Source organism: Lepidochelys olivacea (genome assembly GCF_965140295.1).
Source record: "Lepidochelys olivacea isolate rLepOli2 genome assembly, chromosome: 7".
Classification (NCBI taxonomy): domain Eukaryota; kingdom Metazoa; phylum Chordata; order Testudines; family Cheloniidae; genus Lepidochelys; species Lepidochelys olivacea.
Window position 1 is genome coordinate 24,752,453 of NC_140417.1, and position 72,089 is coordinate 24,824,541.

Genomic DNA, 72,089 nt, shown 5'->3' on the forward strand with positions numbered 1-72,089 from the left:
GCTAGATTACTTACTAAAAGTTCTAAGACTCCATTCCTGTTCTGTCCCCGGCCAAGACGACTACAGACAGACACAGACCCTTTGTTTCTCTCCCTCCTCCCAGCTTTTGAAAGTATCTTGTCTCCTCATTGGTCATTTTGGTCAGGTGCCAGCGAGGTTACCTTTAGCTTCTTAACCCTTTACAGGTGAGAGGAGCTTTCCCCTGGCCAGGAGGGATTTCAAAGGGGTTTACCCTTCCCTTTATATTTATGACAGACACTGACTCCCTCAGCAAATCACTTACTTCTCTGACAGCACTGTCCCCTGGTGGGGATAAGACCCACCGGCCCATGGTGAGGCATTGACAATGGTGGTAGGAAATCACTCTGACGCTGAGAAGTGCCCTGTGAGCACTAATCAGAGCCAGCCTAAATATGCGGCACTTCCCAGCCAGCTCTAGTGCTTGTTATTATATGATTTCACAAACTGATCTCTGGCCTCGCACCTCCTTCTCAGATTTCATGCTTCTCCTCGCCTCCCCATCTCTCTTGGTTTTGTCGTTTGCTCCTTGGGTTGTTGCACTCCGCCAACAGGCTCCAATATTTCCCAGTTTTGTCTCTCTCACTTTTTTTGTGCGTAGTCTCCCTTCTTTTTCTGGGGTGGGGGGATGTGAGGCTCTACTAAGATACTTATCCCCACCTGCTTCCCCTTTTACTTCCCTGATGGGCAAGGACAGTTCAGTAACCTCCTGCTGAAATCCCTGCCATCTCCTCTGTGAGGTCCTAGGCTTGCTACTCTCCACTACAGCCTCCAGGTGGAGCTCTTTCCCACTAAATGCATTTTATAACTATGACTAAAAGTAGAAATGTTGCTCTATAAAAAAACCACACACACCAAGTTAACCGCTCAAGGTAGCATACAGCACTCCAGTGATGAATCCTTGCTGAGGCTCTGGGCTGTGGTTCTCCATAGGGACAAGGGCTGGAGGAAGGAATCTCTCTTGCCCCAGGCCATGGAACTGTGCCCTCAGGACATGAGCTATCGGGGTTTCACATACGACACCTCTCATCAGACAAAATGGCCTATCCTCAGCTAAAGCCTCCCCTATGCAACAATTGCTCCCCCCCACCTGGACTGGTGCTCCAGGACACACAGGGAGAGTGGACCCTCTGGACTTCTCCAAGTCCTGTCCACCCACTCCAGAGCAGAACAGTTCCCCTTTGGTCAGGCAGGGCCTACCTCACCAGAGCAGGGTTTGCCCCTTAGACAAGTGTAACAAGCAATTTTATTTATGCCATTGGGGTTTCCTCGTTCAAATGGGTTGCAAAGCACAATAGTAACAATCTGCAGCTTGTAAGATGTTTAGACCCAAGACAAATCTGAGACCAAGATCTAGGGACAATTATACAAATTACAAAGTCTCTCCATTTATGATTTCATGGCACAATAGGAGAGAATTTAGCTTCTACTATGGCCTCTCCTATTGGGATTTTTATGCCACAGTGGTTTATCATTATTAATCATGTTTATTACATTGGAGTCTAAGGACCAACAGAAGGGCCCTATTGTGCTAGGTACTGTACACACACAGAGTTGTAGATGGTCCCTGCCCAAAGACCTTACCATCTACACAGACCAGACACTGATAGGGGAAGAGGTAGAACACGCAAGCAGAGTGAACGTAATGGCAGCAAATGTCGTGTTAGTTCCATAATTTTCTAGGGGAGAAGGGGTTTAATTAATTATCATCAAAATGGAAAGAAAAGGGAAGAGGGTTGAAGGTGACAGGTCAGAGGAGAAGATAAGAGGGACAGGTGTGGAGTGATGCTAAGGGGAAGAGACTGTAAGGGAGAGGCAGCGTTGGAGCTAAAAAACAGCCATTCAGGGCAGAACAAGGCCAGTCAGAACTGTAGAAAGGTTTTCAATGCACCCGTTCAAAGCCCAAGCTCTCAGCCTTGAGGGGATTTTTAAGATGTTGTATCTATTACCTGTTTTTCAGGGATGGAGCTGACAAGGAGAGAATATCAAACACAAAGACCATCATGCTGAGACCAATTTATTGAGAGGGGGGAGGGAGCCATCCATAAAAGCAAGGTGTGATGGGGCACACCCCCATACCAATCAGGAGAAGGCAAGGAGCTCCTCCTGGGGGCTCAGTCCCTACCAGAGACGCCTGCAACTGGAGAAGCAGGCTTCATAAGGGAAGCTGCCGTGCATTGGAAGGCACTGAGTCTTCTTGCAGAGCAGCTGAGAGGGGAAACTGCTGACAAGCCTCTGCTGCCCACAAAGACTTCCGAAAAGACCTTTGAAAGGGGCAAGAGTGCTGCAGCTGCCTCAGTGTGACCCCTGAGAAAGGCCCTGACTATCACACAAGGACACATTACATTGAAGGTGTATAGCACCTGTACCTAATCCCCTTCCATTACCCAATTTTCCTTACATGTTGCTGCACCCCCTACAGCTGCCTGTGGCCAAGACAAAGCTTGCTATGCACATGAACATTTCTGCAAAGGGAAGAATGGAGAACACTTGGTTTGATAATTGGATCGGAAAAGCAAATGCACAGAAACTTCACCCCAAGTCCTTTGCTTTACATAAGCACCAAGGGGGGCTGTAGAGAAGGAGGGACATCAGTGGATCTGTCCCATAGAGGTACCTGTCCCATCCCAGCATGCCACTCAGAATCTCTGTCAGGTTATGGTGAAGGAGAGGCCAGGGGAGCTGGGGTTACACAGATCCAGTGACCATTCCACACCACACAACTAGCACAGAGGCTACAGCTGCTGTTCTAGAGAATAGACTGGCGTAGCAAATGCTCGGCGTTGGAGGCTATGCTGTGTCCCTGGCCTGATGTGTGGGTGGGGGTGCATTTCACCTCCACGAATCCTGCTGTCAAGGTTCCTCCCCCACTCTGAACTCTAGGGTACAGATGTGGGGACCTGCATGAAAAACCTCCTAAGCTTATCTTTACCAGCTTAGGTCAAAACTTCCTCAAGGTACAAAATATTACACCTTGGACTGGCCGCTACCACCACCAAACTAATACTGGTTACTGGGCAAGAGCTGTTTGGACGCGTCCTTCCCCCCAAAATACTTCCCAAAACCTTGCACCCCACTTCCTGGACAAGGTTTGGTAAAAAGCCTCACCAATTTGCCTAGGTGACTACAGACCCAGACCCTTGGATCTTAAGAACAATGAACAATCCTCCCAACACTTGCACCCCCCCTTTCCTGGGAAATGTTGGATAAAAAGCCTCACCAATTTGCATAGGTGACCACAAACCCAAACCCTTGGATCTGAGAACAATGAAAAAAGCATTCAGTGTTTTACAAGAAGACTTTTAATAAAAAATAGAAGTAAATAGAAATCCCCCCTGTAAAATCAGGATGGTAGATATTTTACAGGGTAATTAGATTCAAAAACATAGAGAACCCCTCTAGGCAAAACCTTAAGTTACAAAAAAGATACACAGACAGAAATAGTTATTCTATTCAGCACAATTCTTTTCTCAGCCATTTAAAGAAATCATAATCTAACACGTACCTAGCTAGATTACTTACTAAAAGTTCTAAGACTCCATTCCTGTTCTGTCCCTGGCCAAGACGACTACAGACAGACACAGACCCTTTGTTTCTCTCCCTCCTCCCAGCTTTTGAAAGTATCTTGTCTCCTCATTGGTCATTTTGGTCAGGTGCCAGCAAGGTTACCTTTAGCTTCTTAACCCTTTACCGGTGAGAGGAGCTTTCCCCTGGCCAGGAGGGATTTCAAAGGGGTTTACCCTTCCCTTTATATTTATGACACCTGCCTAGCCACCTTCATGCCAGTTCATTTAATTTCATCCTGAGTATACCCTGCAATAAAACTCAGCTATTTATATCTATCCAGAGTAGCACAGGTGGACATACATGTATATAAAATCCATTCTACAAATCTTTTATTCTGTATGCAGCTCTAAAAACACATAAATTCAACCCCAGAAGCAGAGATTCAAATGGACACTGCGTGCTGCATGCTCTGCTTCTCAAGCTATGGTCCATGGAGCCCCAGTGGGTAGCTGAGTTAAGTATTTTGAGGCCAAAGAAGTGGGGTCCATAAGTGAGTGCATCCTTGCTGAAGTGGTTACAGCCTGAGAACACAGGAATGTATGAAAAAGAAATGATTAAATCCATCACAGAACAGCAGGGAATAAGTGCCTTGGAGCTGCACTCAAAATTAATCATAGATCAGGAGTGACGTCACCTTTAAATAAACTGCACAAGACTAGACCAATGGATTTTTATTACTTAAAACAGCAACATTCTTAAATTTGTAATCTGAACTCCCTGCAGTAGACCAGTCCCCCATGAAGAAGCCAGGAGTTTAGCCAACTTCCCATTAAACACTTTGAGTAAGTGTATGTTTTCCAGAGTTGCATCCACAGCCACTTCAATCTCTTAATGCTGCAGCCCAAGTTTAAGTCAATTTTAGATATTTCAATAATGAAAGCTCAATCACATGAGTAAACATTTTGTAAAACAAGAACTGCATTCAACCAACGCACATCAAGATGCCTGTTAAACAGTAGGACCAACAAATACAATTTAACTTCAGTTTAGGTCTACACATTGTTACAGATCACTATGGCAGAACACCTAGATGAGGGATGCTGCTAAGACACAGATCTCGTGGTACCTCAGCCCACTGCTCTTGAACAATGGTGATGCCTGGGTCACCTTCCAGATTTCATCATTTGCCAATCCTAGGTTTTCTTGTGTGTGAAAATGAAATGCTTTCTGCAGATTTTTCTGGGCTGGGTCTGAAGATCAGCTACTTTGAAGCTAGTTGATCTTCTCATTGCAACAGTGAGGTTTATCGATATTTAGCAGCCTCTGACTGAACTTCTTTGAAATGCCATGGTTACTATTTAATTTTTGGAAGAAAATGGTCTGCTATTAAATAGATGATCTGCTAGGACAGTGGTTCTCAAATTACAGCCCTTACAAGGGGTCTGTGGACTTCCCTGAGAACTAAGGAGTAGGGGAATGGAGTGCTGGGAAAGAAGACAGGATCAAGGGGAGGATCTCATTCCAATAAAGCAACCCGAAGAAAGAAAAGGATGGAGAATCAGACCATTCATGCCAGATTGCTGCAAATGCTTCCAGTTTATCATGTATTTGAATCTCAGGCTACAGTGAATCAGGTATTTAGCCTACTCTAGAAGTTTGATGGGTGGGTCTTACACCTGAGTTGTCATACCAACACCCTTAAATCAATGTATCTATCAGTCATCAAATGTCCACTAAGGGGAGATCAGTAATGACAGATCTTTAAGGCCCAAATCCACAAAAGGGATTTAGGCATTGTGATGCTGAGCACTGCAACACCTAATTTTTACGCACCTGTCATAAATATAAAGGGAAGGGTAACCACCTTTAAATCCCTCCAGGCCAGAGGAAAAACCCTTTCACCTGTAAAGCGTTAAGAAGCTAGGATAACCTCGCTGGCACCTGACCAAAATGACCAATGAGGAGACAAGATACTTTCAAAGCTGGGGGGCGGGCTGGCTGTCTGTGTAATTCTTTTGTCAGGAACAGATCAGGAATACAGCTCAGAACTCCTGTAAAAAGTTAGTAAGTAATCTAGCTAGAAAGGCGTTAGATTTCCTTTTGTTTAATGGCTGGCAAAATAGGTTGTGCTGAATGGAATGTATATTCCTGTTTTTGTGTCTTTTTGTAACTTAAGGTTTTGCCTAGAGGGATTCTCTCTGTTTTGAATCTGATTACCCTGTAAGGTATTTACCATCCTGATTTTACAGAGATGATTCTTTTTCTTTAATAAAAATTCTTCTTTTAAGAACCTGATTGTTTTTCATTGTTCTTAAGATCCAAGGGTTTGGGTCTGTGTTCACCTGTACAAATTGGTGAGAATTGTTATCAAGCCTTCCCCAGGAATGGTGGTGTAGGGCTTGGGGGGCTATTTTGTGGGAAGATGTCTCCAAGTGGGCTCTTTCCCTGTTCTTTGTTTAACATGCTTGGTGGTGGCAGCACAGGGTTCAAGGACAAGGCAAAGTTTGTACCTTGAGGAAGTTTTTAACCTAAGCTGGTAAGAAAAAGCTTAGGTGGTCTTTCATGCAGGTCCCCACATCTGTACCCTAGAGTTCAGAGTGGGGAAGGAACCTTGACAGCACCTAATAAAAAAAAAACCACAGGAACATCACTGCGATCCACAAAGCCCAAGTTATGTGCCTGCGCTCCCTATACAACAAACAGGGAGGGAGAGGTGCCTTGGACTGTAATCCACAAAATCCAGCATGCTAGGAACGGAGCTGCCTAAACAAGCACATGGGAGCTGCTGATGAGAGGGGTGTATCCTAAACCTCACCCCTCTTCTGCAGGGAGGCACCTAACTCTGCTAGCAGTCCCTGAACTGAGGGAAGACAGGTGATCCTGCCTAAATCATAGGTAGGACCCAATCTGGTAGGTGTGCTCAGAGACTGCCTGATTCCACAAAGTGACACCAACCTTCCTTATAACCTTTAGCTGAGGGTTAATACACTCACCTGGGATGTGGGAGACCACTGGTTCAAGTTCCCCTTCTACCGGGGAGGAAAAGGGATTTGAACAGGGATCTGTTACTTCTCAGGGGAGCACCCTATTTGTGGGCCTATAGAGTCATTCTCTCTCTGGCCCAATTTAACTGAATAACTAAATCGTAAGTGGAAGAACTTTAATAGAAAAGATTGAGAGAGCCCCACATCAAAATATTCCATTGCCTAGTGGTTAGAGCATTCAACTGAGAAAAGTGGCAGATATCTGTTCAAATCCCTTCTCTTCATCACACAGAGGGGGGACTTGACTGAGGAGTCTCCCACAGACTGGGGAGGCGCTCTAACCACAAGGCTAAAGGTTATAAAGGAGGTCCCTCCACCCCCAGCTCTTTTCTGGAGCAAGGCAACTCTGAACATGCCTACAGGAGTGGGCCACACACACAGTTTAAGCAGAAGAGTGCCTGCCTTTCCCTCCACATCCCCCATTCATGGATTGCTCTGCAGCTGAGGCAGGAGATAGGTGCCTACAGAGAGGCAGCAGGGTCCATGCTCAGAAGCAGGAACACAGGCATCTAGGGAACATTTGTAGCAAAAACTTGGGCACCAAGTGAGTTTAGGTGCCTACAACATTAGGCTGCAGCACAGTTGGGAGTTTTGTGGATTGTAGTGGTGTGGCTCCCACCCTAAGCAATTACCTATCCCTGCTAAGGTCTAATGACATATTAAAATCCCCACACTATTACCTACATCTTTTATGTAAATGGAGGGCCAGCAATATTGGACACTAATTCATTTAAAATTCTGAATGTGTCTCAGTTAGAAACCTATGCACCTGATCTGCCGTTTGAAATCAGATTTTACCTCAAGCTTTTTAGGACCAAATCCTGTTCCCATTTTGAATGCAATGGCAAAACTCCACTGACTTTAAAGAAAGCAGAATTTTGCCCTCACTGCCACCTTTATGTCTCTTGGTGCTCTGAAGTAATCATCACTGCAATGTGGCTTTAATAACCCAGAATTCACAGAAATTTCAGAATCAACCAAAATACCCACCCCTTCGATGGCCACCACTATCTCCCTCCCCGCAATGAAAAATTCATGCATGAAGCACTCTGTAAATTACTAGATTTTAATAGTAATTTAAGTCCTTTGCATATTCTGGAAACCATGTGAATATCTAACAACGTTTTTTCCAGCTTTCCACAAATAAAATTGTCAGCCCCTTTGTCTGTATTTATTCCTGGAGTAGAAACAATGACCAAGCAATTAATCTAACAGCATGTTTCTAATTTTTCTAAAATAAGAATGAAGATTTTTCTCTTTAAACAAAAAACAGACTAGCAACGGGTTTCAAATACATATACAGATCATAGTACATTGGAAAAGGAGCTCGAAAGGTGGCTCTTAGAAATGCAGGCTTAAATAGAAATATACAGTCTACAAGAATCTTCACAATTTAGAAAAAATGTCAAACATTGATGTCCAAGTAAGGAGTCCAAAGGGACTGAGTGGTGGTAGCTGTTCAATGATGTCATCCCACACACTTTCAAGGAGACAGTGCCCTTTTTAGCTTTCGACTAAATACAAACAATGCCTGAGACCAAGGAGCAGATTTTCATCAGTGCTGCAGCATGAACTGCTGCATAGCTTGAATGCATGCACAGCAGCTGATTTTGAAGATACGCAGGGATATGAGCTGCATAGTTCTGGGGGTGAGGAGGTCCAGAATCAGTCTCTACATATCATAAAAGGTGCATCACAGATAACAAAACTTAATTAGTCTGGCTCTTTTTTGATATAATTTCATTTAGATGAAAGTTACGACTATAAATTTAATTACACATACAAATCAAAAGGAAACACTACTACTTTTTACAATGCATTCCATTGGCACTTATAATACATCTGCTAACAATTCATATTGTAAAAGGTATAGGAAATACACAAACCTGTATAGCATCTAACCAATATTATTACACTTATCTCATTAAGCTTACATCTGATACACTTGTTTTCAATTACATTACCAATCACAGAATTCACAGAATTCATTAAGAAACTCATTATTTACAACAAAATATTCAGCAACACAATATAAACAGAAAAGAGCTAAGAGCTCACACCCTTGTGTTAACCTGAATTTGTTCGTTCACTCATCTATCTACAGTATTATTGCTTAATCAGGCCCCAAACCTAAAAGAATAAATGGCTCCAGGAGTTTTTCTTCACTTGTTTTAATAACTATCTTGAAGCTGCTCTCCATATTTGAGTGGTTATATACATGGGCTTAACATCAAAAGAAAGTATCCCCCTTTAAGCAAAGCCAGATTGTACAAAAATCTCAATATTCTAAACTGTTAAGGCAGTATATATACACAGGAGCTGTTCAGGGAGTAAAAACCCATCCCCAGTAAGTGTTAACATTCTGGACATACAGCAGTTTTCCTTTTGCACACTAAGTTGTATGTGTTGCCTTCATTTTCTGCATAAATCATAAGTTAATGAGTTATATCAACCGCATTTCAGCAAATGCCTGGAACATCAGAATTCTTTTATAACAATTTATCATGCAACTTAACAGATTCTAAGTAGCAGAAATACCTTAAATCTCAGTCTATGAAGTTTTCCCTCTTCCCTTATTCCTTCTTCCATATTCTAACAATGTCTAACACCTATGTTTCAATAAGTTTTACATTAAATACAATCACATATCATGGGCTGCATAAACCCCGAGTTCTCAGTACATTCCATGGCTAGAATTTTCTGATTTTCTAGTTTTACATTTAAAAAATGGAGATTGCTCAATGGATACCTTAGGTCACTGTGTGGTATTAGCGTTACAGTTTTACATATCAACGATTCTGGTTTCCTCAGGGACTCTGGCACATTCGCCATGTTTTGTACAAGATCCCTGAGAACTTATCACAGCATGAGTAATTCACAACTCAAAACATGTTCAAGTGCTTGACTCTACATGAAGTTCAAGCTAGTTTCTTATTGTTCTCTGTGTTGTGCACCAATGCCAAAAATTCCAACACAAGCTTTGCCGTTTTCCTGGGCCGCTCCACTACCACAGAGTGTCCACAGTTTTCCAAAATATGTACCTGACAGTCAGAAATAGATTTTGCTAGAACATCTGCTCCAGAAACATCCAGAACCTGAATGAGAAAAAAAGTAGTAAGTACCAAAGAAAAAGTCTCAGAGTCCAAACAAAGTTTTTATTGGCTGTTCCATGACCCTGTTTGAACCATCTCTTGGGTATTTTGATATCAAAGTGGGATACTAAGTTACTATGGAATGCATTTGTTTCCCACATCAGATTCTTCAGGAATAGCTCATTGTTGTCCAGGCGTCTCCGCTGGCCCTCCTGCACTGTGTACAAGCTGTGCCTGGTAGTGGGAATAATTCAGGCACTGACCACATGCAACAGAATCCTACTGGTTACAATTTAGGTACTCTCTGTGCATGTCTGTGCACACGCATGCGTGTAAGTGGGTAAATCATACACTTCTACCCCCTGTAGCACAGCTTTATAAACGAAGTGCTAACATGGTTTGCAGACCAACAAAAAACAACAATCCTTGTTCATACTGATCCGGGAAACCATTCTAGAACCCTAATAGCAACTACCGAGTATAACAAGCACTGTGGCTAGCAGAGTTCTGCTCCCAGTGTGAACTAAGTCTGACTGTTCCCATCACTTACCCAGTTCCACTGACAATGTTTACCATAGATGTCTCTCCAGTCCAAATGCAAGTCCCTACTTTTATTTCCATTTCATCTGAATTTCCCTATCACTTAACATGATCTATGAGCATAGGAGAGGATTTAAACAGACAAGGGTTCTCTCTGGCTCCCCTGCCTGGTTTTGAGGTCTTGTGGCAACTCAGGCTACTCTACAGCAGCCTCAGCCACAGTTTGAGCCCTGCTTCCCTCTTAGTTGTTATCAGCAAGGGCTCCAGGAGCACTTTCTCCCACCAATGCTGATAGCACCTCTCCCATCAGCAGAGGCTGCTCCCCCCTCTGTTAGGGTAACTGGGGAAGATGACTAGTAGGATTCATACAGCCCACACTCCATGGCAGGCAAGCAGACAAAGGGGAAGCCAGCCCTGATCAGGCAAATTCTATTCAAGGTGGACATGACCCCATTGGCAAAGACAGATGTGGGAGGGGAAACAGGGACTCCCGTGGGGAAGGAGTTATCACTAGGGTACCTTTCACAAGCACCACGCTCTTTAAAAAAATGAAATAAAATAGAGTTCCAAGCTCATCACTCCTTTTTATTTTAAAATCCATCCTATTTCCAGCTGGTTCCAGACCACTCACCGGTTCTGACGGTGTTACATCTCCCCTTCTAATCCACGATATAGGCCCCAATTTTGAGTCCCCTGATAGATGTGGTTGGGGTGCAGAGCAGGGCAGAAGTGGCTCTAAGCTCCCTTTCAGTCCTTGGATTCCAGGGCTGTTTGGGAGCCTGCCTGGCTCTGAGTATAAGTTAAAGCAACCTCATAGTTGTTCTAGTTCAAACTCTGCTCCTGGCTTCTTATGAGCCGTGGAAAGTAGAAGAGATCCAGGGAGCACAGTACACTGGCCTCGCTCCCTCCCCACCTCCTACCATCTCTGAAAAGCCTTTATGACACAGACTGGCGTAGGGCTACTCTAGCAGGGGAGCTCCCTATTGCTGCAGCATTTCCACCACCTCTATGCCATCACAACCGCATAAAGGGGCTCTGGTGCAGGGGACAATTGACCTTATAGCCTCACTTCTACACAGCTCCACCCCTGCTTATGTCTCAGCCTGTTTTCCTGTATTCCTTTGCATGCATGCACACAATCTTCTCCTCTCTCCTTTGCAAACGTGTGCACACACACACTCCTCTCCTCACTCCTTAACATTCCCTTGGTCTCCTTCCCAGTCTTGCATCCTTGTGCCTTTCTTTTCCTCTGCCGCCTACCCAAGGAACAGCCTCTCTCTTCCTTGTTGCCAAGACAACTCTTTTTTTGCTTCAGAATTCTTGTTCCAAGCCCACTTCTTTCAGTGAGCTTTCCACTAGCGGCTCCCTCCCTCACGACAATTAAGCAGACAGAATCTGAGCTCTCGGTAGCCAACTCCCTTCCAAGATCTGCTCCTTGTCCCCTTTCCTTTCTGTTGTCTGTTCCTACCTATCATCCTTCATAGGCTCCCATATCTAATTTGACTGGGAGATCCCTGGGGCAGACAGGGACCTTGCATTCTTACTACTGGTCTGTAAAGCACCATGCAAGTCACTAGTGCTAGCTCCTTATGTAACATTCATACAGATGGAAACGGAGCACCAATCCTTTATAAAAAAAAAATAAAACAGGGCAGCAGCAGCAGTACCTGATCTTGTTTTCCCCAGATGATCTGCGTTGGGGCTTTGATCTTGCTCATGTTTTCATGAAGAGCATGTCTGGACTTTTCATCTGTAATTTCTAAAAATACTTTTCAGCAGAGAAGAATTAGTCAAACACAAGTGGGATTTGTCCCATTTACTGTTAATCAGCATGGCCCGAATCCTGAGTGAGTGATTTCCTTTATTCCTTCAGCAGGCTCCTGTGGCTGCCAGTGAGGGTTTGCATGAATCAGGAAACCCTGCAAGAGGGGGCAACAGTGGGAGGAAAACCCTACTGTGTTCTCAAAGGGTGGTACCCCAGCTGGCCCACGGGGGAGGCAGAACAGGATGTAGGGCCTGCCCACAAACCACAGATCACTCCAGGAGCCATCAGTGGGAGGACAGGATGTCTGTGACCTCTAGCATGACAAGATTCTCTCACGGCCCCACTCTGTTAGCAGGCATTAAAGCTGACCAATGATTAAAGCAGATACAAACAGGAGGGGGGAAATTAACTGCTCCAGCCGAGGAGGAGGGCTGCTATCCCAAGCCAGGGAGCTTGGGTCGGGGGGGGAACACCCATATTCTTTTAATGAGAAGGGGAGCTGCACTCCCCTCCCCATTACTTCCCCCTTATTTCAGCCCCTGAAGCGGACTCACTGGGGCAGGTGCAGCTGCTCTATCCCACCTCCCTTACATTCAGAAGAGGGAGCTAGGGCCTGGAATAGTCTGGCCCTGAAAGGCAGCCAAGCCTATGGAGAAGGATTTGGCTAGGAGTGCAGGCAGGGTTTTTCTGGAATAAACATCTGATTAATAAACCTGAGGGTTTGTTTTCTTTTTCTCTTTTGGGGGAGTCCCTCTGTGAAGAATGTGTAGTTTGTTTGGAGCTGGGTGGGGACTCTGTCAGCTCACAATACTTCTGGGAAGGGGAAAGAGGGGTGCAGAAGAGACACCTAGACTCTGGCTGTGTCACTCCTCACGGGGCTGGCTGCAAGAGGGGGGATGATGCGTGCCCCATGACACTGTCCCTACCCACTCCTCCACCAGCAGGGAATCTCCACACTGGTGAATCACCCACCACAGGGAAACCCTGTTGTGGAGGCAGCTAGGTCCCCTTCTGCATGAGGGGGATAGATTTGTACACAAACTGGGTACTTAGGATACAGATCAAGAGACTTTGTGTTTGGTTCTAGCAGAGCAGAACCAGCACACTTACATTTCCGGTAAAATTCATTATGCGGGATGCGAACATCAACAAGGCCCTGCAGTATCTATAAATAAATAAGTATCAGGGTAAGAGAACAGATACACCACACATGGCCCACGCGCTGACACTCAGGAGACAGCATGTGGAGAAGTTTCCTGGGGACACTGGACACAAGGCTCTGTTACACTGCTGCAGAGCAAGAGAGTAAGTATATTATTCACACAAGATCTGACTACTCATAAAGGGGCTACAAGCTTGTAGGATAAAAAGGAAGCAGAAAAATGTCCTTCATATTGTGCAGTTGGAATCTGCTATCAAGCCAGACTATGCACTCCTGCCAGGTTGCCTCAGGAGTTATCACACATTTCTTTATTATTCACATAAAATTAATACTTTTCATTACCTTACCTTGGCATTACTAAAACTTGGCATTATTTTACATTTCCTCTTCTCCTATAATCTATTCATCAAAGACTTCCTAGGAAAACATATTGCTAAGTTCCTCTCTCCTCACAATGGAACAATTAACATTTCCATTGCATTTACTAAAAGGAAAAAACAAACAAATCTCTTATGCACTGGACAATAACTTTTCGTCTATCTAGCTTTTCCTGTTATCTATATATACTAAAGGCAACCAGACTTCCCACCAAGCTGCCAAAGAATTTAGATCCTTCCAACAGGGAAGCATCAGGCAAGTATGGCTGGAAAAAACAGAAGGAAAGTGGTCTAAACCACTAAAGATACTAGTTAGATGCAGAAGTTATTGGGGGAGGTTCTATGGCCTGCTTTATACAAGAGGTCAGACTAGGATGATCATAATGGCCCTTTCTGATCTTAAAGTCTATGGAAAATTAGAGACCTTGGAAAATATTTTCCCATCAACATTTTCATCCCAAAGAAGGATAAATCTCCAGAGGAGGGCGGCATCACAGGAGCAAGAGACCCCCAGGAACACTGACCTGACGCTGTCTGCAAGGGTTGCTGTAAAGAAGTTACATTTCTGACGAGAAACCTTCTAAAGTTTCTATGAAGTTGTCATAAATATAAAGGGAAGGGTAAACCCCTTTGAAATCCCTCCTGGCCAGGGGAAAGCTCCTCTCACCTGTAAAGGGTTAAGAAGCTAAAGGTAACCTCGCTGGCACCTGACCAAAATGACCAATGAGGAGACAAGATACTTTCAAAAGCTGGGAGGAGGGAGAGAAACAAAGGTTTTGTGTGTCTGTCTGTAGTCGTCTTGGCCGGGGACAGAACAGGAATGGAGTCTTAGAACTTTTAGTAAGTAATCTAGCTAGGTATGTGTTAGATTATGATTTCTTTAAATGGCTGAGAAAAGAATTGTGCTGAATAGAATAACTATTTCTGTCTGTGTATCTTTTTTGTAACTTAAGGTTTTGCCTAGAGGGGTTCTCTATGTTTTTGAATCTAATTACCCTGTAAGATATCTACCATCCTGATTTTACAGGGGGGATTTCTTTATTTCTATTTACTTCTATTTTTTTATTAAAAGTCTTCTTGTAAAACACTGAATGCTTTTTCATTGTTCTCAGATCCAAGGGTTTGGGTTTGTGGTCACCTATGTAAATTGGTGAGGCTTTTTATCCAACATTTCCCAGGAAAGGGGGGGTGCAAGTGTTGGGAGGATTGTTCATTGTTCTTAAGATCCAAGGGTCTGGGTCTGTGGTCACCTATGCAAATTGGTGAGGCTTTTTACCAAACCTTGTCCAGGAAGTGGGGTGCAAGGTTTTGTGAAGTATTTTGGGGGGAAGGACGCGTCCAAACAGCTCTTCCCCAGTAACCAGTATTAGTTTGGTGGTGGTAGCGGCCATTCCAAGGATAACGGGGGTAATATTTGTTACCTTGGGGAAGTTTTGACCTAAGCTGGTAAAGATAAGCTTAGGAGGTTTTTCATGCAGGTCCCCACATCTGTACCCTAGAGTTCAGAGTGGGGGAGGAACCTTGACATGGTGGCACAGTGGTGGGATTAACCTGAAATCATTTTGAGATCCAGTTGAGATTTTTTGAACTAGAAATACAGATTTTAAAAAGGAATTTTTAGGAAGTCCAGAAGGCAGCTTTGAAACTGAAAGCAGCTTGGTTTCTCTCTGCTTTGTGGCCAAGCAGAGACAAAAGGGGATTATCTTGTGAATTGCAGGTTTTCTTGCCTGGAGGCAGGGTACTTAACTCCTGCAGGGAAATTCACAGTCTTCCAACCCAGAAGTTTTTTTTTTTTTTCTTTTCTTCCTAAAAGTAAATAGGGGGTGTGTGCTCTACCCATTTGCCTGGAGACAAAAGTGGCAGGGTTTTTTTTTTAGGATTTTGATTTTTTTTTTTGTTTTACAAGGAGCACAGGTTTGAAAAGAAATTTTTTTTTTCTTTGGGCGGGGTAAGCAGTTTTCCAAGTAGTTGGAGGTTTTTTGCTTTAATTTGGGCCCAGAGCAGAGACAAGGGAATTGTCTTTTTCTGTAGGCTGACAATCACTATCAGAGAATAGGTATTCTATTCCAGCACAGCAAAATTTTACAGCCAAGTTTTGTTTGTTTATTTCTAAACCTCGGGTGTAAAGTTAGTTAAAAACAGAGAGGTTAGAATGGCCAAATCCTCAGCTCGACTACAGCTGGAATTAGCCAAATTTCAGGCTGAGGAAAAACAAAGGGAACATGAAAGACAGATAGAACTCATGCGGCTGAAGGAGGAGGAGAAGGAAAAAGAGAGGAAGCATGTGGAGGAGATGGAGAGGATAAAGGCCCAGCAGAATATACCAACAAACCCTAGCAACCCTTCTCCAGGTACCACTTCCCATCCCAGAAAGTTCCCCACCTACAAGGCAGGTGATGACACTGAGGCCTTCTTAGAAAACTTCGAAAGGGCCTGCCTTGGGTACAACATCTCTACTGACCAATACATGGTAGAGCTGAGGCCGCAGCTCAGTGGACCCTTAGCTGAGGTGGCAGCTGAAATGCCTAAAGAACACATGAACAAGTATGAACTGTTTAAATCCAAGGCGAGAGTCAGAATGGGGATAACACCCGAGCAGTCTCGTCGGAGGTTCAGAGCCCTAAGGTGGAAACCAGACATGTCATTTACCCGACATGCCTACCACATTGTAAAACATTGGGATGCCTGGATATCAGGAGCAAGTGTTGAATCTCCAGTAAATTTGCCCTTCCTAATGCAAATGGAACAATTCTTAGAGGGTGTTCCTGAGGAAATAGAAAGATACATCCGAGATGGGAAACCCAAAACTGTAATTGAGGCAGGAGAGATTGGAGCCAGATGGGTGGAGGTGGCAGAGAAGAAGAAAACTGGTCGCAGTTGGAGCGGAGACCAGAAGGGACCACCCCAGACCACACCCTATTACCGGGGGCCGCCCAAAGCCCCACCTACCTCCCAAAGAACCCTCCAGACCCCTTATCGTCCCACCACCCCGTTCTCCAGCAACCCACCTCGCCCCGGTGACCCGTCAGCGGGACGATGTTTTAAATGTAACGAGCTGGGGCATGTAAAGGCCAACTGCCCCAAGAACCCCAACAGGTTACAGTTCATTGCACCGGAATCACACCAGAGGTCCACAGGCCCAGATACCTCCCAGATACCCTTGGAGCGGAGGGAAACTGTGAGTGTGGGTGGGAAGAAGGTCACCGCGTGGAGGGACACCGGAGCACAAGTGTCAGCTATCCATGCTTCCTTAGTGGACCCCAATTTAATCAACCCAGAGATCCAAGTGACGATTCAACCCTTCAAGTCCAACTCTTTCAATTTGCCTACAGCCAAGTTGCCTGTCCAGTACAAGGGCTGGTCAGGAATGTGGACTTTTGCAGTCTATGATGATTATCCCATCTCCATGCTGTTGGGGGAAGACTTGGCCAATCATGTGAAGCAGGCCAAGAGGGTGGGAATGGTCACCCGCAACCAGGCTAAACAAGCCGTGAGGCCTAGCTCTGTTCCGGAAACTTCTATCAGGACCCAGTCAGAGGTGATGGACCTGGACCCCAGGCCAATGTCTGCAACAGCAGTAGTGGATCCAGTCCCAGAGACCCAGACGGAACCAGTCCCAGAACCGGAACCAGCCAAACAACCAACACCAGACCCCGTGTCAGCACTGAATCCAGTACTTGCAACCTCAACACCAGAGGGCCCCACCGAACCTGAACTGGCAGCAGCCGATAACCCTACACAAGAGGCTCAGCCGGAGCCTGAATCCCAACATAGTGCACCAGCAGAGAGCGGTTCACAGTCAACAGAAACAGCTCCATCCCCTATATCGCTTCCAGAGGGACCAAACCTAGGTCCACAATCCCATGAGGAACTGATGTCTCCAGCATCAAGGGAACAGTTCCAGACCGAACAGGAAGCAGATGAAAGCCTCCAGAGAGCTTGGACGGCGGCACGGAGCAACCCACCGCCTCTCAGCTCTTCTAATCGATCCAGAGAATTAAAGGTTTGTCAGTTTACAGCCCAGGGAGGAGACGACGCTGAGTGGCCTGAAGGTGTCTACTACGAAGGGAAATGTGCTGGTGGTGTGGAAGAGGTGAACCTCTCCATGACCCTTGGGCGTATGCAGCGACAGCAGATCCAGGAGCGGTGCACTAGCTACGCGCCAACGTTCTCAGCCACCCCAGGACTGACTGAACGGGCATTCCACTCCATTGACACAGGCTCTGGAAAAGCTACGCCCATATGTTTGGGGACGGCGTTTCCACCTGCAAACCGACCATGCTGCACTAAAGTGGCTTCACACCGTCAAAGAAACTAACAGAAAACTTCTTCGGTGGAGTTTAGCTCTCCAAGATTTTGATTTCGACATCCAACACATCTCAGGAGCTTCTAACAAAGTGGCTGATGCACTCTCCCGTGAAAGTTTCCCAGAATCAACTGGTTAAAATCGTCCTTGAGATGTGGAAAATATTGTTAGTCTTTATGTACTTGGTAGTATATTTAGAGATGCATGTGTCTTATTAACTCTGTTTTCCTAGAGCTCCAGGAAGAAATCCCAGCCAGTGTTTCACCCTAGCTGAGATTTGGGGGGCGTGTCATAAATATAAAGGGAAGGGTAAACCCCTTTGAAATCCCTCCTGGCCAGGGGAAAGCTCCTCTCACCTGTAAAGGGTTAAGAAGCTAAAGGTAACCTCGCTGGCACCTGACCAAAATGACCAATGAGGAGACAAGATACTTTCAAAAGCTGGGAGGAGGGAGAGAAACAAAGGTTTTGTGTGTCTGTCTGTAGTCGTCTTGGCCGGGGACAGAACAGGAATGGAGTCTTAGAACTTTTAGTAAGTAATCTAGCTAGGTATGTGTTAGATTATGATTTCTTTAAATGGCTGAGAAAAGAATTGTGCTGAATAGAATAACTATTTCTGTCTGTGTATCTTTTTTGTAACTTAAGGTTTTGCCTAGAGGGGTTCTCTATGTTTTTGAATCTAATTACCCTGTAAGATATCTACCATCCTGATTTTACAGGGGGGATTTCTTTATTTCTATTTACTTCTATTTTTTTATTAAAAGTCTTCTTGTAAAACACTGAATGCTTTTTCATTGTTCTCAGATCCAAGGGTTTGGGTTTGTGGTCACCTATGTAAATTGGTGAGGCTTTTTATCCAACATTTCCCAGGAAAGGGGGGGTGCAAGTGTTGGGAGGATTGTTCATTGTTCTTAAGATCCAAGGGTCTGGGTCTGTGGTCACCTATGCAAATTGGTGAGGCTTTTTACCAAACCTTGTCCAGGAAGTGGGGTGCAAGGTTTTGTGAAGTATTTTGGGGGGAAGGACGCGTCCAAACAGCTCTTCCCCAGTAACCAGTATTAGTTTGGTGGTGGTAGCGGCCATTCCAAGGATAACGGGGGTAATATTTGTTACCTTGGGGAAGTTTTGACCTAAGCTGGTAAAGATAAGCTTAGGAGGTTTTTCATGCAGGTCCCCACATCTGTACCCTAGAGTTCAGAGTGGGGGAGGAACCTTGACAGAAGTCAAAAAGATAAAGCTGTTGGTAGAACTATGCAAACACCAGACCTTTTACACTGAACGACCTGTATGTCCATTATAATTCTTCCTGATTTAATAAAATGAAATTAGTCATGAATAACATGCCCCTTTGTAAAGATCTAATTTCAGAGATACTCAAAATGAACGACTAGTCATAAGGGTGACACCTTCCAAGTTGATTTGGAGCACAAGAAGGGGAGGAGAGAGGGATTTTGGCAGAAGTCCCACACCTTCTCATTAGCTCTTTGGGCTCCTTTCATGGAGCATGAAGAAACAAATGCCATGATTACATTTCGGTGTATACTTTAAAGATATACTTCAGCTAGGATCACATCAATGATGTATCAAAGCATGTTTGACCTAGTGAAGACTGCAGGATTGGACCTGAACAAAAATGATCCCTCTCTCTCACAGATCTTGAGAGACAGACCAGTCCTCGCTTACAGACAGCCCCCCAACCTGAAGGAAATACTCTTCAGCAACCACACAACAAAAACACTAACCCAGGAACCTATCCTTGCAACAAAGCCCGATGCCAATTCTGTCCACATATTTATTCAAGTGACACCATCATAGGACCTAAACACATTAGCCACGCCATCAGAGGCTCGTTCACCTGCACATCAACCAATGTGATATATGCCATCATGTGCCAGCAATGCCCCTCTGCCATGTACATTGGCCAAACCGGACAGTCTCTATGCAAAAGAATAAATGGACACAAATCTGAGATCAGGAATCATAACATTCAAAAACTGGTAGGAGAACACTTCAACCTCTCTGGCCACTCAGTAAAAGATTTAAGGGTGGCAATTTTGCAACAGAAAAGCTTCAAAAACAGACTCCAACCAGAAACTGCTCAGCTTGAATTAATATGCAAACTAGATACCATTAACTTGGGTTTGGGAGGGGCTGGGTCATTACACATATTGAATCTATTTCTTTAAGTTAAGTATCCTCACACCTTCTTGTCAACTGTCTAAATGGGCCATCTTGATTATCACTACAAAAGTTTTTTTCTTGCTGATAACAGCTCATCTTAACTAGCCTCTCACAGTTTGTATGGCAACTTTCACCTTCTCTGTATGTGTGTGTATATATATATAATCTTCTTACTATATTTTCCATTCTATGCATCCGATGAAGTGAGCTGTAGCTCACGAAAGCTTATGCTCTAATAAATTTGTTCATCTCTAAGGTGCCACAAGTACTCCTGTTCTTTCTGCGGATACACACTAACAGAGCTGCTACTCTGAAACCTGAAATATAAATACAAATTTCTTGCCCTGATGGACAATTTCATACTGTGTCTTAGGGGGCCAGCATTCTGTGTAAATTGCTAACAGTTCTTTCTTTCCCCTTCCATAAATATACAGCAACGTTACTTGGAAAATTACACTGTTCTTAGCTACATCCTAGATTGTGTCATGTCAGTTTCATTGCCTTTGACATAACTGTTCTGTTTAAAACCCATGGATTTCAGTGAGAGGCAAGCTTGCACGCTCACTCTCTCTGTGAGAGTTATTCTGCTTCAGGCTCATCCTGGCCAAATCTACTACCTTCTGTCATGATTAAAGATGATGACTGACTAGGATTTCTTACCTGCTGAGGTACTTTAAAGCGCACATAAGAACAAAGCTTCAGCATGTCTGCCATTTCCTCAGGCGTTGATGGAATTAAAGGAATCCTGTCAATACGTTCAGACTCTTTCAGCTCCCGCAGACACTTAAGAAATTTGTTATCAGTTGGATATGGCAGACCTACATACAATGAACAAAAATAACCACATGCTAAAATCCAAAAGTGACAACAAGACAGCCCTTCCTAGAGAGGGCAACTTGCCACAGAAGGTAGTTACTTCTGGACATACTGTACATTTGACTGCTGTAAACTTTCACGCAGTCATGACAGCCTCTGGTAATAGCTATGGTAATCAAACTAATAGCACTAAACACAGTGCAAATACACGCCTGCTTTGTGTTCCTCCCAGTCCCCCATTCTTCTGAAGAAAAATAAAACCTCTGGGGGTTTTGTCACATACTATTAAAAATGAACTGAGACTGACGCAGTGTTAATCAAGATATGGTTCTGCCCTGCAACACCATGGCATCTCTGTCCTGTGGGAGCCTCTCATAAATGGAACCTGCCAATTTTACCAAATTGTGTGACGTGGATGGGAGAACCTTTGTAATTTCTCAGTTAAACCAGAATTTCAGCTAGTTTGTCAGTCTTCTCACAAAATAATTCTTTTTATTCTCTCTCTTTCTCTCAGTCCTTGGTAGATCTTGATTTCTCCTGTTTTCTAATTTCCGGAACTGTTTTTCCTATAATTTTTTAAAAGCCTATCAAAAGGAACACTGTCACTTTCCATAGGCCACAATTTACCTCCTTTCAAAAAAATTAAATAAATAAATAAATCCAGTGAATCTCATTCCCAGTGCCATCCATGGAATTAAAATTTTATGACTATATATATATATATGTATTACACAATATATTACATGTACAATATAATCTATTCCTGAAAATGACTGAAGTTCACCCAGGGGAATTCAATTTCCCATTTCTATGGCCTACTTGCCTGCTTACTCATTCAACCAAGAGGAATTTTATTTTATTTTATTTATTTATTTATTTTACACACTATATATGCATAGTATTTACAAAATTATATCCCAGTCCTTCCTACTCACCATAGCTTTGACCCTACTGCTCCCATGGCTGGTTGCCTCCCAAATGCATTACACAGGAGAAAGCCATAAGCAGCAGCAGGGAAGGTGGGTACCCAACTGCGGGTGTGGAAGGAGATGCAGAAGGGGAGCTAGGAGCATACAGTGGGTGCAGAGAAAGTCAGGATGCAATCTGACAAATACTTTACATATATTATGCATGGATGGTTTGCTTGCTGGAATGGTAATACCACCAACAGCTAATGGGCTGAATAACTCATCACATACAGGAAGATAGAAACAACAACAAAAATCCTGACGAAGATAGAAACAACAAACAAATCTCTATTTTCTATGATCTTTTTCTAATTATTTTTATAGTTAAGCTGCAGCACGACATTGTAGGTCCCCTCATGATGTGGGACATACAATTTGCAGGTGGCAACAGTAACCTGCCCACCAAAATGAATTCTCAGACAGGGAACTCCGGAAGCACCAGCTTTTTATTACTGTATGCATCATTTGCTAAGCTATCTCTAGGTGCTGGGAAATTAACAATGAACGCTGCAGGGAAAATACAGAACCAGTGGAATAAAATATTTATCATTAAGTGACACTCTAGGCTTTACACAACATTTTTGCAAAAATTTTCCCCAACCAGTTCTACTTCAAACCTCTTCACTGGGAGGTGACTCTTCAGGAGTCTGATTTGTCTTGTGAACCCTCAAGTTTCACTTCATTTAAAGACTACTTGCTTACAAAATCAGACATAAAAACACAAAAGTGTCACAGCACACTATTACTGAAAAATTGATTATTTTCTCATTTTTACCCTATAATTAAATCAATTGGAATATGAACATTGTACTTAAACAAGTCATCGTATGTATGAAATTTCAGTCTGTACTGACTTTGCTGGTGTTTTTTTATGTAGTCTGTTGTAAAACTAGGCAAATATCTAGATGAGCTGATGTACCTCCTGGAAGACCTCTGCGTACCTACAGCAATACGTGTAACCCCAGGTTGAGAACCACTGGTTCTAATTCACAGATGCCTGGCATACACACAGACAGTTCTTCACATCACTTTCTTTCTCCAGAGCAGCATAGGCGGTAGCTAGGTAACATTCCACTTTGCTCTTTATTTCTTGCCTTGGAATCACCAGTTTATTGGATAAGAAACAGCAGCAGCAGCTGTTATGACAACAGGGGCCTTTCGTGCATGCAGATAACACTTTGCCAACACTCAGACACATTTGCAGCATTTAATTCCCTAGCTTGTACTGAATAGTCTGGCCAGGTATCAAGACAGAAGACTGAGTTGATGAAATGTGAAATTCTGCATAACCAGGTACTTCAAAATTCACATTTACTGAGTAACTTCCCTTCTTGTAACAGTCTCTAAACAGCTGGAGATAGCATTGGGGAGTTAGTGGCAGATTTGGGCAGAATCAACTAAGGGCTTGTCTACACTTACATTTTATAGCACTCTAACTTGCTGGCTCAGGGGTGTGAAAAATCACCCCTGAGTGCAGCAAGTTTGAGTGCTTTAAAGCGCTAGTGTGGACAGCTCCCAGTGCTCAGAGCTATTCCCCTCCTGGAGGTGGATTACCAGGAGCGCTGGGCGAGGTGGGCGTGTGTGCGCTGTGTGAGAGAGGTTGCAAGGGGAAGGGGCTGATGTCGGGGTTTCCCCCTGCTGCTGTCTGAACTTACAAGACAGCCTGCTGACACACTCTTTGCCCCCCAAAACAGTCTCTCCCCCTACATACACACAACACACTCCCTGTCACACTCCACCTCCTCCCACTATTTGAAATGTACACTGCAGCCACTTGCACACTGGGATAGCTACCACAATGCACTGCTCTCTGTGGCGTTGCAAGAGCTGCTAATGTGGCCATGCCACTGTGCTTGCAGTTGACAGTGTAAACACACGGCAGCACTTTCCCTGCTGTGGTCTCTGAGGGCTGGTTTAACTCCCAGTGCTCTACATCTGCAAGTGTAGCCATAGCTGTAGCTTTAAAGCAATCTTCCCTTTTAGGCTTTCAGAACATGAAGGACCCAATTCTCACTTATAGTAAGGCCTCTTTACAGCACTCTGCCAGTGTAGAGATGTCTTAAAGCGGGGTCAATGTAATTTACACCCACTTCAAGACATCTTACAGAGCTGACAGAGTGCTGTAGAGAGGCCTTACTGTAAGCGAGGATTGGACCTGTAGAGATGAGACTACACAGCTAAATCCTCCTGCAGGTTTAAAACAGACACTTCTTGTGAAGTCAGTTCAGACCACCTCTCTTGATACCCCCCCCACACCCATTTCCATTCATCTCAGCCACTCCTGTCCAAGCCATACAGCTTTGGGCTCTCTTCCTTAGAAACATCACACAGAGCACAAAGGTAGCTGCCTAGCTACCCAACAGCTAAGATTAGGCTGTTGGCAAGAAGCATCACTGTTGGAAGGTGTTTCAATTTACAAGTTTCTAGTCAAATGGGTATTACAAAAAACTGATTTTAAAAAAGGTCTAAGGGTTTCCTTCCACCGTGCTGAAAACAGGAAGATGACACATTTAGCAATCTCTCAGTTACATACGACACTGAACGCTTACACACACATTACCAAAACATTCAGAGCTGCGTGGAGATTTAGCCCCACAGCTAAGCCTCTGCCAGATGCTGGGACTGGACAACCGGGGATGGATCACTCAATAATTGCCCAGTTCTGTTCACTCCCTCTGAAGCATCTGGCACTGGCCATTGTCAGAAGACAAGATACTGGTTTAGATGGACCACTGGTCTGAACTACTATGGCCATTCTTATGTTCTTAACTCACTCCAATTCCAATGGCAATCCTGGAACTAAACCTCTGTGCCTCCCTATGAAGATGTAGGGGTCCACATTTAGGATTCCAGTTACTTTTCAATGTGTCTGTAACAGAAGTAGCTGCTGTGATACCAAACGCCACCACTTCAGGAGAGCCACAACCCTTTGAACTGTAAAAGCCAGTGAGAAAACAGCAACTCTTTCACTAGGCCTGCAAATACTCCTCCACGTTCCTGATCCCTCCTCTTACCTACACTTCCATCTCTGCCTTCCCTTCCCTGCAACAGATGGAAAAACTACTCCCAGCATAGCAATTTCTGAAAACCTCTACCTCGGTGTAGCACAGACTCCAAGATAGCAGAAAGCAAAGGCGCTGATGTGTGTTGCCCTCCTCTGCAGTGAGCACTGTGGATGGGGGACCAATTAAGGCAGCTCTCTTTCTGTCCATATTCTTCCTCCACTATGTACATGTGTGAACATTCCATTTTAAATGTTCACAGCTCAAATAAATTCAGAACGAGTCTTTTTCAAAAGCACAGATTGTCTGTCCCCACAGCTCCAGCCAATATTGAGCTATGCAAACACATTGTTTTCTGCACACACCATTAAAAAAAAAAAAGGCACCTTTGGGCTGCAACTAGGCATGGAACGTTTCAGCCTAAACAGGAGTTTGCTGGAGAAAGCTGTGAAAAAGGGGGCTTAGAACAGAGACTGGAATTCAGCTTTCACAGCATTTGTTACCTCACACTTCATGTGCTGAGTTCCAGGAGTACATGTACTGTTCTGTTAGAAGTCTAATTAGTCTTACGGAGTATAAATAAATCTGAACTGGATTCTAAAATCTCAGTTGGTGCCAAGTATTTCTTCCCACTATCTAATTCACAAAGTGTACACTGGATTCAGTACTACCTGAGGTTCTCTAGGTTAATGCTTTGGTACAGAGTATATACCTAGCTACTTACTGCCATACTCACTTTTTATTGTGCCACTCACCTGCAGGGCATACAAGAGACAGGCTGCAAATCTCTGCTGGGTATTGAGCAGCATAAACTCCTGCAACATTTCCACCCATTGAGGTGCCGATCAGGTGAAAAGGTTTTCTGTTCAGCTTGATACATTCAACAAACTGAAATGGAAAGGGCAATGAGGCCACAGGGACCAATTGCACAGTTACAATCAGAGTCATTAGAAAAAATAAACGTCAAAGCTACAGCATATAGCAATCACGAGCTCCTGGCAGCATTGCAGTAAATCCTAAAAGCAAAGCTAGAGCAGTGTGGTGGATCCACAGAATCTTGAGATTGCCCGTGCGTCCTCTTTAAATCAAAGGAAACATATTTCCCATGCAAGGTGTTGGCTTAACAGTGCTGAGGGAGGACATCACCATCCACAGAGCAGGATAAGCTTCCCCACCTTGTCCCAGCGAAGTGCCTTGTCCATGAGCAGGAGGAACAAGCTCGAGAGCTACAAGAGTAGTTCGGGGTCCATGACCTTTTAGTTTTTAGCACTGCTGAGATTGTCAAATTAGCAACAAGCGTGGAAGCAGCTTCTGTGACAGGATACGTGCCCACTGAGAACACCACTCTCCTTTCCTGCGGTTATGTTTACTGTTTCACAGGTCTGGCTGGTGCTTGACAGACAAACAAGAACACAGGTCCCTGGCCCACAGACGCTTACAAACCAGAAGGTTAGCAAACAAGCGTTGACTATAACTTTCGGTCACTACTGACCCAGGCAGGATTGGAACGGCTAAGGCTTCACAGGCCGTTACCAAGCCTCTGAACCATCCAGCCTCATCTACATCCCTCTTTAAAGGAAAGGAAAACAAACAAACAAAAATAATCTGCAGTCTGATCCACGTTATAGAGAACAACAGCCCTTGCTTCATCTCCTGCCACCTTCCTGCTTGGTCTTGTTCCTCTTCTGTCCTACATTCCAGCCTCACCCATCTTGATCATGCCAGTAAGGAACAAGGGGAAAAAATACAGACTTACAAAATACAAAAATGTGGTCCCCACCTGCTGTCTATTTCAGCAGCATCTTACCAATCGCCTCTCCATTTTAAGAGCTCTGCTGCAGAGCTTATCTTAGGAGAGATTTAACGCTCTCCATTGAGGCCTAATACTCATTGACATGGAGGTTCCTGTACACCACTCTGGCAGTGCAGAGATGTTCGCATAAATAAGAATCTGACCCAGAATATATTATATACTTAATTCAAATGTGAAGTAAAAAAGCAACACAGTCACAAGGAAGGCATCTGCAGATGATGCCAAAGGAAATGGACAGAGGCGCTTGGCAGCTTTTACAGAGATGGGGATTCAATACCACTTCAGCAGTGCTTAATCTGATAGAGCGGTGCGTGAGTGACGGGGGTGGGAGGGAGAGGCTTGTAGGTGGTGATCCTGGATCCCTGCCCATTTTCACTGCTGGCTCTTGAAAAGATTTATGGGTGGAGAGGAACTGAAATAAAATCAGAGTATATGATTGGGGAAAATGCAATGGCTGTTCCTCCACATTTTCCTCCCTGCCCCCCCCCCCCCCACCAAGCATTTTTCTTCAGCCCGGCCATACACCTGAATTATGACTCTGCATGGCTCAGCCATTATGCTGAAAGGAAAATTTACACATCTTATAATCTGTGCAGCAAAGTACAAAAAAGCTCTCCCATCATACGAAGCTCCTGTGAGCTGCAGGGTTTTAAGAACGCATCTGATTCTGGCACACAGGATCCTAGTTGTAATTTGCACACTGAATTTTCTAATGTATTCGAACGTGCCTAAAGCAGTAAGACTGTTCAGGCTAATCAGTCACACAGCAGGGGGTTAGTCCTTGAAGGAACAGAGGGACAACTCTGCAAACTTCCTTCTGGAGGATGGCTGCAGCTTAGCACATGAAAGAGAGCCAAGGAGCAAAGGCAATACTGGCCCATTTAGTGACCCAAAGGAATGCACAACTGAGCTGCAGGAGGGGATGGGGAAGGAAAAGTAAATTGCAGTTGCTACAGGCCAGGAGTAGATTATTTCCCCTGCAATAAGAGGAGAGCAGGGAAATTCAGAGGAGTGAAGTTTTGGAACAGCCTTCCAAGGGAAGCAGTGAGGGTAAAAGATCTATCTGGCTTTAAGATTAAACTCGATAAGTTTATGGAGGAGATGGTATGATGGGATAACATGGTTTTGGTAATTAAATATTCATGGTAAATAGTCCCAATGGCCTGTGATGGGATATTAGATGGGGTGGGATCTGAGTTACCCAGGAAAGAATTTTCTGTGGTATCTGGCTGGTGAATCTTGCCCATATGCTCAGGGTTTAGCTGATCGCCATATTTGGGGTCAGGAAGGAATTTTCCTCCAGGGCAGATTGGAAGAGGCCCTGGAGGTTTTTCGCCTTCCTCTGTAGCATGGGGCACAGGTCACTTGCTGGAGGATTCTCTGCTCCTTGAAGTCTTTAAGCCACGATTTGAGGACTTCAATAGCTCAGACATAGGTGAGAGGTTTCTCGCAGGGGTGGTGGGTGAAATTCTGTGGCCTGCGTTGTGCAGGAGGTCAGACTAGATGATCATAATGGTCCCTTCTGACCTAAATATCTATGAATCTATCTATGAAATTACTTCTTTGGGGTTTTCCTGAGGCGGCACACTCACATACTGCCATCTACACAGGGCTGAGCCAAGGGCACAATCTAGCCCTCCATGTTTCACCTTCAATCCTCTAAAGAGAGGAAATCCTGGTTTCCAGTCACTTCAAAGACAAATCAAACCCATATACTCTGATTGCCCAGGAAGGGGGACATGAAGAAGAACAGGCATAGAACACATCTGAAGCCATCACCTGGTGTATTCTTTTAACTTGCCCATTGATGGAGTAGTCATCTAACGATGATCGGGTAGTGCCCTCATGACCAGGCATGTCAACACAAACCAAGTGCAGGTTCTTCGGAAGGAACTGCGGAAAGAAAGCGCTGGGCAGTTAGCCTAGAGAAGGGATGCTATGAAGGAAATTGGTAATTACAGAAAAAAAAACCTGATTTCCTATTAGAATCTCTCTGTGAAATGTTGTGCTGATTAGTACAGTGTGGCCAATGGCTGCACCATATTACATCAGTTCACTGCGAGCTGGTATTATCTTTTATAAGCTTGAAGAAGTTTTATTATTTAAAAAATAGAATCCAAGAAAAAGAGGAGGGGAGATCCTGAAAAAGGGACTGTGTTATGAATGTTTGGTACGTGTACACCCTGTACGAGAAGTGATGAAATACCATGGGCTAGATTTCCTTCACACAAAACTTCTCTCTCACAGCACAACTTTGCCACCACACAGAGATAGTTTCCAGCAGAGCACAGGTAGCTTCTCCTTTGCTGCTTTCCATCAGAGATGTTGCTGGGAGAGAGCAACTTTACTTCCTGCTGCTGGCTCCATAGGAACTCTGCAGGTGGGAGTTATTATGGGGAAGTGTGAAATAAGTACCTCCCATAATCATCCCATGTACACCTTCACTCTGGCAGTGTAAGGCCCCTAAAAACATCTCCAGTGTCAAGGATATGAAGCCTGTTTTCTGAGACTACAACCTCCTCTCCCCAAGCAGATTTTGGGTCTTAAGGGCCTTCCACGGGGACTCTGTCCAGGTGCTGGCACAGACTAGACTGCCAATCTGGCCCTGTAGATTAAATACCGGAAATGACCTATTCACCAGAATTATTATACACCAGACTCCAGCTGTTAAGAAAAGGCTCCATCCTATTAAATATAATTTAAGGGCCTGTGATATACAGGGGTCAGACTGGATGACCTGGTGGCCCCTTCTGACCTTAAACTCTATGGGCATGTCTACACTACAACTTAAGTCAACCTGTGTTACGTCAACTTACAGCCATTGCAGTAATTACTGCAGTGGAGGAGGACCACACTACCTCCTTGTGTTGGTGGTGTGCATCCTCACCAAGAGCGCTTCCACCAGCCAGAAGAGGAGCAGCGTGGGGAGCTGAGAGCCAAGGCTCTGAGCTCCACACAGCTGCCCAGCTGCCGCCCAGGCTCTTGGCTTCTCGCCTCCCCGCTGGTTGCGGGGGGCAGCCACCAAGGCTTCTCACCTTCCAGAGCAGAGGGCCGGGATGGAGGACAGCTGGGGTCTCGCTGGAGCCCACCACCAGCCCCGAGCTCCATGCAGGAACTGTGAAATTGACAAGAATGACATCCAACAGCCAATGTAAGTAATGCAGTGTCTACACGGACACTGCATCGCCCTATCTACACCAACATAAGCCTTTCGTGGAAGTGGAATTATGATGTTGATGTAGTAGGGTACATACTTCGGGGGGGGAGCAAGGCAGTAGCATGTACACTGACAATAGGCAGCTTACATCGATCTAACTCTGTAGTATAGAACAAGCCTATGACATTATTAAGTCTGGAAGCATAAATCCTCTAAACTTTGAATGACAAAAGGGGTGGAATGCATCAGAGGATCAATATGTACAGTAGCTGAGGATATTTCTAGTTTTCTAAAATAATTGTCATAGCTGTGATCAGTATAGCTAAGCTTCCTAATGTGCTAGCTGGAGGCTCCTCCTTCAGAACACCAGCAAATAAAAGTGTTCTCTCACTAAGGCGGTATCCATTTATTGTTAGAGAAATGGAAACATACCTTGACCACAGACAACCACATATCTTTGTGGGCTGAAAATCCATGTAACATCAGTATGGATGGTCTGAATCCAGGTCTCCCTCGATAAGAAAAACAGAACTGGTAATCATCATAGTCAGCATATTTAACCTGCATGCCCAGTGCTCGACGCCAGTACCTAAAGAAAAACAATTAAGCGAAACATGACACTGGAGCATGATCTAATAGTCCAAGCACAAGACAAGGCAGACAAGACTCCTGGGTTCAATTCCAGGCCTGACTTGCTATGAGAACGCAGACAAGTCACTTAATGCCCAGATCCTCAATTGTATTTAGGCACCTAACGCCTACCAATTTCAATGGAAGGTCGGAACCTAAATACCTGTGTGGATCTGGGCCTCAGGGTCCAATTCTCAGCAGTACGGAGCCTCTCTTGCAAACACGCAGCACCACCAATCTCCAGTGAAGTCAATGGAGGCTGAGGATGCCTCAGAGGATGTGCTGAAGATTAGCCTCTTTTGGCTCAATTTACTCGTCTTTAATATGGACACAAACAATTCTTTCTTACTCAGAGGGGAATCGCGAAGCTTAGTTTATATTTGAAAAGCACAAGGAGACCCTTGGGTAAAATGACATATATAAAGGCGAAGTATTATGGACATGTAATGACAGCAGTTGTTACGCTGGCTCATTTGAGTTCAGTGAAAAATGCCACAGAGACTCAGTCCCCACAAGGGACTGATACACCACTTACATGGGAAGTGGGGCTCCACTGGTATGCAGGGCTTGTGGGGGACCTGTCCTTAGGGACAACATGCACTCAAGACAGCCCACAGACAGGTGCTGAGAACTTTAACAGAACAGAAGAGCTAGCAAACCTCTATCAAAGTTTAATAGTTTGGCTGCTGCCACAGGGTGGCTGACCCCTTTAAATGAAGCTGTCTAGCACCCCTGTGCTAGAACAGGTGCAGACTCAGAGAGGGAGGAGGTCCCTGAAGGAAACTGTAGAAGGTTCCTCAGGGAAGGCAGAAGAGGGGTTTTCTGGATGAACTCCCCAAGCTGGAGCGAATGGAAGGCAAAAAAGCAGCAGACGGAGTTGCCTACTGATTTGCAAGCTGGAGAGGCAGAGCTGAGGCCCAAAGCAGGCTAAAGGCAGGTGAGCAGCGGAGGGGCATACCCGCTGACATCTCCACACTGGTGCACTGGAACCAGAGGGTGACAGAGGACTGAGGGCTGGGGAACAGGTGCAGGGCCTACTTTCTGGCCTGTTTAAGATGGGAGCTTAACAGAACAGGGGCAGAGCTGGATGCTCCCTGATGAGGATGAACTCCCAGCAGAAAGGCTGGGGGTTGCAGCTGGAAGGGATGCGGCAGCTGTCCTGGCAGGACAGGAGAGCACTAAAGAAGAGCCCAGGAGTGGTGGAAGGCTCCAGAGTGTGGTATGTGCTATGTCTACTGACCAGATCACATGTGATTTTAAGGACTGCATGGGGGCGGGGGGCATGAGAAATGGATTATGTTTCGGGACTTTTGTTACAGATTGTTTGCACTAGCATTTTGTAATAAACTGCCCTAAGGAGGTGTATTACTGAGACAAGAGAGCCTGTCGTGAAGTCATCAGGAGCTCCAGGGGGGAAGTAGGACAGTAAACCTGGTGTTAGGGTGCCCATCTGAAAGGGAGCACTCTGTGTCAAAGGGGAATTGTTGACAGCTGCTTTATAATATTTGAAAAAACATTTAAAGCAAAGAGTGACCGGGACAATATTGTGGACAGCTATACAGCATCCTGCATTGCTTTCAGCCGAAATAAAGCCCTTTCGAATAATGCACTTGGTTTCAAACCAAGGTTTTGCTGATGGTCTCTATGGCCTTCTGTCATGTAGGGCTGAAGTACACAAACAACCATTTTGCTGCTCACAAGGCAAGAGAGGTCAACCAGGCTGTCGTTGCTCTCAGGTGTCCATCTGAAATGAGCTGGGGAGTGGGGCTGCATGTATGCAACACCCTCCCTGCTTATGTCTCATGAATCCCTCCTCTTCAAGGCTCAGCACAAGGGCTTTCTATTCATCTCACTCTAACTTTGATTACTTTGGGACTCTATTTTTACAAGATTTTCCTTTTTGCTTTTGCTCTTGCTCTGTCTGGGACCAATCCTGAGTGCCATAAGTACATTTTAAAACAAATGGAGGTTCATTCAGGCAAACAAAGCAAGAATTTGCAACACAAGGCAGATTCTAAGCTCCATGACACTGAAGCAAAACCAAGACTGACTTCAGTGAAGTCAACAGAGTTACTCTGACTGAGATTAGACTCTGGCCCCTGTCTGCACATTAAACAAATAATTGCACAGTATCTGGTGACCAGAATATTGATAAATACCAGCTTGTGTAGTATCAGTTCATATAAGAGGCGACTATGATGTCACTAAGGCTGGATTGTGTTGTCATTGTGAGGGTGCAGAAAGCCAGCAAAAAGCTTATACAGCACCTCAATCCTTATTTACTGTAAGCCCTATTTTGAGGACTTATGTGGGATTTATGTGGTGCCTAGACCTTGTGCATGTACTGCATTCAGAGGTGAATTTCACCCTGAATGAATAAGTGTCTTAAAGTTTGCCTCAGGGGCCCTGTGTAAACCATCATTGGGCAAGATATTAACATTTTTAGCAACTGATCCTGATGGATCAATTCACCAAAAGACAAAATAATCTGTCCAAAGCTGAACTGATCCCTCACAAGGTGTTAACGCTATTAGCAGCGGCAGGAATGGCAGCTAAACGGATTAGCACACAAAGCAAAGGAGGAGCGATCCACTGCCAGATGGCAGTGGAGCAGTCTCAGATCTCAAACCCTGCAGGGAGACACACACCAAAAGCAGGTGAGAAGGAAAAAGTCATTCTGTAGCACCCCAACTACAAACTAAGGCCATGGCCTCTATCATTAAGAGTGTAGCTCATTGTAGACCTAGTGCAACCCGTAAGAACAAGAATGGGGAGGGGAGAGAGGGAATGGGGGGACAAAGAGAACAGGTTTTGAATGGTGTGGTGAAAAGAGATGCAACCTGCTGTCACTGGCTACCCCTGTCAGGTCTGTGACCTCAGTCTGCTCCCAAGAGCTCAGTCTACCCTGAGAAGGGGAAATTGTCCATGGATTGAAAGGGGACTGAGTTTGGTTATGTAGTAGCCACAATACTTTCCCTCTCATTCCCTCCTACAGGTGCACAAAGAGAATATGATTTGAGAACAAAAAAACAAATTTCTAATGAACAGAATAAACAACAAATTAAACAATAAAAATGCTGAAGAAACAAGATTCACAGGAAGCGGGGGCGTGCGAGGGGGGGAGAACGGCTGGATATTCTATAACAAAATGTACACAAGACTCCTCCACGATTCGTAGTTATGTCCAGGCATTACAGATCCAGCTACTGCAGATGTAGACTCAAAGTTAAGCTTAGAAAAGAAAGAAACGGGCATTTATCTCTTTAGAAAAATCCTCCCCCCATCTTCTCATTTTTTAAAACATCTAGCACATTCTTACCTCCCTACTTAGCCTGGCTCCTCAGAGCTCTCTGTCATGAGCCCTTTTCTTATCATCGTCTCTACTCTGAAACTCTTGCCTATGTCTCCACTGACTAAATATTTTCAAGACCATAGGAACTGCCATTCTGGACCAGCCCCGAGGTCCATCCAGTCCAGTACCCTATTTGTGACTACAGCCAGTACCAAACGCTTCAGAGGAAGGTGCAAGAAAGCCCAGAATAGGCAGATTTGGGGTAATCTGCCTCTCCATGAAGGCCTCATCCTAACCCCAACTAGTTGAGAGATTGGCTTAAACCCTGATGACTGGTTTTGTATCCTTTCCAAAACTCTTCTTTTACTGCTATAACAACTATGGATATTTTGTTATCCATATCACCATCCAATCCCACTCTGAATCTTGCTAAATTATTGACCTCAATGACATCCTGTGGCAACGAGTTCCACAATCTAATCATGGGAGTGAAAAAGCATCTTTGTTTCTTTCACTCACCAAAATACTAATTTCTGCAGCACCTGCCTTCACGTTGTCTGTTAATAGGCTTGTGCTACTTCTTCTTGTTGATTAATTGTATTTCTGTAGAACCTAGGAGCCCTAGTCATTGTCCAGGGCCCTGTTGTGCTCAATGCTGTACAAACACAGAACAAAAGATGGTGCCTGCCCCCAAAGAGTTTACAATCTACGTAAACAAGTCTGCACAATCTTTGTTACAGCAATGGCTGCTGATAACTCTACTGGTTATAGGGCACTATGGAGACACATTCCCAGGACACACAGAATAGAGATTTAAAAAAAATAGGAAAAGCATCTACAAAGGAAGTGAAACTTATTTAATCCTCTTTTGCCAATCGGATTTATACAAGCCAGAGGACACAGAAGTCCCAGCATCTGGACTGACATCTCCATAGCAGAGAATTGGTGATATTTTTTAGCTATCATTTGCAGAAGCATCATTCTGCCTCACAGTTCCTGATGTGATGCGTGAAGAAAAGGAATTCTTCCTTACACAAATTTAGTTACCAGTATTCCAGGGTTTGATTACATCCTGCCAGTTTTAACCTTCAGTTGCCTGAATACATAAGATTATGAGATTACTTAGAATAAATCTGTTAGACCTACATGTCTGTCCATTAAAAAAAAAAAAAGAGAGAGAGAGAGAGAGAGAGAGATTGATACTGCTGCCTTGCCTGAATGAGTGGAAGTGGGATTACAAATTGCACTATGGTCAGAAATTTCTACGGAAGATCAGTTTGACTTTAAGATACCTCAGCAGTAGAGTGGAACTGATGAGTGACCAAATTAAAACAACTCATACTGTTAACTGTACATCAGGTACAGCAATCCTGCTGAACTAACACAACTGGAATGCCAGATGAGGCATTTTTAAAGGAATATTTTCTGTTTAAACCATCATCTGAAATAAACAGAGGGATTGCAATCATCATCATTGCTTCATCTCGTTTCCATGAAGACTAAAGAACTAGTGTGGTTCTCTTCTGTTATTGGAAAGGATGGGGTACAATAGGATAATGAGGAAAATTATACAACTTGTCTTCAACACGCCACTGCAAAGAAAGAGAGAGAGCTGGGAACCTTCTTTCTGTAACTAACAGTTTTCACATTTCAAATTATATTCTTAATCATGAGGAAAGATGTGGCTTCAAAGAAGCTTTGTGTAACCTGATACAAATCAGAACCCTCAGATTAACATTCATATTCAAGAAACTGACAGGCCACATGTTAGTTACCACATGAAGGTACCTTGTGTTTGTTCTGCAGCCTAGCCATTTTGAAATAAGACTGGCCAGGCTATTGTAAGTACAGTCACAATACAGTTGTCATGAAAAGAAAAAGGAGTACTTGTGGCACCTTAGAGACTAACCAATTTATTTGAGCATGAGCTTTCGTGAGCTACAGCTCACTTCATCGGATGCATACCGTGAAAACTGCAGCAGACATTATATACACACAGAGATCATGAAACAATACCTCCTCCCACCCCACTGTCCTGCTGGTAATAGCTTTCTTACAACTAAAATACCCACCTGCAGAAGTGAAGAAACAGATTGATAGAGCCAGAAGAGTTCCCAGAAGTCACCTACTACAGGACAGGCCCAACAAAGAAAACAACAGAACGCCACTAGCCGTCACCTTCAGCCCCCAACTAAAACCCCTCCAACGCATTATTAAGGATCTACAACCTATCCTAAAGGATGACCCAACACTCTCACAAATCTTGGGAGACAGGCCAGTCCTTGCCTACAGACAGCCCCGCAACCTGAAGCAAATACTCACCAACAACCACATACCACACAACAGAACCACTAACCCAGGAACTTATCCTTGCAACAAAGCCCGTTGCCAACTGTGCCCACATATCTATTCAGGGGACACCATCACAGGGCCTAATAACATCAGCCACACTATCAGAGGCTCGTTCACCTGCACATCCACCAATGTGATATATGCCATCATGTGCCAGCAATGTCCCTCTGCCATTTACATTGGTCAAACTGGACAGTCTCTACGTAAAAGAACAAATGGACACAAATCAGATGTCAAGAATTATAACATTCATAAACCAGTCAGAGAACACTTCAATCTCTCTGGTCACGCAATCACAGACATGAAGGTCGCTATCTTAAAACAAAAAAACTTCAAATCCAGACTCCAGCGAGAAACTGCTGAATTGGAATTCATTTGCAAATTGGATACTATTAATTTAGGCTTAAATAGAGACTGGGAGTGGCTAAGTCATTATGCAAAGTAGCCTATTTCCCCTTGTTTTTTCCTACCCCACCCCCCCAGACGTTCTGGTTAAACTTGGATTTAAACTTGGAGAGTGGTCAGTTTGGATGACCTATTGCCAGCAGGAGAGTGAGTTTGTGTGTGTGTGTGTGTGTGTCCCCGGGAAAAAAAGGGGTGGGGGGGAGGTGAGAAAGCCTGGATTTGTGCTGGACATGGCCCACCTTGATTACCATGCACATTGTAGGGAGAGTGGTCACTTTGGATGAGCTATTACCAACAGGAGAGTGAGTTTGTGTGTGTGGTTTTTGGAGGGGGGTTAGGGGGTGAGAGAACCTGGATTTGTGCAGGAAATGGCCCACCTTGATTATCATGCACATTGTGAAGAGAGTTGTCACTTTGGATGGGCTATTACCAGCAGGATGATCACTTTAGATAAGCTATTACCAGCAGGACAGTGGGGTGGGAGGAGGTATTGTTTCATGATCTCTGTGTGTATATAATGTCTGCTGCAGTTTCCACGGTATGCATCCGATGAAGTGAGCTGTAGCTCACGAAAGCTCATGCTCAAATAAATTGGTTAGTCTCTAAGGTGCCACAAGTACTCCTTTTCTTTTTGCGAATACAGACTAACATGGCTGTTACTCTGAATACAGTTGTGATGGGGAACAAACTTAGAGCCATTAATGTTTCTCTCAGTGAGAGCCCATTACCATCATCTCCTTAGCAGAGGAATGACTCACAGAAATGCAGCTTTGTCATGAGATGTCAAGAGGAGTTGCACAGACTCTGACAACTGCATTACCAATGCAGATTACTGCTGCACCGGGGTTTTCTACTTCTCCTGAGCATAACACTTCTATTTGTCCTGAGCATGAAATTACCAGGTTTCCACTCTGTCTTGCTGGAAGATTGCCCTGTCCCAGTTCACAGAGGAATCATGAAGCCTCTATCAATTGCTCTCTTGCTTTTAATTCTCTCCCACACCTTGTTTTGTTTCTCTGCTCTGCTTGAACCCACATTCTGGTCCCATTGCGACAATCACTCCTGCCCACAAGATCCAGATAGCCTTCCTGATTGATGAGGGTGTCCAACAGGCCATTTTCCCCCAGTCTGTTCTCCCGTACCGTGAAAAGTGCAAATGACACCAGTTCCCATGGGCAGCCCTCCCTCTCAAATGAAAGCAACCCGGATAATCAAGCCCTGCCTAGCAACCTGCAACAAAGACATGACCCAAAAAGCCTCAGTTGGGAGAGTGTGATAAGGAATGATAGTATTCCTTCAGTCTGTGTTTTAAAGTTATGTTTTTTAAGAGTAAAACAAATCTATTATAATAAAACTCCATCCACATGTTAAAGTCTTCATCTAATTTTATATTACGGGCCCTAAGAATACTTCCCCCAGGTGCCAGTGTACCTTGGTATCAAGAATAGCTGACTGAGATTTTGGGAAGTTTTCATAACATGCCTTGTCAATAAACAATCCTGTCTTCTGAAATGTATTAAAGCTGGACTCCTCCGTTACTCATCTCTATGGGCTAGAAGAGAACACAACACTGAACTCTGGGACTCAGGAGACCAAGGTTCAGTACCTGGCTTTGACAGTGACCTCACATGCAGGGGTGCTGGAACTAGGGGTGCAGCAGCACGCCAAGGCTTGACGTGGTTTCTATCATACACAGGGTTTACAGTTTTGTTCAATGGCTCTCAGCACCCTCTCTGTAAAAACTGTTCCAATGTCACTGCTCATATGTGACCCTGGGCAAGTTGCTCAATTTCTCTATACCTCAGGTCCCTATCTGCAAAATCAGGATAATTAATACTTTCTCTCTCCCAGCCTTTATCTTCATTGTTTAGTTAGATTGTAAGCTCTATGGGGCAAGTGCCGTTCCTTACTATGTGTATGTACAGCACTCGTCATAATGGGGCCCTCCACCCGAGTCTGAGGACCCATGTACTACTGTATGATCACGAGTTAAGAATATGAATAATAAACAATAAAATCAATGGGGACCGCATCTTTAAGATAAGTGGGACTTACTGAGCACTCAGTCTATCTGGCAACCACACATTTTAAATCTACGTTATAGTGTGAACCAAAAATAATCATTCCATGCTAATATTCTTATACTTTAACTTACCAATAATAGATTTTGATCAGTGCAGAAGGCCATAGGAGAAAGGATGCTACAAATGCCAGAATGGGGATAGCCAGAGTGCCTCCTGCTATCACAAACATGTTTAACACATCAAGGTCCATATTGTTCTTTAAGATTCTACCTCACCTGCATATGTTAAATAAGAACCAGAGGTTAGCAACAAAATAGTGAATGAAGGAAAGGCTGCCAAGATAAGAGGAAGGCATTAAACATACAACAGATATTGTAATATACAACAGATATTGGTCAGGAACACAGCAAACTGTTTTCAGTTTTAAAACCCTATTTCTTTCAGACCCAAACTGACCCTAAAAACTGCAATCTCATCTTCTCGGATGAAGCTAAGACAGCTGGTCATAATTTAGTTGCTATGGCACTTTGCAAAACATAAATTCTCACCCCCTCCCTACCATCATGCTATCCCCAATCTGAAGACTGGGGTAAGAAAGCTCTTATTAAGCATTCATTTAACCCAATTAGCCTTCCCAGCCTCCATACCAAGTCTGAGATTCACAGCATACAATATCTGACCTAAAATTCAACCTCATGTGTCCTGAGTCAGACTCATTTCTGCTTTAGACAGGCAGCTGATAATCAAGGAGTAGAGCCTCTTAAAGATCTCAAGGAAGTCTGGGAAGGAGACCTGGCATAGCATTCTTTGTCTGCAGGCCCTCAGAAGAGTCAAATTGGTCCCCTTCTCTAGAAAATAGCAGAGCATTCAAATCCTCGTACTAAACTGAAAATATATTGTTCCCAAGAGCTATGTTAAAAGGCCCCCTGCCAGAACCTCAGAGTGCTCCAAATGCAAGATCTCAAAGAACTTCCATGTTCTGGGATTGCTAATACAAATTGCTTTTCAAATGCAACTGTCTGTACAGCATAATGTGGGATTCCTTTATTTCTATACTCTCATCACTAAACAGCATGCATGCACTTTACTACTGAAGGATTAAACCCTGGCACACAGATATCCTGGGCATATCCCTTAATTCCTGATGCTGAACATCTGCCATACCATCCATTTCTCAATGCTAGCCTCCTCACAAGAATGAATTATAAATCCAAGCATATTTAAATCCAAGGTTCACTAACCACCCACCTCCCAGTACTACTGCTCAACTTCTCACAATAGGGCCCATGGATAATCCTACTTCTGTTTTGCTCCAGATGGGTTTTGATTATTTTGAGGCGTTACAGTAGCTGCTACAGCTGGTATATTACGTTGCCGAACAGGAATCAAACATTGTATTTACAATCTATTCTGAACTGGAGCTGTACTACTGGGTCATATTTTATATTAAAATTAAGAAACATATTTTAAAATATAATGGCTAAGATTAGCTGGGGGAAAGAGTGCTGAAGAAAATGTTCTGTTTTTTAGACAAAAACAGTCTAATTTCCAAGGGCATTAACCCAGAAATGTCCCAGGCACTTTCGCTACTCAGGGCCACATTGTGGATGTGTAAAAGGTTGAGGAGAGTATGTAGGGGCTCTCCTCCCTTTACCCTTGTGCAGGAGAACAGCACACTCCCAGCCTGTATCCTCTCCAGACAGGAGGACGTAGGGTCTCTAGTAATTCAGTGGTGCTGTAACACCTAGAGGTGTGAGGACCCCCCTCTCTCCTTTATGGCATAGTATAAGGAGTTTGTGGGAGAAGGCAGGGAGCACACATTGCAAGCTTTCAGGGGGGTACAGCAAAAGCTATACTCCACCATTGCTCCTGGAGGCAATGTGCCAGCTTTGGGTATGGTGCCTTGGAGCAGTGGTCTCCAAAGTGGGGTGCATGCACCCCAGGGGGTGCGCAAGACGATCGATTGGGGAGTGCAGCAGGAGGACTGCCACCAGAGCAAAAGGGCGGCATGGCAGGAGGAGCACTGCCGGAGGGGGGAAAAAAAAAGGGGAGGGGGGCAGCCCTGAGTCCCCCAGCCCGTGGAGGAGCAGGGACAGCCGTGCAGCCAGAAAGAAGCGGCACTTTCCCCTTCAAAGCCGGCCAAAGTGTCGCTTTGAAGGGGAAAGCGCCGCTTCTCTCCGGCTGCTGGCTGCGCAGCTGTCCCTGCTCCTCCTGAGTCCTCCGGCCCGTGCTCTCAGGTCCGCATTCCGAAAGGGGCTTTAGAGCTGCAGGCCAGGGCCCCGGGGCCCCCTTAGATAAATAAATATACATATATTGGGGGAGCGTGCTCAAAAAATTTTGACTGAGGGGTGCGCAAACACCTTAGAGCAGTGTTTTTCAAAGTACGGGTCGGGACCCAGTACTGGGTCACGGAATGTCAGTCACTGGGTCGCCTTGCTGATTCAAATTATAATGATTGTTGCCGCGCGCCAGCTCTAAAGGGCCGTGCAGCAGGGACCTAAAGAGGAGAGAGGTAAGGGGTGAGCGGGAACCGGGGAGGGGAGCAAGTTGGGGCTTGCAGGGCTGCTGCGGGCCTCTCCCCCAGCCCGGAGCTCGCTGCTGCCGGGACTCGGACCCTTCCCCTGGAGCACCATGCAGAGGGAGAGAGAGGCCCTTCCCCCGGAGCTGCTCTGTGCTTCTTGCAGCAGGAGGAGAAAGGGGCCCCTTCCCCAGGAGCTCTGTGCTGCGGGCAGGGAGAGAGAAAGGCCCCTCCCCTGGAGCTAGCTGCTGTCTACAGGGAGAGGGCTGGGGGGAGTCCTCTGGCCCCAGCCCTGTGGCAGCCTGCCTGCACTCCAAACTCCACATCCCTGGCCCCACCCCAACCCCCTGCCCCCTTCTGCATCTTGAACCCCTCATCCCTGGCCCCACCCCGCATCTCAACTCTCTGCCCCAGTCCTGAGCCCCCTCCTGCACCCTGAATCCCTCATCCCCAGCTCCACCTTAGAGCCCTCACCCACAGACAGAGCACTCACCTCTGCACCTCACCCTCGGCCCTACCTTGGGCCACCTCCCACACTCCTTACCATAGGCTTACTAAAGCTAGTGTCTAGTGTTAAGAAAAGGAGGACTTGTGGCACCTTAGAGACTAACCAATTTATTAGAGCATAAGCTTTCGTGAGCTACAGCTCACTTCCTCAGATGCATATCGTGGAAACTGCAGCAGGCTTTATATATACACAGAGAATATGAAACAATACCTATTCCCACCCCACCCCACTGTCCTGCTGGTAATAGCTTATCTAAAGTGATTTCCAGCACAAATCCAGGTTTTCTCACCCTCCACCCCCCCCACACAAATTCACTCTCCTGCTGGTGATAGCCCATCCAAAGTGACAACTCTTTACACAATGTGCATGACAATCAAGCTGGGCTATTTCCTGCACAAATCCAGGTTCTCACATCCCCCCACCCCCATACACACACAAACTCACTCTCCTGCTGGTAATAGCTCATCCAAACTGACCACTCTTCAAGTTAAAATCCAAGTTAAACCAGAACATCTGGGGGGGGGGGGGTAGGAAAAAACAAGAGGAAACAGGCTACCTTGCATAATGACTTAGCCACTCCAAGTCTCTATTTAAGCCTAAATTAATAGTATCCAATTTGCAAATGAATTCCAATTCAGCAGTTTCTCGCTGGAGTCTGGATTTGAAGTTTTTTTGTTTTAAGATAGCGACCTTCATGTCTCTGATTGCGTGACCAGAGAGATTGAAGTGTTCTCTGACTGGTTTATGAATGTTATAGTTCTTGACATCTGATTTGTGTCCATTTATTCTTTTACGTAGAGACTGTCCAGTTTGACCAATGTACATGGCAGAGGGGCATTGCTGGCACATGATGGCATATATCACATTGGTGGATGTGCAGGTGAACGAGCCTCTGATAGTGTGGCTGATGTTGTTAGGCCCTGTGATGGTGTCCCCTGAATAGATATGTGGGCACAGTTGGCAACGGGCTTTGTTGCAAGGATAAGTCCCCGGGTTAGTGGTTCTGTTGTGTGGTATGTGGTTGTTGGTGAGTATTTGCTTCAGGTTGCGGGGCTGTCTGTAGGCAAGGACTGGCCTGTCTCCCAAGATTTGTGAGAGTGTTGGGTCATCCTTTAGGATAGGTTGTAGATCCTTAATAATGCGTTGGAGGGGTTTTAGTTGGGGGCTGAAGGTGACGGCTAGTGGCGTTCTGTTATTTTCTTTGTTAGGCCTGTCCTGTAGTAGGTAACTTCTGGGAACTCTTCTGGCTCTATCCATCTGTTTCTTTACTTCCACAGGTGGGTATTGTAGTTGTAAGAAAGCTTGACAGAGATCTTGTAGGTGTTTGTCTCTGTCTGAGGGGTTGGAGCAAATGCGGTTGTATCGCAGAGCTTGGCTGTAGACGATGGATCGTGTGGTGTGGTCAGGGTGAAAGCTGGAGGCATGCAGGTAGGAATAGCGGTCAGTAGGTTTCCGGTATAGGGTGGTGTTTATGTGACCATTGTTTATTAGCACTGTAGTGTCCAGGAAGTGGATCTCTTGTGTGGACTGGACCAGGCTGAGGTTGGTGGTGGGATGGAAATTGTTGAAATCATGGTGGAATTCCTCAAGGGCTTCTTTTCCATGGGTCCAGATGATGAAGATGTCATCAATATAGCGCAAGTAGAGTAGGGGCTTTAGGGGACGAGAGCTGAGGAAGCGTTGTTCTAAATCAGCCATAAAAATGTTGGCATACTGTGGGGCCATGCGGGTACCCATAGCAGTGCCGCTGATCTGAAGGTATACATTGTCCCCAAATGTGAAGTAGTTATGGGTAAGGACAAAGTCACAAAGTTCAGCCACCAGGTTAGCCGTGACATTATCGGGGATAGTGTTCTTGACGGCTTGTAGTCCATCTTTGTGTGGAATGTTGGTGTAGAGGGCTTCTACATCCATAGTGGCCAGGATGGTGTTATCAGGAAGATCACCGATGGATTGTAGTTTCCTCAGGAAGTCAGTGGTGTCTCGAAGGTAGCTGGGAGTGCTGGTAGCGTAGGGCCTGAGGAGGGAGTCTACATAGCCAGACAATCCTGCTGTCAGGGTGCCAATGCCTGAGATGATGGGGCGCCCAGGATTTCCAGGTTTATGGATCTTGGGTAGTAGATAGAATATCCCAGGTCGGGGTTCCAGGGGTGTGTCTGTGCGGATTTGATCTTGTGCTTTTTCAGGAAGTTTCTTGAGCAAATGCTGTAATTGCTTTTGGTAACTCTCAGTGGGATCAGAGGGTAATGGCTTGTAGAAACTCGTGTTGGAGAGCTGCCGAGCAGCCTCTTGTTCATATTCCGACCTATTCATGACGACAACAGCACCTCCTTTGTCAACCTTTTTGATTATGATGTCAGAGTTGTTTCTGAGGCTGTGGATGGCATTGCGTTCCGCATGGCTGAGGTTATGGGGCAAGTGATGCTGCTTTTCCACAATTTCAGCCCGTGCACGTCGGCGGAAGCACTCTATGTAGAAGTCCAGTCTGCTGTTTCGACCTTCAGGAGGAGTCCACCTAGAATCCCTCTTTCTGTAGTGTTGGTAGGGAGACCTCTGTGGATTAGTATGCTGTTCAGAGGTATTTTGGAAATATTCCTTGAGTCGGAGACGTCGAAAATAGGATTCTAGGTCACCACAGAACTGTATCATGTTCGTGGGGGTGGAGGGGCAGAAGTGTTCATAAACCAGTCGGAGAACACTTCAATCTCTCTGGTCACGCGATCACAGACATGAAGGTCGCTATCTTAAAACAAAAAAACTTCAAATCCAGACTCCAGCGAGAAACTGCTGAATTGGAATTCATTTGCAAATTGGATACTATTAATTTAGGCTTAAATAGAGACTTGGAGTGGCTAAGTCATTATGCAAGGTAGCCTGTTTCCTCTTGTTTTTTCCTACCCCCCCCCCCCAGATGTTCTGGTTTAACTTGGATTTTAACTTGAAGAGTGGTCAGTTTGGATGAGCTATTACCAGCAGGAGAGTGAGTTTGTGTGTGTATGGGGGTGGGGGGATGTGAGAACCTGGATTTGTGCAGGAAATAGCCCAGCTTGATTGTCATGCACATTGTGTAAAGAGTTGTCACTTTGGATGGGCTATCACCAGCAGGAGAGTGAATTTGTGTGCGGGGGTGGAGGGTGAGAAAACCTGGATTTGTGCTGGAAATCACTTTAGATAAGCTATTACCAGCAGGACAGTGGGGTGGGAATAGGTATTGTTTCATATTCTCTGTGTATATATAAAGCCTGCTGCAGTTTCCACGATATGCATCTGAGGAAGTGAGCTGTAGCTCACGAAAGCTTATGCTCTAATAAATTGGTTAGTCTCTAAGGTGCCACAAATCCTCCTTTTCTTTTTGCGAATACAGACTAACACGGCTGTTACTCTGAAACCTGTCTAGTGTTAGTTATGTAAAGTGGGTTAAGCTGGAATGTATTGCAATATTATGATTTTATGAAAACTCTAGTCAAAAGATATAATTACGTTGGGTCACGGCATCAACAATTTTCTTCAACTGGGTCACGAGGAAAAAAGTTTGAAAACCCCTGCCTTAGAGTTTCTGCTTGGGCAATGCACTTTCCCAGTTTGCCACCGCATGCACAGTGGCTTACAGCCACTATTTAGCCTTTGCTTTGCTGTAGATCTCACAAATAGCACATTTAACTGTGAGGCTGGCTTTGTTAACTTAGACAGTAGGTGGGTGTGCAGCAGATGGAGAACACTGACTATAACTTCTTTCAAAAAGACATTAATTTATTGAAAAACACCCCATTCTCTGATTAGAATTTAAACATAACAATCAGAGTCTTTAAGAGCAGGGCTTACGGTTCAGAAAAGCCTCCTCCTCCTGGGTACAGCTGCCACAGGCCACCGGTTCCGATGACGTTCTGAAACCATTATTAAAAAAGAAAAAAAAAGGAAATTATATTCCAGGGCTTTTTTCTTTCATATTTAGTAGCAGAGATGCTGTTCATTTCTGCTGTTTAAACCATCAGCAGCACTTCAAAGTACATGGTCACTACCCTCTGTTCAACCTTTCACATTTTATATCACTTCATGTAATAAAATAATATCAAGACACTAGTTCCAAGCATGTACAAAGTGCAAGTCAACACGGAGGACAAACACTGAAAAAGAGTGAGAAGATTAAAGCATTCTGAGCCAACAGAAAGAATCCACTTAACAGTAGGATCTGCCTCATCAAGGGCTGAACTGAAGGAAAGAAGAAAGATGGAAACTTAGGATCACAACTATCATTAAATAATTAGTACAATTAAATCACATTAACTAAAACTCAGTCAAGTTCCCACTGTTCCTATTTATTTGAAACCCTCTTCCCCAAAGATTTTATATTGCCCCACAACCTTTCAATAAATGGGACTGTAATGTATTAGAGAGATGGACGTTTCTTTGTACTCCTACAATAATAGATTGAGCTTTCTTGATGAGTTACTCAGCAGCTCTAGATAAAGTAGCATTCAAGTTACAGAACACACGGAAAGACATTTAATGCACAAACAGCATTTGATTAATGTCTATTGTAGGGTCTGAAAGCCTGCTTAAGAGTTCCAGTTATTTGATGTGATTCCCTTTAAGAGGGGTGTGCTGGCAGGGGCAGCAACCAGGAAGTGTATTATTTGTTCCAACTGTCTGTTCTGCATTAGAGTTCAACAAGCAAAGAAAGTCATGTTTACCAGCTTCCTGCCTGCAGTCTGCTCCTGGGGTAAGCCATGGCAGCTGTTACAACTCATATGATTAAATATTCCCAATGAGCATTACACTACTCAAGGAAACATATCCCTCGTAAACCAAATGCGTCTGACAAACCTGAATAGAAATATGGTATGCCTTTCTCGCAAGCTCTAATATAACACATGCATGTATACATGAAGATACAGAATGACATGTGCATGTTTTCTCTTTCCATTCCGGATATAAGACTGATGTAATTTGAAATTTCAAATCTAAATCAGGGTGAAAAATACAAAATACTGATGTTTCCATTACTATAGCATTGGGCTTTATTCTTCACTCCACGCCACCAAAGTAACTCTACTGCCTTCAGCTGACTTACTCCCAATTTAAAGTACTGTAAATAAACTTTTATTTATGTATCCAGAACATTTCAGGTAGTTTTATTTAAAAAAAAAAAAAAGCTATTTTTTGTGCATTTTGAATTTTCAGCCAAACAGAGCTAGACACAAATCACAAGTAAAAAGTAATCATCCAGTCAATAAGAACTGCATCATTCATCATTTTCAAACATAATTAAAAATAAGAATTAAGAATCTGGAGCTGGAGCGCGGAGCAGTGGAGCTGCAGGTTTTTGCCCGGAGCTGGAGCGGAGCCGGATCACAGAAAATCTTGACTGCTCCACTGCTCCAGTTGTTTTTTTTTTTTTTTCCATTTTCAATCCAAAATTAATGATATTTAGCAAGAAAGTCCTAAAAGTGCCAAAAAGTTTCAGATTGTATAGCAACTGATATTAACATCTACTTTACCACTTTACGTAATGTCACAGTTATTCTCACTTCGGCCAAAATCAAGATTTAATGTACAGATACAAAATTACAAAGTTTTTTGGAGATATGTTTTATTAAAGAATCAGATAACTATCAGACATCCAGCAACACTGCAGACTGCTCCCACCCTTGTGCCAAGGTTAGGCGAGTACGTACTCGTGTAGATTAGTTAGATAAGTATGTACTGATAGTTCTTTTGTAAGCGTTGATCAACGAGACGCACTGAGTGCTGCAATTACGGAAAAGTGTGATGCAAGACGCAATATTAACATTAAGATATCGCAAGAGATATTAACCACGTAAGCTCATTTCTCCCACAGGCTCCCATTACCAGTACATTTGTTCATTTGTACATGCTCCCGTATCACTCTGCCGGACTTATTTTATATGTTATCTGTTCGATGGTCTTTTGGTAGCGTTGTTTGTCATTTTAAATTTACTGAAAAAGTCACGTGCAGCAGGCATATAAATATACAGTAAACATTTTTGCGTAAATTAGGAGTGATTTCTGTGATCTATCCAGAGTGATTGGAAAACATCCAACACAACTTTGAGGGTGAATCCTTAGGTCATTTTAAGAAAAAATGAACACGCATCCTAAAATTCTTCCTAAGGGAGCTACAGTCCCTTCAAGGAGGTGATGAAAAGTTAATTTCTGATTAATATCTCAAAAAGTAATGAAATTATGTCTGTGTCTTAGTGTTAGTATGTGCTACCATATTACATTATCCAAAATTATTTAAACCATAGGCGTCCCGAACTGGCGGTTGACCATTTTTATTTTATATTTCAAGAAAGGCTAGATGTCGACTGCCCCTGGCTACGAGTGATAATATTATGTTCCCTAATAAGTTAATAATTTTTGGTTAATATTTATTATTACATTTAAAATTTATGATTCCAAAGTTGAAAAATAAGTAAGAAGTAAAATTGTTTGTATCACTCTAAGCATCTAAGCAGATTAAACAGTTTTCTCAGAAACAGTTAATTATACAAAATAAATTAAGAGTACCATTTTAATACATGTTTTAGTATTAAATCATATTCCAGGGTTGTACCTGTTAAATAGTCAAAGATTTAAAAAATACTAAATAAAATTGGCTCACTCCCCCCACTTCACGACGCCTGTAGTTTAAATAATTTTATTTGAATGATGTTGTACGACAGAACGTTGGAAATCAACTTTAACGGGAAAGCGGATTCAAATTGCAAGCACAGTCCTTTTAGTAAAGAGAGCAAATTTTCAGAAACAAGTTTTTCCCTTATCAGGCTGGAAACATTGTAGAAGATAGAACCTGTTATTTGTTCTATTTTGTATAATCCATTCAGGCTGATGAAGCAAAAACATATTTCTGAACATTTGCTCTCTTTACTAAAAGGACTGTGCTTGCAACTTGAATCCGCTTTCCTGTTAAAGTTTATTTTCAACCTCGTAACGTGTAGCCTCGTTACATCCCAACAATTAATGTTGTAGAACAGCGATAGCACCTACTAACGCTACGGCACATACCAAATTTCATTGATATATCTATATTAAAGCATTTTTGAGATATTAATTAAAAACTTGGAAAATATTTCAAATATTTTTACAGCAAAATTTCACAAGGAAAACTAACTTGCAATTTATAAATAAAAATTTATATTAATTATGTATATTAAAAATACTTCTTACTTCATTAAAACTGCAAGAAACATGTTAAAATATTAAAATATACTTTAATAATAATTTTGTGTAAAAAGAAAATAAGATCGAATTTATTTTGGATTTTCTGGACAAAAATGAAATACCTTAAGCGGTTAAGATATCACAAGCAGGTACATTATAAAAAAAAAGTAATGCTTTTGTTCATTGCTTTTCAAAGATCAAAACAAGAAACACTGGGATGCGGTAGCAGCACAGGAAGATTTGGCCATGGCTTCAACAAAAACATCAAATCTGCTCCTGATGATTGATAGCCGATTTACGGAAAAGGATCTCAATGACGTCCTTACTTTTGAATTTGAAAAGCCAAAATTTGGGCTTTTGGGAAAAGCAAAGACGAAATCGGCAATGTGCAAGGTGGAAAAGGAAGTGAATGGTGAGCTCAAACCATTAGCTTCAAGACAAGTGAAGCAAGCGCTGTGAAAAGTTTCAGACTTTGGCGGCATGTAAAACGTAACCATCCTGAAAACTATGAGGCTCTGGTTTACAAAAAGGACCAGTAAGATGAGGCAAAACAGAAAGCGGACGCGGCTAAACGACGTTCATCTGGCTCTTTGAAAACTCCTGGAGAAAAGATTTTTTGCGGAGCTTCATCTGAAAAGAAATCCAAAATTGAGCAAACAAAACTTGACTCATATTTGAAGTCCTCAAAGGCTACAGTCACTGTGGATGCCAATACTTTCCATGAAGGGCTGATGGAAATGGTTTGCTTGAGTTCAACACCACTCACTACCTTCAAGCTAAAGAACAAAGGATTCCAAAAAATTGTAGGTGAAATGGGTCGGCAGCTTGGAATTCGACGGGGCACGATGCAGTTCGTCATTTAGTTGTCAGCATAGCTGAGTCTGGTCGCAAAGAGCTCAAGACAGCTTTGGAGCAAAAATTGTGCTACCTGAAAATGGATGCGGCAACCCGTGGAAACAGAAATTTCCTTGCAATCAATGCTCAGTACTACAAAGAAGGAAAAGATAAAGCTGTGGTAAAAAACCTTGGACATAAATCGACACTGAAGGGAGTCACAATTCTTCATAAGTGAAAAGTAAAAGCTATTTTAGAAAAATTTGGGATCAGTGAAATGCAAGTGTTGAGCGTCTGCACTGACAATGCAGCAAACATGACGTGTGCCGTCAAAAATTCCAGTGAGGACAATGAAACCATTTCTACCTTTGAGAACAGAGATGTGGACAGAAATGAAGCTATTTTGCCTGATGAAGGAACTAAAGGAATGGATGAAATCGAACTCAACATGGATGCTGCTGCACAATGGGTTAATGACCCTAGCCTCATACTTCCAACATGGCTTCATGAGGATGACTCAAAAGTCCAACTGATGAGGTGTGGTATTCACACTCTTCAGTTGGCAATCTGGGATGGACTGAACAAAGAACATGCAAAGAAATTTCTGGCAAAAATTCAACAAGTCGTTGTCAAACTACGAACCCCAAGTATTCAAAGTGTTCTGCTTGATCTACATGGGGTAACTCAATCACTGGATACTGTGACTCGCTGGGGTTCAACATTTGCAATGATTGATCGGCTTCTCTTTTTCAATCTTACTGTGAACAAGTGGCTGCTCCTGGAACAAGAGAACTCAAGTTAACAAAAGCTGAATGGGACAAAGTGAAGAACCTGCGAGACCTCTTGGCAAAGCCAAACCAAACAACTGTGAATCTTCAAGCGATCGATGTAACCCCTGGAGTTTTAATAAAGGAATGGCGAAACCTGTCAAAATTCTTGCAAGAAAATGGTGGACAAATTGCAGAAGGAATTCTATCCTCTGTGCACAAACGCGAAGAGAAGCTTTTTGACAATATTAATTTCCTTGCTGGAGTTTATGTTGACCCATGGTCAAGAGAAATATGCTCAAGAGAAATAACAAAGGCAAAGGAAAGGCTCCTTGATATTACTCGACGACTCGAACAACAAAATCTATTGCTACATTTGAACTCAGCGAAAGAAGTTGAAGAAAACGAAACACAAAAAAAGGAGTCATCAACAATTGAATTTGCGGTTTCAGAAAGTTCACATCCTTCAGAAATAGCAGGCTGGTCTCAAACTTCCATCTCCACTCTGAACTTGTTCGAGCGTCCACCCTGAGATGTCTTCAACCATCACAGTGAAATGGAGATAATTCAAGCACCAATTCTTTAGAAGATGACGCCTTCGAAAAGGAATTGGATAAACAAGAAAGACGCCGGCGAGTTTCTGCAATTCATAATTGTAATGAAGCATTATTCGAGATAAATTTTTGGGAAGATTGTGAGGCGATGGAGTCTATTGGTAGGCTAAAAGTTAAGTCTGTTTTTGAGGCCATTCACAGCTACTCACACTGCATTCAGGCTGCCTGTAGAATTGCTTCGAGCATGCCAACAACTTAAGCTCGTGTAGAGTGACTGCTTTCAGCTTTAAAGTTAATTTTAAATGATTTGCAGCAGGCTATGAAAGACGACTTGATTGCTGCAATAATTTTTTACAGAATGAATTATGAATGATTCTAGTTTGTATCATTGTTGACATTTAAATTGTTTTAAAAGTCTGAATAAAAATAATATTTTTTCAAAATTACAGTATGCACTCTTTTATTTAGTTAAAAATTCATTTGAGTTGGGGGGCGGAGCGGAGCTGGAGCAGTCACTATTGGTGCCAGAGTGGAGCTGGAGTGGAGCAATTCAAAAATTTGATTGCTCCAAATCCCTGATTGCTTAAATAAATGTGTAATAAATTAAATAGTGTATGCTCCTGGTTAGCAAAAAGAAGTACCAAATTTAGTGTAAAAGTTATATTTAGTTGCAAACCAACATATTTTAATGGTTACCAACCAATGAGAATCAAACTTGCTTTAGGAAAATTAAAAGTACACAATTTAAATCGATGGCCTAAAAATAGGTTTCTTGCTTGCTGATTAAAATCAGTGATTTACACTTCTTTGATTTAAATCAATCCATCCTATTTACTCCTAAGAGCATTCTGGGCCAAAACATTAAAAATGCTGCACAAAACATTTTAAAATTCTTCAAGTTTAATTTGTCAATAAATAAGTGCAGAGACTCCAGCATGGCAGTGGGGAGCACAGGCCACTGGCTGCACAAAGGTGGGAGATCACCATGCAGGCCCCTCACCCCTGGGACACGGACTCAGCGGTGAGGCTGCACCTGACCCTTATGCAGCACCTGGGCCTGGGCCTGCCCCAGAAACACCCTGGGGCCCCCCCTTTGCACCACGCGTACCAAGTGTGGGCACGCAGGCTCAACCAGGCAGGATCCAAGTGCGGAGGGGCTCAGTGTCAGGGGATCCAGGTGTGGTGTGAGAGGATTCTGTGTGGGACAATCTGGATGCAGGCAGCTCAGTGGGGGGTCTAAGTGTGGGGGGATCTGGATGCACACAGGCTTTTTGGGGGGGTTCCAGGTGCAGGGGCAATGGGACTCTGCCAGGGCTTCCAGGTGAAGCTGGTTGGGGCTCAGTGGAGGGATCTGGGTGTGGGGGTCTCAGTGCGGGGGGCGGGGTTGTCTGGATGCTGGGGGAGTGAGGCTTGGTGGGGTGGAGGTGGAGCTATTTGTTGGTCTGGATGTGGGGCTCAGGGTGATGCACGGGGTGGGGGTTTGAGTGGAGGGAGCTCAGTGGGTAGTGGTCTGGGTGCAGGAGTAAGGGTCCGGAGGCAGGGAGTCTGCATGCAGGGGGGCTCCAGATGCAGTGGTTAAGATTCAGTGGGGTGGGGTTCGGGTATGGAGGGCTAGGGGAGTTCTGGATAGACACGGTGAGGCCTGGCAGGGGTGTCTGGGTATGGGAGGTCCGGATACATGGGCATTGGGTGGATGGGGGAGCAGCTCCCCGTATAGTGACCCCCCCCACACAGTTGAGGAGCGATGTGGGCAGGAAGATGCTGAGCTTCCTGCAGCTGCGGGCGGTTTCTGGGGGTGGGTTCTGACACAGCCCAGACACTCCTTGCAGGGGAAGATGAAGTCCTGTCCTCTCCTGCCTACAGCCCAGCTGGGACCAGCAGCTGACCGCAGCTCAGGGCAGAAGCTACTGGCTGGGGTGTCATAGAATCATGGAATATCAGGGTTGGAAGGGACCTCAGGAGGTCATCTAGTCCAACCCCCTGCTAAAAGCAGGACCAATCCCCAACTAAATCATCCCAGCCAGGGCTTTGTCAAGCCTGATCTGAAAGTCCCTAACCCTGCAGTAATTTATCTCTCTGCCAGCTGCTCCGGGTGCGTGAAATGACGTACCTGCTCTCCTAGGAAGTGATGCATGACTGTGCTTGCAGCTTCCCTTTGTTTCCCTGTCAGAAAGTCATTTTTCTGTGGGAAAGCAAATAAATCTCAGGGGGACACTAATTCTGCGCACATGCAGTGGCACAGAATTCCCCCAGCAGTACCTATTGCATTCCCTAGATTCTGGGGAGGGTGGTTCTCTCCCCAGCCATCTGCGGCTGTGGCAATAGGCAAGAACTATCAAACCCCAGCACTCCTTCACCTTGCCTCACACCCCGTATGCTGGGAAGGGCAAGGAGGGCAGCATAAAACCATACAAGCAAAACCGTATAGAGAAAATTAATTCTTCAAATCAATCCCCAAACTGCAGGTGGCACTGATTCAGACTAGCAAGCTACTTAAAATGTCTTTTACCCTCCAGAAAGTGTCTTGTTTACCGTGTTGTGGGTTGCTTTAAAGAAAGGATAGAGTTAAAAAGACAACAAAAATTTTACAGCAGGAGCAAAATTGGCTTCCTGCACCACATGCCATGCCAGCAGGGACCAGGAAGAGTGAAAGCAGCAAACTTGTCCTTTAGGGAAAGGATGCATTTTGTTTTGTTTTTCAGAAGCCACCTCAGGTTTTGGTTAGGTTTTTTTTTTTTAGCCCACAGTAACACCTAAGCTCTTAACAAAAGACAAAATAATATTACTGCTATTAAAAAGGCAACACAACTAAAAAAGAGGATGCTAATTTAACCATCACTGAAACACAACAAGCAACATTTTGATTCTGTCAGAAACTAAATTAAAACAAAAGCCAAAACCCATGACTTGCACTCATTAAAAGCTGCACGTCATTGGATCACAATCTGTTCTCAAAGGCTAAATTATCCCAACGAGAGCTTTGTAACCAAGTGTTGTTTGCATAGCAACAGATGGGAGAAAAACACCACTCTGGGCTTCTACAGTGCCTTCCTTGCAAGGTCCTCAAAGCACTTCCTAAACATTAATTAGGCAAGCCTTATAATACAATACCAATGCAAGGTAGGTAACGAAAAACACTGACGTTTACAATGAGCTAGCAGCAGAGCTGAGACTAGGACCCATGAGTGCTGCTGCCCCGATTTGAGCTAACCACTGGACCACACGCCTCTAAGATTAAAGCATTCTCTAGAAAGGGATTCAAAATAAAACCCTGTCATCCCAAATGTCTTACTGCTGCCAGAAACAGCATGTAAGTGAGTGACAGAAGTAACGTAGGTGGTGAAACAGGATTTAAATCATTCAAGAGCAGTTCCAGATAGTCCCACAGAATTTACCCAACAGCCCCTTCGTCCAAAATAATCTAATGAATAATTATCAAAAGCAGAAGGAAGAGCAAGGAAATTTATAACCAAGCATTCGTCAGGTCATAAATCATTATTCCCCATTTGAACTCAATTAACTGAATAACCTGTTCAAATGTAAAAATGTTAAGTTTCAAAAGTAGAAAAGCTGCCACTTACTGAGTATGGCAGAATAACTGCACTGTCAGCAGCACTCAGCCAAAAGACTGGCTAGTTAGTCTGAATGAGTTTAAAATCCTTGTCTATAGTCGGTCTTGTTCCTTGCTGGCATGTGAATTGGTATAAAAGAATTCTTGGGGTATAATTCAAATGTTTCTTTTGATTTTAACAAGTTAACCCCAAACAGGCTTCAAAAACAGCACGCTCAGTGGCACAATTAAAACAGAGATGCCTCCTCACCAAAACTAAATTAATCTGAACTAGTTTAATATTGTTTATGAGATTCAAGTAGGGGGTGGTGAAATTCAAATCTGAAGCAGTGAAGTACCAGAGCAGCATGCACAGAGCACTGATACTCTTCATTAGTATCACCAGTTTTTTGTACAATGTGTCTCGGGGAAAGTTACATAACCTACAAGGCAAACTCCTTTTGATGAAATGGTGTTTCGCATACACAGGATAATACACGCCACTGGGAGTACTGACATACCAAACAATTTTTGAATTCAAAAGCTAAAAATGGAGGTGAGAATTTAGGACCCAGTTCAGCAAGGGAAGAAAAAAGTCCATCTGCGCAAATCTGTGCAAGGTCATGGAGGACTTTCTTTCTGTAGAAATCATATATATATTTTCATTAAACAGGCCCGCTGAACTTTAACGTAGCCATTATCAGTAAAGAACTGTCTGTAAAAATCAAAATAATTTTGGATATAGTCTATATTTAGCTTAATGTTACTTGGCTCCAGAGCACTCAATTTCTGACTTACACAGCAATAGATTTTTAAATTAAAAATACTGAAAGTTACAAAAAATTTAAATCCATCTTATTTTTACTTGAAATATTAATAAATAGAGAAGAAACAACATAATACAAATGTAAGACCCCGCTGAGGGATTTTCAGGCTATGATAAACCACAATAGCAGAGCGTCTGTCACCAGAACCCCAACCTGAACTAGCTAATAACACAAGAAAAATTGAAGTTTCTCTTTGAAACCATCTTCTGCTTACAATGCCATATATATAAGAAATAATTTGATGTACCATTTTGATACTGCTATAATTTATTCCAGCTGTTCTGACTTTTCACACACGTGCTATGCTCTGCAGTCTTTCAGAAGCCATATAATTGTTTAATGTAAATTAAGATCTATTAATATTTGAAATGCTATGGAGGGAACTGCTTGTCCAGGAGCCACTTAGCTATCCTGCTTAATCCAGTCCTAAAAGGAATGGAATTAAGAAAAGCTAGTGTTAGACTTTATTTACAGACTGCTTCAAGACGAATAAATATTTTTTTTTTCTGAGTTTCACAGTCTCTGTATCTTTGACCTGTTTTTACTTTGTAAAACACAAGAGAAACAAACTGAAATCAGGTCATTTGGGTTCAGTTTCTATCCCTGTTTTTCAGTATCAGTTATCAAAACACAGCAACAACTGATTACTGGTACTTGTCAACAGCATGGTTAAAACACTGTTGAAAAGCTTAACTGGTACTGGCTGTGATTCCAACAATAGCAGCTGGCTTAAAGTCACAGAGAAAAGCCCCCTTCTTTCTTCCAAATCCAAAAATAATCTCCATCCCTTATGTATATGCGTATACATCAGCATGTATAAAGACACATTTTAAGTGGTGTACACAAGTTGCGTAATTTCCCTATTTATTTCATTTGTATGTCTGAAGTTATCATTGCTCATATATAAGAGGATATGAATGTGAAAGGTTGGGGGAACAGATTATATGCTTTCCCCTAATAAATCTAAAGAATGGCTCCAGCCTAACCAGATTCTGAATGTCTTTCCAAGTGTATAGACATTGATCAAAGTAGCATTTATACTACACCATCTGATACGCATAGAATTTCATTTTGGAAGAAGGCGGGTTCTTCAAAATAATAGACATGGATCCCACTTTGCTTTTCCAATGTTAAAAATCAATAGAGACATTTTTCAGTGGCTATTTATCTACTTTCAAATTAAAAACAGTTACAGTGAGAACGTAACAACTTTTTTTTAAATACCAGAACTGTATAGGTGCTCACGAAGATCCACTGATTTGTTAAAATATGAAAGACATACATATACACAACACACATACTCCCTTTTGATGAAATTGTCCCATTACTTCTAAAACGAAGCTGCCTGTAATGGCTCAGACACAGTACAGTAAGCAATACATAACTAACAAATCCTTCCTGACATATCAGTGTTCTCAGATGCATCTAGTGACCAGACAGCAACTGTGAAAAATCAGGAGGGGGGAATAGGTTGCCTATATAAAATAAAGTCCTTAATATCAGGATGGTCACAATAATATTGGGACATCTGGTCAGCTTAGCTGCATCAGAAATTTCCCCTAGCCTTCCTCATTGTCCTTCATTAAAGTCTAAGATCATAAAGCAGCAAAATCCCCCTCCCCTTTAAATCACAGATTAGTAACAACTCTTCCCTTTCAAAAAGGAAACACTAAAACACATTATTTTAAATCCTGGCCCAAATTCTGAGATCTCGGAGATGAGAAAATTCTGCATTACACATATCCTACTCTGTTATGGAAGAAGCTCAGTGTTGTTTCCACTGGTGCTCAGGAGGTCACGTGTAGGCACTTCGGTTTATATTGAGTACATCAACAGACTTCCCCCGTATTAAAACAGATTAGGAATTTTCAGCTGAAAACAATCCCCCAAACTGCTTTTGATTCTCCCAGATAGGAATGTGCCTTATGCCCTATAATCTCAAGAGAAATCCCACTCACTGTGCTCAATGCTCTCTGAAATAAATATTTAAACTCAGTTTAAAACTTCTGCAAGCTTAAACATTCTGTGCCTGTAATTCTGATGGCTGGAGAGCGTTCAACAAACTTCACCAGTAAACCATTTTACTTACAACGCCTACAGTCTTATGTCAGGTCCATATCTGAAGTGGCACAGGGATCTGTGCAAAAATCTTGTTTTAAAAAATTTAAATAAGCCAATTCCTGAGACCCACTTTAGAGAATGACCAAGTGAATCTCTGCAGCCCACAAGAGAGGCTAGGGCACTGAAGAATTCACAGGCCCTTCTTGTGAGAACCACAATTTAAGCAATAAAAAAAACACCAAACGTTGTTCAACAGTCCGGCAACACCAGTGATATCCCATCACAGATATACATTCACAGACAGACACACATGGTGTTAGCTTCTCACAGAATTTTGGTAAATTCCTGAGAACAGCCGTGCTGACTCAGGAAACCGCAGCTAGGGACAACGTTCTAGAATAGAATCCCATCTGGTTCCACCTTTCCTGTGCGATCGCCCCCTGCCCCAGGAAGGATGTTTTACAAGGTTTAGCACAACAAAGCGCTTTACAGACCACACGCGGGTGAGGTCACATCACAGCACCCTCCGAAAGCCAGCCACTTCTGGGGAGGAGCGTGGCTGCTGCTAGGCGAAGTGCTCTGAGGGGACCTTTTCCGCCTCTGCGGAGTAACCAGGTCCAGGACATGCATGTGTGGAGTCCGACTGTACTGCGGCGCCGACCCAGGGGGCCAGGGACGCTGCCTCTATGTGCCTGGGTGGAGCCAGGTGAATGTGGGCGCGGGTGGCTGCCCCCCCCACAGCCACCCACACGCTGCCCAGGCCCGGCTCCCGTCAGGCTTCAGAAGAGACCACATACCCTGGCGCTCCGGGGTCTGCCCCCCGGCTGCACCTGCAGCCCCTCTCCCCGCCCCGATCGCTGACACGGCGCCTCAAGCCCCGGCAGTGGCCCAAGCCAGGCTGCCCCCAGCTGTTTCCGCCGCCGCCGCCTGCATCCCCTCCCCTCCCCTCCCCTCCCGGCCGCTGCAGCAGCAGCATCCTCCCCGGCACCTCCACGCACAGCCTCCTAGCTCAGCCCGTCCTCACCCGCCCGGGCTCTCCGGCTTCGCCGCCGCGGCGTCCCCACCCCGGGGCCGGCCCTGCAGCAGCTGCCCCGCTCGGCTCGCGACGCCGCCTTACGCTGCGGCTGTCCCGGGCTGCAGCCCCGCAACTGCCGCGCGCGCTGCTTCTGCCTCCCCCTCTCTCTCTCTCTCTCTGTCCCTGCACCTTAAAGGCAGGGAGCACGGGAGCCTCCCCCTCCGACAGAAAATGCTCGGGCTCAGTCTGAACAGCAGCCCGCCCTGCCCCCCGGGCCAATGGAATGTCATAAAGCTCCATCGCTATATCCCGTTGTCTGGAGCTGCTCCCCCTTAGCCACGGGCTGGTGCCTGCCTGGGACATAGCGCACAGATACGGACGACCAGCTCTTGGCGGGCACCCCAGGGGGGCCGTGATTAAGGGTCCCTGGTGCTGCACTGGGTATGCATTTGGATTGTTTTGGTTCCAGAGCTGAACAGACGTCATCAGCAGAAGTGGCATGACATCATACTGGGCACCGCCACTAACAGGCTGCTGCAAAGCTGATGGGAGGCTGCCCCAGCTGGGCTTGTTCTGCAAGCAATAAATCCGCCGTTTTGTGTCACTGAGTTAAGCTACACTCTTGTAATTAAAGGGACACTGGCAAATCAAAAGCCCTATATGAAAACGTTTCCTTTCCTGTGCGAGTAATAAAAGTTCAGGGTTATACAACGCAATGAATAGTTTTCAGAGTAACAGCCGTGTTAGTCTGTATTCGCAAAAAGAAAAGGAGGACTTGTGACACCTTAGAGACTAACCAATTTATTTGAGCATGAGCTTTCGTGAGCTACAGCTCACTTCATCGGATGCATGCGTGGAAACTGCATCGGATGCATGCCGTGGAAACTGCAGTTTCCACGGCATGCATCCGATGAAGTGAGCTGTAGCTCACGAAAGCTCATGCTCAAATAAATTGGTTAGTCTCTAAGGTGCCACAAGTACTCCTTTTCTTTTTGCAATGAATAGTGAAACTTCTAATTTATTTTTCACAATGAATACTTCGGGGGGGAGGGGTGGATTTTTGGTTTTGTTTTATTTTGCTTATTTTGAATAGTGAAAGTAGAAGATCCTGTTCCCAATCAGATTCTCCTTTTGTAAACATAATAAAGTAATAAACTGTTTAACTTAAAAAAATTAAAATATCTCTATTAATATTCGATTTTGTGAAAATCTAGATACTGAGTCTAAATGCTTAAAAATATCCATTAAGAGTCTGTCAGCATTTCCACAAAGGAAAGCACAATGGGCACTTGCCATTTTCTTTCTTTTTTATATATCTAAAGACTTGTAAAGTTTGGGTTAACTTTAAAATAACCCTGCTTAGTTTTTAACATTAGAACATTGGGTCCTGTCTAGGCTGGAAAACACTACTGTGATCACATCACAAAAATCACGCCCTTGATCTGGGTTTACTCACAGTGCAGAAAATTCAGCACATGCCTAAAGCTTTGCAGGAGTTGGGCCCAAGAGAATGAAAATTGGCTATTTGAAAGGGGAAGGGATTTTTAGCCAGACTGCTTAAAACTCTTTGTTTTTGGAAAGTGTAATTATTAACTTCCATAATTAATTAACATTTTGAAGGAAGGAAATTTTTGTTAAAAAGATTCAACTCCTCCATCCCTTCAGGTGCCGTGTGAGAGCTCACAATGAACATCTCCTAGATCTTCCAGTGGCCCTCCAATAAAACCAGGGAAGTCTCAATGTTAAATTCCTAATATTTCTAAAATAAAAGACAAGCAGCAAAAAAGGGCATAAACCTAATGTTAAAAAAAATCCTTTGTTAGCCACCTTTCCCTGGACCACTGTTCGAAGTTTGAAATGTGATTTGCCTTAAACCTGTTATTTAGAATAGGAAAAACTTTCCCCCGTTATTTTATATTTGTTGTAAAAAAGCTACTATTCCATCTGTATTTTAAAACAAACAAACCTCTTTAAAAATTGTCATTAAATAAATTGTACCCTCTTATGACTTGGAAGAAACCAAATGAACTCTATTACCAGAGTTGCTGTAACATTAACTGATAGTATTTTACATAAGATGTAATTTATGACAGTATGAAACAGAAACAACCATATCCATTTCAGATCCATGCAAAACACAAACAAATCAGCTTGTCACTTGCAGAACCTCAAAACTGGCAAATAGAAAATGGCATTTTCAAGCTTAATGGGATCTTACATTTCAAAAAGAATTTCCTCTTTGCTTTATTTACTTATTTATTCATATTGAACGCACAGAGCTCATATGGGCTTTTTAGCACATCTCCAGCATTGGGGCTGTGCAAATCACCCAACCTAGCAGAAGTATTGGGAGTCATGATACTTTCAAGAGTATCCCAGCCCACATGCTGGAGCACTCATAAAGGAGATACAGCATATGTTCCTCCGGGCTGTCAGACAGCTCTTATAACATAAAGCAGAAGGAAACTTTTACATGCTTTTACTTAGTGGGTAGTCTTGTGATTCCATTTCCACTTCACAACTACAAAATCTCCTTTTTTCAGGCTTCGTAATTAATTCTGTTTAACTTGCCTTCCCTTCCCTCCCATGGGGTTTTAAATAATTTCTGGAAGTAAGTTACCTTAAAAACAAGAATTGTTCCTCCTGATTGGAAAGTTGCTAATGTGGTACCTATTATTTTAAAAAAGAGCCAATGGAGATCTTGGGAAATGCAGACCAGGGAACCTGACCCCACTCTTTTATTTTTGTTTTGTTATTCTGTTAAGGTTTGCAGAGGTCTTTGAACATGAACGCTAAATATTAATTTGTTATTTAGTATAAATCATTTTATGACTTCAGTACCAGGCAAACTGATGGAGAATTTACTTAAATACAGAATAAATTAAATACTTGGGTTAGTGTGACTTAATTGGGTCAAGTGATCATCGCTTCTGTGATGTAAGGAATATTGAGCTCCTCTAGGTTGCTGGGACTTCTTGAAAAAGCTAATCAAATAGCAGATAAGTTAGGCTACGATTATGTCACAGAGGTCACAGAATCTGTGACTTCCATGACACTTTCCGCCCTAGGGCTGCAGCTCCCAGCCCCCGCCCTGATGTGGGGACCCTACAGCTGCCTAGCTGCGGCAGGGGGCTGGCAGACCCTGCCGCTGTCCAGCTGCCGTGGGGAGCAGCGGACCCCACAGCTGTCCAGCCCCGGCAAGAAGACTCCCCACAGCTGCCCAGCCATGGCGGGCGGTGGAAACCCTGAAGCTGCCCAGCCACAGCCAGCAGTTGGGGGATCCTGTAGCTCCCAGCTGCACCAGGGGCGAGGAGACCCCACAGTAGCCCAGCCCCACGGGCAGGGGGACCCCGGAGCTCCCACACGCAGCAGCGGTAAGGGACCCAGGAGCCCCAGCAGCAGTGGGTGCTGAACCCACCTACCCCTTACCCGGGATATTTTTAGTAAAAGTCAGCATCTATGGCTCAGCGTCTCTTGCTCATGACCTATCCCTGACTTTTACTAAAAATATCTGTAACAAAAACTTTAGCCTTACAGATAAGGGATATCTAGGGCTTATAAGTTTACTTGGAACTTCAAAAGTCTTGTGATAAAGTCCTTCCTAAAAGATTTAGTTTAAAGAAGATAAGGGATTATTAAGACACAGTAAGGGTTGAAGTCTCATTGTGGATAAAATCTAGTTAAACTTGAGGGCCTTCTCCACATGACAAAGTTGTGCTAGTTTAATTTAAATATTGTCTAAAATATATTGCTTTAGTTAAACCAGTGCACGCCCCTGTGTGGACACTTATTTTCATTTGAGTGGTTCATTTTGGTTTGTCTTAAACAGATTCCTAATCAACATAAACTAAAATACATTGGGGGAGTGAGGTGGGGCGGGGTGGGGGCACTGAGAGGAGCATGACATTGACAGCAGCTGGCAGAGTGCTATTTGAGATGCACTATGTTGCGATTCAATGACAAGACAGCACAAAGCTTTAAGCAAGCAAACAGGCTGGTCTGCCAACGGACTTCTACCTGTCAGCTTTCCACTCTCTCCTTTATTCTTTTCTCTCCCCCCGCGCATTACATTCTCCAAGAGATAAAAGGAATACACTGGCTTTGTTTAACATTCTTATTTACCAATTTCTATCTACTGCATTCCTTGCTCTCGGGCCTTGAGCCCAGTCCTGGGAGGCTTCCCACAGTTCATGTCATCTGGGCGAGATTCCAAGGTTCATGCCCTTGAGAGGAGGTGTGTGTGCACAGCTCCTATACAACACTCCGGGTGTGCCCTGAATGTTGCCAAGCGCATGAACCCTGTATGAATCCTACACACTAGGTGCTGGAGCCTTTAGGGCTTTACAGCTGCAGCACTTGCTTAAGCATGGTGCACCTGGCACCACCAAAGACTGTTTCAGGGCAAAGCCTAGTACCACAGCACTCCAGAGACCACATGCAGAGGCAACACTTACACAAGGAGGAGGGAGGCGGAGGACCAGATGGGACATTACTATGGAAACTGAAATTGCTGGGGGTGGGGTGTGTGATGCTAGGAAGAGCCAGAGTTGAAGTCAGAGATTAATATGAATAGTGAAGGGGGAAGCCAGTTGACTAACAGATCACAGTGCTATTGACGGGGCAGATGAGATGGAGTGTTGTTCAAAGGAAGAGGAACAGGGGGAGGAGGAAGCTCTCTGGGGGAGCCAGGAGGTGGAGAGAGTGTGAGATGAAGAGGAGTTCTGAGCATTCCAAAGTAAACAGGAGGAGGGGAGAGTGTGAGGGTGGGGACAGGTATGAGGTTAGAGGATGAAGGACCAGAGGTACCCTGGTGATGGTGGGGAAAGTTGTGGGAGAAAAGGGTGAGGACTAAGGCAGGGCCAGGGTTGGGACAGCCATCACCAGAGAGAAAGAGTAAGAGGAAGCAGAGGTGGGGTCTGGATTTGAGAGGGAAGAGCAACAGGAGAAGATAGAGCTGGTGGGAATACTAAAAGGGGGAGGAAAGAAAAGGTTCTGACTGTGGGAGAAGGAGAAAGAGGAGAAAAGGCAGAGAACGGTAGTTGTTGGAATCAAGAAGGAGCTTAGAAAAGTCAGTTATCTTCCCTTGCAGCTCAGTCCAAAGGTGGAGAGGAAATTTGGTTAACTCCACCTGCAGTTCTCCATGCTGGTGGTCTGTCCCTGGAGCCAACTTTTTGTATCAGAGGAGGGATAGCAAGATGGTGGCACATCTGCCGAGTGCAGCTACCTGGCAATCTCTGCATGTAACAAGGTAGATTCAGCATCTTCACCAGACACTGCCTTTGATCACCAGATCTTTCAGTCTGTCACTCTTCCTTGATCTGTCTCAATTCATTCTGCTCTTTCCCTATCTGCCCCCCTACCCCCCAACCTCCTTATAACTCACTGGAAGTGACTTCTCATAACACAGGAATGCTCTCATCTGGATTTTTTCCCCACCTAGCTTGTGTTTTGTAGGATTTAAAGCTTCGGAAGTATCCTGATTGGGAGGCAATTCTAGACCATATATCTATCTGAGGTACTGATATGCCCCCCCCCGTCACCCCGTTCCCCAGTTTATTGTCCTATCTAAGTATCTCACAATTTTCAGTGTATTTCTCTTCACAGCACCTTTCTGCGACAGGGCTGTGCTGTTTACCCACATTGTACTGGTGGGGAACCCAGGCACAGAAAAGCTAAGTGACTTGCTCAAGGTTTCCCCAGAAGCTGAACCAAGGTCTCCAGAATCCCAGGCTAGCATGCTATCCACTGGACCATGCTTTCCCTATAGATAGGGGGAACAGTTTGGGCACTGAGAGTTTGAGTTATTTCTATGGCCTTTGTGGACATGGTTAACCCATCTATCAGTCTAAAGAAAATAAGATTCTTCTGTTATGTGAAGATATATTTCTGGTAAATTCAAATTTTCTCTCTGTATCCTAGCAACAATGAATCAGATACAGTCCTATATTAACTGTCTCGCAGCTTCAGTTAAATTCCTGGCTACGCTCTAAGATCAGTCCAGAATATTTCAACAGAAGGAGAATCTTTCATCACAACCAGCCCAGGAAAGCTTCTTGGATTGAAAGTAATTTTTAGTCGTATTTGCTAAGTTTGCTAACTCAGTGAATATGGAAGTCAATGATTTATTTACGATCCAATTAGGAGTACATGTTTTTTAATCAAAGTAACACACTTTAAGTATACAAAGTCAGAAATGGCTGTCCAGTATTTCCAGGAAACTGAGCCAGTGAGCTTAATTCATATAAAAGCTTCTTTGCAATATGAAAATGCTTTCTGAATATATTCAATGTTGTTTAGCTATAAAAGATTAAAGTTGTGCTTTCTCCTTGTTTAAGGACACTACATCTTCACTAAATAAAAGCTGCTATAGTATTTTGCAGTTATGGGACATGTACCCTTTGAATGTTTAAGTTTAAGTTAAGTTTCCATGTAAGATGAGAAAGAGAGATCATTGTAACTGTAGTAAGCAAATATGTTCCAATTTGGTAGACTGCATAAACTTCCTGGAATGCTTTGTCTCCACCTATTGACTTCCCCCTTAGCTGAAATACCTTTGTTAGTAATGTTTAAGACTTGTCTTGAGAGCTTCTATTGTAGAGCAAGCTGTCATGTATGGTATGTGTATGCGTTGTAGACAATTATACACAGAGCAATTCACTCAGTCAGATTCTACTCTTTGCTTTGTAAATTGTTTCGCCATTAAAAAAAAAAAAAGAATTGAACTGCATTGGCTTTGCCATGGAAGGGGGTCTCTGTGGCATAGGGCACAAATCTGTCTTGTTTAGATTGCCACATTTAGTATGGAATGGAAAATATTTCTGCTAGGTACAGTATATAGACCAATTTCAAATTTAATGATTCCATAATTTGTCAGCCGGTTAGAGTGAATGCTTTATCTTCTCCTTCCCTCATGCAGCTAAAAAGCAGAGAGGAAAGACTTTCTGTAAGAGGGTGTGGAGAAAGCTCCAGAATGTTACTCCGTATTCTCATTAAGATAGTGTGTAAGCACAATGTGGTTAAGCGCTGTCGTCAGAATTCAGGCATGGTTTCCTCATCTAATGTAGATGCTGTAGCATGTTATAAGACTACTGCAGTTGATCAGGGAAGTAGTTAGCAACCACCATGTTTGACCATTTGGGCTAGACTCCTACTAGTAACTTGTCAAATTTAGTGTTCACAGGGCTTTAACAATGACCCAGAGGGCTGCTTCAGGGGCCCTGACATGTGACATGCTCTTAGGGCATGGCTACACTGGAAATTTCAAAGCGCTGTCGCGGGAACACTCCCGCGGCAGCACTTTGAAGTGCGAGTGTGGTCGCCCACAAGTGCTAGGAGAGAGCTCTCCCAGCGCTCAGGGTAATCCACCTCCACAAGGGGGTCAATTGCCGCATGCACAGGCTGCGGGACTAAAAATAGCGGTGTAGACATTCCTGCTCAGGCTGGAGCCTGGCCTCCGAGACCCTCCCACATTGCTGGGGCTCCGAGACCCTCCCACACTGCTCAGGCTCCAGTCCAAATGTCTACATTGCTGTATTTATTTCTGCAGCCCGAGCCCCAAGAGCCCAAGTCAATTGACTCAGTCTCTGAGACCGGCGCCGCAGGTTTTTCTTTGCAGCGTAGACGTACCTAAGCATTCCTCTGTAGCGAGCTCTCGGAAACCAGCTTGAGTGCCCAGCAGCCACCACGCCCAAAGCCAATAAGCACTTGCTCAGGAGCAGGCTCTTCCCCACAATCTATTCACCTGCCTAGGACAGGCTCCCCAGCCCAGCCCTGCTTAGGGACAGTCTTTCCCCCACCTTCTCCGGTTCAGCGTCATCATTTTTGTTGCTTTCACCAGTGTTTGAAAGTGCCTATTTGTGCCAAAGAAATACATTCCAGACCAAGTTCATTAACACATACCAGCTACCTCACAGTGAGAGGCTTGGGAAAACCAGAAATCCCTAATAAATAAGGCACTGCAATGTGGCATTAGAGAGTCCTAAAATCAGGTCAGTACATCATGTGCAGTGTCAACAACATATGCTCTGAGCACATGCATCTGTACTGTAAACAAAGGGGCCAACAAACCACAAAAAAAAAGATATGGTTGTTACATCTTTGAGTTTTTCCCCCTCTGGTAAGATTTACAGACACAAATTACACTTGTTAAGTGGTTGGTAAAAGTTTATTGTCTATGGCATTTTAACAGCAGTATGACACTTCCAACTTCACCTGGTCCAGAAGGTAACAGAGAAATTGAGGAGAAGTTTACCCATATTTTAAATAGTTAGAAATGGGTGGTACAGAGGGAAGACGTGTGACAAAATTATCATTTACCGTAAGGCAGAGGGGACGCGTAGAGGGAGGGGACGTGGGGTCATGTGCCCCCTCAGATTTCTGCCAGGGTTTAAATGCCCTGCCCTGAACCCCACTCCACACTACCAGATCCTTTAAATCAGAGGCTCTCAAACAGTGGTCCGCGAGCTCCATTCAGGTGGAGTGCCTGGGCTGCCGCACACAATAGAGAATGAAGGACCACCCACCTAATAAGTGGTGCCACGCAGGCATGGCTTCACTAATTAGGTGCCTGGACCCTGGAGAAGACGCACATGTAAGGTGAGGTCGTGGCCTTGGGGAGGAATAAGGGGTAGGTGGGAGGGGGCAGTGGGATGAGAAGAGGGGTGGGTGGAATTTGGGATGTGCAGGGCTGCGGTGGCCAGAAAAAGAGGCGACTTTCCCCAGCTCCAGGGATGCGGCTGCCGGGGAGAGACAGCCCTCCTTCCCAGCCTCAGCTCTGAGGCTGCTGTGGCGGGAGAGAGACCCCCCCTCCTTCCCAGCCCCAGCTCGGGAGCTGCCACGGCAGGAGAGAGACCCCCCTCCTTCCCAGTCCCAGCTCGGGGGCTGCCACGGCGGGGGAGAGACGCCCCCTCCTTCCCAGCCCCAGCTCGGGGGCTGCCACAGCGGGGGAGAGACGCCCCCTCCTTCCCAGCCCCAGCTTGGGGGCTGCCACGGCGGGGGAGAGAGGGCACATCCATCACACTAGAAAGGTAAGACTACTGATATTAAAATATGAGTTGTGTGCTTTTATTTGTAGAACAAAAAAACCCGTTAATGATTAAGGTTTTTTTATATAGCACTTTTATCCAAAGCACTTTACAGTAGTTAGCTAACAGTACAAACATTTGGAAAGATCATTTAGTGGTCCGCTGAGACCCTCTGCAATTTTCAAGTGGTCTACGGAAAAAACAGTTTGAGAACCACTGCTTTAAATTATGACCCCCATTATCATCACTTATGTGTCGTCTCTGCCTAAAGGAGGCCTGAAAAATGCAAACCCAAGAAAAATAACTGATTCTCAAAAAGTGGCAAAAGCAACCTCTTACAAAAGCAAGAGATGACATTACAGAATTCAAGGTTTTTGTTTCTTTAAAGGTCAGCAACACATTACAGTTGCTGCTGTTCCTTGTTAGGACTAGCCAATGCCATGCGTAAAGCCTCAATAAAGGATCCTCAGTAACAACCATTATGTAAAGTTTGGATGGTGGATAATTCTCTCTCATTTACTGTGAACTTTTAACCAGATTTTTTCTTTTTAAACAAGGGGCTCATTATATTCATTTACTTCACAGTGCCATCTCAGCCAAGTGAGGATGTGCTCTATGAACCAGAGAGAGGTAACTTGGCTCTGATGAATGGTCACGTTTCAGAACATTTCTTAAGGGGCTGTCTCAGGTGGACAAAGAAAGAAGCAGACATTTTCACCTGTCAGCTATTCTTGAGGCAGACACAATATTCACTCATCTAGCATCTTCTACTGGGCCTGTAGATGCAGCAAAGCTTAGCCAAAGTGACTCGAAAATAATTCAGATACTTCTACAGACTGGGAGCCAAAACATGCAGCAAAAACATGAGGGCAGGGCCCAAAGGGACTAGGAAGTCCACAAGATTCGCACTGTGCCATCCCCACTCCCAGAATCCAATTCAGGGGCTGTGGCCAGACAGCCTGTGGTCTCTGGCTAGTCCCAGTTTCTATGCATGGCTCTTAGGGGCCATGGACATCCAAGTATATGTTGGAGCAGCCCTGAGGCTACTCTAAATTACCTCAGGGGTCAAACCATCCCCCAGATTACCTCAGAATCAAGGAGCTACAAACATGACTAAAGCCAGCTTTGCCCTCTGCCCCTCAGGACCTGTGCTGAACACAGTTTGGTTGGACCAGATCATCAAGGGCATACATATAGTTGCTACCTGTCCAGTTTTTTCCAGGATCACCCCTTTTATGAGGTAGCTGTCCTAAAAAATGTGTAAGCATGTTCAGTACACACTGCCAGCTGTCCAGTTTTGTGGGCTCAGGATCATCCAGGGTGTCTTTTTTTTTTTTTTTTTTTAAACTTCCAATGTGGCAACCTTAGGCCATAGACCTGGGGAGTTTTGCCTGTCTGTGGTTAGATGCTGTTTTTCACTTGCAGGTATGCTCACCTGCTGGCACATCCACCATTTTTTCAGATCTCTGTTTCAGGGAGGGTATTTCCAGGAATAACAGTGGGTGATGTTTATGTGTCCTAGTGGGTTGGCGGTTTGGCATGTGGATTATTAATGCTGCTGCCACTTGAAACAACTCAGAGAGATTATCCCTCAACTTGAACTAAAGGTTCAGAGCTGGAACAGATTCTTCAAAATTGATGCACAAGTAATGTAGATTGTCTTATATGAACAGGACTGTTCTTTGGCTGCCTGGAATATTCTGAGTGACCATCACTCAGAACCAGGTCTGATAAAGCAGTGATCCTAAACCAGGCTTGAGTAACAACATTTCACGTACTACCTTTGCAACTCTCCCCTTGCTAATTCTTTTCTTTGGCACTTTTAAATTAATTTTTAATACATTTTGCTGCTAAAATACCAGGACTTTTTCCATGCACAGAAAGAACACTAGAATGAGGGCTAAAAACAGTGTATAGAGAAATATTGCATCACAATAGTCTCCCTTTGCAGTCTGGCTTTTAATGAGCTACATTTCCTGAGTAACTAGAGCTGTGTTTTTGATTGTGCCCCCCCTCCACCTGCCCCCACCAGGATAAAGTGAAAGCATTCTATATACCCAAACCTTCAAGTAACAAGCAAGTAGTCCATAGAAAACCAACCAATATCAATGTGACAAAAAATCACATTTGTTCTGTGTTATGGCTCTCAGAAAAAAATAACCTCAAATTTTTGGGTGCCTCACTTTGTGGATACCCAAAGTGGGCCTGATTTTTAGGGGTGCTAAGTACCTGCACCTTCCATTGCCTTCAACACCTCTAAAAATCAAACCCAAGGTATCTTAAAATGGACACTCAATAACTGATGCACTCCCAATATAAGTAACCACTGGTGAAAACGTTTGGTCTTAACCTCTACCTACATGTCTCAATTCCTAGTTACGGTGTCTGTAAAGGGAGATAATGCCCTCACCACAAAGCTGTATGAAGATTTAACTCACTGTAACCATCCTGAGATCTTCGGATGGTAGGCACTAGTGAAATGCACAAGTGCCAGGTTTAAAGTCCAATATCTCAACACTTTGGGGCTAGAAATGCAACCTTTGCACCATCAGAAAGGCCAGAGTTCTAGCTAAATGAGTAGGCACAACACCTCTAGAAGTTCCCAAGATATCCAATTTTAATGGCATGACATTTTAATGTATGTAACTTTAGCGCCCCCGTGGTCAAGATGGAGTCTGCTCTGCAGGCAGCTCTGGCCAAGAGAAGGCGCACACAGGAATGCAGCAGGAAAAATCCCTTCCACCCCAGGGGCATCTGTTCCAAACCCCCCAGAGTGAACACACATCCCCACCAGAAAAGTACAATGGATATAAGAAAGGGAAATATTTATTTACAGAGGGATGAGAGGAGAAAAACAGCAAGGGGAAATATAGGGGGAACAGTAAAACAGGATTTTTTTAAAATCATGCATTTAAATCAAGGTCGCACAGGCCCAGTGGTAGCACAGTCTGAAAGGCCAGACACCAAGCAATGTGTCTGCACACAGAGTTTAGGAGTCCTGAGCAAAGTTCCAGTCCAGTGGTGAGTCTTGGGTGCTCCTAGTCGTCTTCGGTGCCAGTGAACTTTCCCCAACAAACCCCTCCAGTGCCCTCTTCTGCCGCTCTCTGCAAAGCCACACACAGTGACCACCTCCCCACTTAACTAGCTACAGCCTCCCTCCTTATTCCCAATGCAGAGTTGTATGCACCAGTACTCACAGCCCCAGGCAGCTCTGGGCAGTGGTGATACTGGGTCCAGCTCTGGCCTGAACTTCTCGGGTGACTCCTCCCTGGCACAGTGCTCCTCCTGGCTTCTGTCCTGGGGTGTCCCTGATCCGTGCCCTGTCCTTCCCAGGCTTCAAGCAGGTTTTCTGCTGCTTCGCTTTGCGAGAGGCCTGCTTGCTGCAGCCCTTCTCTCTGGAGCTTCAGAGCCACCCCTGGAGTTTCCTTCCTTTCTCTCACTGCTCCCCCGCCCCCTTAGGAAAAAGATTTAAAGGAGTCATGCTCTCTAAACCCCAAAGGTGTCACATGCATAGAAAAGCAATTTTAGATAATTTTTTGACTATTTAAAATTGTCCTTCAGAGGTCTTTTCATTCCCAGGATCAAGGATTTCAGATTGAATGCAAGCAAAAAGCAAGGCTCAAGCCTAGATAAGGATACTTGCATATTCCATTTATGATGCATGTAGGATCATTGCACTTTTGCGGAATGGCAGAGCCTGGAAAGTTCATGGCTTTGAGACTTGTAAGCAATATCGCAATCCCAAACTCATCATGCTTAAACATCATGCTTCCAGCAGCTATTCAGTCTCTCTCTCCCTCTCCTTTTTATATTCTGGCATGAAAATAGCCATGCCATAGTCAAGATTGAAATTAACTTCCTTCTGTAAACCCAATTTTTAATCCCTAATTTTCCACTAAGGAAAGCAATTCTTGACATGTCACATGCCACATCTCAGCCAAAGGTAGACATTTTTCTGGAAAAGTTGGAAAAACAGAGATGGGGTTTTAAACTTTCGGCATTTAAATTTTTTCCTTATCATTGACTTTTTTTTAAATGTCTTAACTGTTTTTGGCCCCTCATGTCTCCAAAACAGCCTCGCATGCTAACATCACATTTTTGTTGTGGACTTCTGAGAAGTGTCTTATTGTATTATTTTCTGAGGGTGAGGCTGCTGGGAGAAATCACAAAGGTATATATCATGTTATACTGGAAGGCAGAGCAGCAGCTGGGGCTGAGACAGAGTGGTGGGGCTGGGGCAGGAGCAGTCTGGAGCTGGGTGTCGTGAGCAGCTGGGGAGAGCCGGGGGGACCCTGGGCAGCGGGCCCAGCACAGGGAGACGCCTCAGACAGGCGGCTCTGCAGGCCAGACTCGAAGGGGGATTGGTAACCCCGACAGGGCGGAGGCAACGCTGGGAAGAAGGGCCCTGCCACCTAGAGCCTGTGGCCACCACCAGAGCGAGTGTCCAACCCACAGCATCCCTGCAACACAGCCAGGGTCTGAGAAGGCATCCTAGGATTTACAAGGAACAGACTGTGAACTGCCCGGACATTCCAGAGACACTGTTTGTGATGTTCCCTGCCTCAGAGCGGGGTGATGTGTTTCCTTAACCTTTCCCATTTTCCCTTATTCTTTTTAAAATTAATTGTTGATTAAATAACGTGCATTTGCTTCAAATTGTATGTAATGATCAGTGGGTCAGAGAAGTGCCCAGAGCAGAGAGAGTACCCTGGAATGGGGACACCCTAGCCCCTGTCCTAGGTGACCACAGCAGGGTTGGGGATCAAGCCCCCCAGGAATCCTGGGCCCAGCCTTGTTGG

General features: G+C 44.3%; 1 protein-coding gene across 3 annotated transcripts; it reads right to left on the reverse strand.

Annotated features, from left to right (window-relative positions):
* Positions 1 to 7,619: 7,619 nt before the first annotated feature.
* Positions 7,620 to 58,442, reverse strand: ABHD6 (abhydrolase domain containing 6, acylglycerol lipase). Of its 3 annotated transcripts, none has more exons than XM_084633202.1 (10): positions 58,277 to 58,442; positions 45,297 to 45,358; positions 38,580 to 38,723; positions 30,178 to 30,334; positions 28,368 to 28,481; positions 25,531 to 25,663; positions 20,650 to 20,807; positions 13,077 to 13,131; positions 11,869 to 11,969; positions 7,620 to 9,664 (listed from the first exon to the last, which is right to left on the reverse strand). In XM_084633202.1, the coding sequence occupies exons 3-10, from the start codon at positions 38,696 to 38,698 to the stop codon at positions 9,488 to 9,490; spliced, it is 1,014 nt and encodes a 337-aa protein (XP_084489328.1). In that variant the 5' UTR covers positions 38,699 to 38,723; positions 45,297 to 45,358; positions 58,277 to 58,442; the 3' UTR covers positions 7,620 to 9,487. The 3 variants fall into 3 exon arrangements, with proteins under 3 accessions (XP_084489328.1, XP_084489329.1, XP_084489330.1); XM_084633203.1 differs by having other exon boundaries at positions 58,251 to 58,442; XM_084633204.1 differs by having other exon boundaries at positions 58,370 to 58,388.
* Between the last annotated feature and the right edge of the window lie 13,647 nt (positions 58,443 to 72,089).

Bases quoted from the DNA above. Each gene is read 5' to 3' on its own strand.
- ABHD6 (XM_084633202.1), bottom strand. From the start codon at position 38,698: ATGGACCTTGATGTGTTAAACATGTTTGTGATAGCAGGAGGCACTCTG. The intron at 30,335-38,579 runs GTAAGTTAAAGT...GTTTTTCTTTAG, and splicing joins CTGATCAAAATCTATTATTG to GTACTGGCGTCGAGCACTGG. The intron at 25,664-28,367 runs GTGATGGCTTCA...TTTCCATTTCAG, and splicing joins AAGTTAAAAGAATACACCAG to TTTGTTGAATGTATCAAGCT.